General features: G+C 30.7%; 8 protein-coding genes across 9 annotated transcripts; 1 reads left to right on the forward strand and 7 right to left on the reverse strand.

The window, feature by feature from the left end:
* Nucleotides 1-3,390: 3,390 nt before the first annotated feature.
* On the reverse strand, nucleotides 3,391-4,146 carry LOC124935266. Its single transcript, XM_047475711.1, has 2 exons — nucleotides 3,877-4,146; nucleotides 3,391-3,789 (listed from the first exon to the last, which is right to left on the reverse strand). The coding sequence occupies exons 1-2, from the start codon at nucleotides 4,144-4,146 to the stop codon at nucleotides 3,391-3,393; spliced, it is 669 nt and encodes a 222-aa protein (XP_047331667.1).
* Nucleotides 4,147-5,057: 911 nt separating this feature from the next.
* On the reverse strand, nucleotides 5,058-5,970 carry LOC124935268. The gene is made up of 3 exons (XM_047475712.1): nucleotides 5,698-5,970; nucleotides 5,251-5,604; nucleotides 5,058-5,162 (listed from the first exon to the last, which is right to left on the reverse strand). The coding sequence occupies exons 1-3, from the start codon at nucleotides 5,968-5,970 to the stop codon at nucleotides 5,058-5,060; spliced, it is 732 nt and encodes a 243-aa protein (XP_047331668.1).
* A 2,245-nt stretch (nucleotides 5,971-8,215) lies between these two features.
* On the reverse strand, nucleotides 8,216-9,109 carry LOC124935269. The gene is made up of 3 exons (XM_047475713.1): nucleotides 8,834-9,109; nucleotides 8,390-8,737; nucleotides 8,216-8,314 (listed from the first exon to the last, which is right to left on the reverse strand). Exons 1-3 carry the CDS (start codon nucleotides 9,107-9,109, stop codon nucleotides 8,216-8,218), a joined length of 723 nt encoding a protein of 240 aa, XP_047331669.1.
* Nucleotides 9,110-15,165: 6,056 nt separating this feature from the next.
* Nucleotides 15,166-18,719, reverse strand: LOC124935270. The gene is made up of 5 exons (XM_047475714.1): nucleotides 18,450-18,719; nucleotides 16,784-16,865; nucleotides 16,533-16,699; nucleotides 16,392-16,442; nucleotides 15,166-15,321 (listed from the first exon to the last, which is right to left on the reverse strand). The coding sequence occupies exons 1-5, from the start codon at nucleotides 18,717-18,719 to the stop codon at nucleotides 15,166-15,168; spliced, it is 726 nt and encodes a 241-aa protein (XP_047331670.1).
* A 13,357-nt stretch (nucleotides 18,720-32,076) lies between these two features.
* Nucleotides 32,077-39,376, forward strand: LOC124934063 (metal tolerance protein 11-like). 2 transcript variants are annotated; one of them, XM_047474532.1, is made up of 7 exons: nucleotides 32,077-32,432; nucleotides 33,790-33,899; nucleotides 34,014-34,259; nucleotides 35,956-36,036; nucleotides 36,428-36,661; nucleotides 37,245-37,593; nucleotides 38,153-39,376. In XM_047474532.1, the coding sequence occupies exons 1-6, from the start codon at nucleotides 32,258-32,260 to the stop codon at nucleotides 37,590-37,592; spliced, it is 1,194 nt and encodes a 397-aa protein (XP_047330488.1). In that variant the 5' UTR covers nucleotides 32,077-32,257; the 3' UTR covers nucleotide 37,593; nucleotides 38,153-39,376. The 2 variants fall into 2 exon arrangements, with proteins under 2 accessions (XP_047330488.1, XP_047330487.1); XM_047474531.1 differs by lacking the exon at nucleotides 38,153-39,376 and adding an exon at nucleotides 37,857-37,980.
* LOC124935271 (dirigent protein 24-like) lies at nucleotides 37,935-39,128 on the reverse strand. Its single transcript, XM_047475716.1, has one exon. It carries the CDS (start codon nucleotides 39,126-39,128, stop codon nucleotides 37,935-37,937), a length of 1,194 nt encoding a protein of 397 aa, XP_047331672.1.
* A 2,002-nt stretch (nucleotides 39,377-41,378) lies between the features above and the next one.
* LOC124935272 (dirigent protein 24-like) lies at nucleotides 41,379-42,401 on the reverse strand. The gene has a single exon (XM_047475717.1). The coding sequence runs from the start codon at nucleotides 42,399-42,401 to the stop codon at nucleotides 41,379-41,381; it is 1,023 nt and encodes a 340-aa protein (XP_047331673.1).
* Nucleotides 42,402-55,415: 13,014 nt separating this feature from the next.
* On the reverse strand, nucleotides 55,416-56,060 carry LOC124935273 (transcription factor LUX-like). Its single transcript, XM_047475718.1, has one exon. The coding sequence runs from the start codon at nucleotides 56,058-56,060 to the stop codon at nucleotides 55,416-55,418; it is 645 nt and encodes a 214-aa protein (XP_047331674.1).
* Between the last annotated feature and the right edge of the window lie 16,029 nt (nucleotides 56,061-72,089).

A 72,089-nucleotide genomic window follows, 5' to 3' on the forward strand; every position in this document is an offset into this window, starting at 1 on the left:
AAGATAAGATTTAGGGATAAACTCGGATTTGGCCAATTTTAACTTGAATTGCTCCTCCCCGACCGACCTTAAGATGGTATAAATCCTCCTTAATGCTTTCTACACTAAGACATCAAACAATTACGCACTGAATCAAAGTTATGAAATTTAGTCAAGAACTGATTTTTGTCAAAACCTCCTCTGGCGAGCCCAAGTTTGATCTAGGCTTCTAGATAGCCTCCAACACATTCAAAGAGCGTTCTCTAGCTGTTGGTATAAATCCAGAAGATTTGGATTTTGATTTGTAATTAAAAGTTTGAATATTTTCAAATATTTCTTGTTTGATTGGTTTGATCTATTTTAGGACTTATTCATGTGATTTCCTTGTATAGAATCAATCCCTATATCATGTATGAGCTTTTTGTTGAAAGAAATCAGATCAAATCAACCTGAATAATTTTTTTGAAAAAATAAGCTAAAAAACTAGATTTTTTAAAATCTTGTATTTTTGAGTTTAATCTAGACTTTTTTTATTCAATTAGTTGTGAAACATGTTTGTAAACAAGTTGGGATAAATTTTCATTGACTGTAACAACTTTTTGATTATGATTGATCAAATTGTGTTTTTAAAATATTTGAATTTTGATTCAATCTTTAAAAATTATTTTAATTTTGAATGATGTTCTTGTTTTAGTTATGTTCAACTATATTCATCAAATCAAAGTTAATGAAACAAAAATCAGGCTGGAAATAGCCTAATTTAAAAGAACTCAAATTTTGACCTAAAAATAATTTTTAGAAATTGATCTTTGTAAATATCCAATAATCGTGATTTATGTTGGGGCTTTTGTTCTTCATGATCATATGAACTAACTGTAGCTTACAGGTCATGATTCCATGATATGAATCAAAAGTTATAGCACCTGCAATTTCTTCATACCAAATGAAGAACACTCAATCCTAGGACCGAGTCCTGTAGGAGTGGGATCGAGAAACAAGACCGAGAATCTTCGGTCCAGATTAAGATCAATGATCGGTGTTCTTGAGTCAGGACCAGGACCAAGGACTGGTGTTCTTGAGCTAGGACCGAGGACGACGACCGATGTTCTTGAGGAAGGATTGAGCCCTAGGACCAATACTCAAGACCTAGGACCGAGAAACACAAGTGCATTTTTTTAATCTAAGATCGAGCCCTCTCTTAGCCTAGGACCGAGTACCTCTAATCCTAGGACTAAGGACCAAGACAGATGAACTTAACTTGGGACCAAACCTTCCAAGCCTAGGACTAAGCAGTCCGAGTTCAGGACCAAGCCTCCCGAACCTAGGACCGAGCCCTTCAATCCCTTGACCCATGCGCCCGAGCCTTGGTCCAAACCACTCCGTTCTAGACCGAGCCCGTCCGAGCCCAAATCCACCAAACCGGACCCAGACCCTAGGACTCGGGTCCTAAGGCCTGTTTGTTCCACTTTTAAAAATCCAAAAATATTTTTTTTTATTTTGAAACCCTAATCTATTTTTAAATAATTCTGAAAGGTTAGAAAATGATATTTAATATTTTCAAGATACTTCGTAAACCAATATTTTGACTAAGGTTCTTTTTGAAATTCTAACATTTGTATGATATTTTGGCAAATATTCTATTTTTTTATATTTTTATATTTTTTATTTTTAAGTTTTTATATTATTTTCATTTTAATTAATTTATTATAATTTTATTATTAATATATAATATTTAAATTAAATTATATAAAAATAATAATTATTATTAATTATTGTAATTATTATTAAAAAAATTGTTTTGTTAAAATTATTATTAATTATATTTTATTTTAAATAATTTAAATAATATAATCTAAATAATTTCATTTAATAACTAAAATTTGTATTATTATTTTAATTATATATATATATATATAAATAAATTATAATTATAATTATAATTATAATTATAATTAGGGGAAGAAAAAATAAATATTATGGGAGAGAAAATGAACCCACCCACATTCATTCTTTAAAGAAGAAGAGATGATTCGTAAGTATTATTAATCAAATCAATATATTGAAATCAAACTCATTAACTAAACAAGTCATTTTATTCATTTTCACAAATTTCTAAGTACAAAAACTACATCACAAGCATGCATCTTCTGATTTTATCATTATGCTAATTTTTTGAACAATAACTATAGATTTATACTACTAATTATGAGCCTCAATTCCTAAGATATGTTTTTAGATTCTAAATTATTCTTAAAATGCTATTACTTGCTATTACTTTATAACGTGTGTATAGTTTATTTAATTGTTTTATATACTATCTAGTTCAAAAATACAAAAGATTGTTAATTTTTACTAATTACGACGTAATTTGGTGTAATGAATAATGTCGATATATATATATATATATATATATATTATAAGTAAAAGAAAACACACTTCATTATATATTTTGCACAAAATACTAGTAAGTATGGATAAACAAATAAGTATTAAAATACTTTTGTAATTAAAATAGTTTGGAAACAACGTACATTCACTTTTGTAACAAGTATTTGTGAATACAATATTATTGAATATTTCTTTTAGCCTAACATGGATAAAATTTTGGGTTTGGGGATTGTACAATGATTTGGTGAATCAAATCATTTATCAACATTTAGAATCTAATCAATTCATACAAAATTCTTACCAATTACAAGAAGATGAAAGTCAATTTTTACACAAAACAGTTTGAATAGTAAGTTATAAATTTGGATTCCATAATTGCACCTGTTTGAATCAGAGTAATTTGAGCTTCGAGGTCATTTCAAACCCAAAAATTCACAGCATGGAAGTTGCTGGAATAGATTTTCCTGCAAATCATCATACTTCAGCTCAATTAAGAGAAATTCTCATTTTACAGAATAAATCTAATTTTGAACCTTCAGTTCTACCACACTTGCCATTTCTATACAACTGAGATCATATTTTAGGGGATTTCAAGTACACATCACAATGGAGTAACCAAGAAAAGGAATCACAGACATGCTATACCATCAATAATGAGTCTGTTGGGGAATTTATATTTACTCCATTTGAAACATGGTGTAACAAAAAAAATCAAATAATAGTGGGTTGTCTTGTTTATGTGAAAAAGATAATATCAAAATAAATTAGAGGCAAAATCAGACAAGTGACTAAAAAAAATACTTCCAAAAGTATAGATGATTTTTCCATTGAAATTGAAATAGTCTCAACATAGTTCTACTACATTTATTCTCTATAAGAAAGACATTTAAACAAATACACTTGTGAGCACTTCTTTCCCTTTAATAGAAGCTTCTAGAATCTTCAATCCCTAAATTCAATAAACCAAAAAAAGAAGAAACAATTACTATATGTTACAATACCCAAAAACAAAATTGTGAGAATTTAAATTTTCATAACTAAGGAATTGTGAGTTACCTCTTCGATACCAAAATCAACCATCTTTTCTTGAAGATTTCCAATATCTTTGACATTGAACTTGCTTAACAAACAAATGCAAGAAATGGTAGACATAGGTTTGATCACCAAATCATCCAAAACCATGTATGTCATCATATCCTTCACAAACCCACCACCACCTTCCACATTCTCTACTGCACCAACCGCCGCAGCCTTATTCTCATCATGAACATCAAGTAAACTCATTTTGGTATTGCAGTTCCGACAATCGAGGTTCGGATCTTTAACAAAGTAACCATCATTACATGATTGAGGGCATTTGTAGAATCTAACATTTGCATTGTTTGGAGTAACTGGAACAGTATCTGGCAACAACAAATGTGCCTAGAATTTCCAAATTACATACATACATTAATGTGTGGTGAAACTAACAAACATAAACCATTCAAACAACAATAGAATAGAACTAACCTGAGCCAGAGGAGGAATGGGTTTGAGAAGTGTGTCCTTATTCTGATCTGGTTGAATGTAGGCCTTATCAAGATTCTCAACACTCTTGTAAAGATTATTCAATGAACCGACAGTGCAACTCTTAGAGTCAGATAGGATATTTATAACCGTGGCTAAAGGTAAAGAAAGTAGGTTGAAGAGGAAATCTATAACATCCTTTCCTGCTTCTGCAAACAATACTTTCTTGCTTTCTCTATCAATAAGAAGCTTCATACTCAACATGCTATTCATTTTCTTGCACTAAGTTTTTATCCTTAAAGAATTAAGAAGAAAACTAATAGGGGATTCACAAACAAACTCTTTTCTTTCTTCAGGGATTCGGATTTATACAAGAAGTTAACACTCAAATGTTATAGCAACTGTTTTACAAGGCAGTTTCGCCAGTTTTGAAAGAAAGAGAAACAACCCTGGTTATTCTCCCTTATTTAGTTGCCACTTTCTTCTTGTTAGAACATAGTGGATTTTTTTTTCTAATAGCAAAATTATTTATTTAAAAACATTTTTTTTTCTAATAGAAGAAAGAATAATAGTTAAATGGGATGTCATCTTATTTTTAACATATGTTTTTGGGTACAAATTATTTTATTTGTAAGAAGAAAAAAATTCATATGTTAAATAGTTTTATATTTAGTGGCTTACATAGAAAAAACAATCTAAGTTAAATGATAGATTTCAAAATTGATAATTGAGTTTACATCTCTATATTTATGCATTACATTTCTATTAAGTATTCTCTTATTCTAACATTTTAATTTCCTAATCTATCAAGCAATTTCATTCTATTCATCATATTAAAGACAAAAATGATTTTTTTTTTCCTTTTTAATTAGGATTGGGATTGAACCAATTATGGGGAGGAGTGCAAACTCTTACATTAAAGTCACTAATCACAGAAAAAAAACTAAAAACAAAAACCATAAATTAATCAAGAACTCACCAAAATAACTTTGAATTGATTATGTGTAAGAAAAAAAATTCATGAATCAATAATCAAAAACTTATTATGATATTATTGAAGTTTAGATTCATAACATGAATCCAATTATACTCAATTAACTTTGACTTTGATCATGCTAATTAAATAGTCTTAACAAAATATTACCAAAATATATTAAAATTAATAAAAAGCAATGATCATAATATTATTTCTCCTCCTCTTTAACTTGTTCTTGTCCAACAAATTTGTCAATGTAGACACTGGTGAGCACTTCTTTCCCTTTCATAGAAGCTTCTAATATCTTGAAACCCTGTTAATACCAATAAAAAAAATCAATTATATAATCAAAGAAGCTTCCTACATAATTGCACATTAAAGGTTATATATTAATTTATTACCTCATTCTTGCCCAAAACAACCACCATTTCTTGAAGATCACCTACATCTTTAACATTGAACTTGTTCAACAAAGAAATACTTGAAGTTGTAGACATGGGTTTGATCTCCAAATCATCCATCACAAAGTATGTTACCAAATCCTTCACAAAACCCGGTCCACTTTCTTCAGATTTGTACACAGGCAGAGATAGCACTGCAGGGCAATCCATTTGCCTCTGACTGCAATTCTTACATGATGAATATTGCAAACGATTTCGAAGAACATAATTACTATACGGACAGACGGGGCATTTGAAGAGTTCAATATCGACATAGAGAGTAGATTGTATAGTTTCTGGCAACAATAAGCTTTGCTACAAATCCAAATTAAATTGTGACAAAAAAAATCATCATCATCTTAAAGAACATTGTAAACAAACAATAAATGGTACTTTCGTGTTACAAACCTGTATTGGGTAAGAGGTCCTGGGATTCAGGATACCCTTATTCACCATATTGGTTTCAATGTAGATGTTGTTGAGATTTTGAAAACTCGTGTAAAGGTTGAATAAACATCCCCCCATGTCCTTCTTGTACTTGGAGAAAATGCTTGAAATCGTGGCTACTGGTAAAGTAAGAATGTAGAAAAGGAAATCTACAACATCCTTTCCTGCTTCTGCATACAAAACTTTCTTGCTTTCTTTATGAAAAACGAGCTTCATATTCATATTGGAAGTCATTTTCTTAGCCTAGGCTTGCATTTGTATGATTTAGGTCTTCTCATTATATATACTCATCTTTGGTTCATGAAGAGTCATTAAATAATTAATTAGTAATTAACCACTTGGACGTTCTTCTAGCTAGCTCCCACATCATTAAAAAATTTGTTAATTAATTAGCTTTCCTTAGTAACTTTTGGGCTATCAAACGATCACTATATCCTTAATTTTATATTGTGCTACCGGATGATACTTTTCACATTCCACGCATATATGATAAGTTGTAATGATTTTTAAGTAAAACACTACTCAGACGTTAAAGGTGTTAAAGGTCGTGTTTGATAGTTTAAGTAACCAGAGTCATATTTAACATCAAAAGTTACCGGCTATATTCCCACTAAAATGTTTTAAATTGTGGGATAGATATGACTATTCAAGCACATCAATAGTATTATTTGATAAGTTGTTTGGGTATAACTTTTGAAGAGGGACAACTTGGTATCTATTGTAACAAGTGTGTTGATGCTTAATAAGATTTAAACGGGTAGTCATTATCAGTAGTCATTATCAGTGTCAACTTTTATCGAGTAATAAATATTTCTTGATTGAACGTAGTATTTTCTGTTTGTAATCTATATTTTTTTTACTAATTAGTTTTCTTTTAGGGTATTTTTGATTATTATCTTTAATTATAGTTAGGATTTGTTTAGCTTTTAGATTTTAATAAAAAGATTTTAACTATTTAAAAAAAAAATATTTCTTAAAAGGTTTTGAGATAAAGAGATAGTTAATGGGGTAACCTCATTTAACCGCCACTTTCTTCTTTGTTAGGACAACATATTTGGGAAGGACTTCAGATTGCGGGTCAATCAATAAGATTTTGCTAATTCTATTTTCTCTTTTCCCCCGAAAGGAAGAACGAAAAATTCAAAAGTTTGGTATAAAAAACTCAATTCTTGGTCTTCGACCCTCCCTTTTCTGCTATAATCAAAATTTTGTATTTTTTTTTTTACAATTGATTGGTCAGTCATTCCCTCTCAAAAATTTGTTCCCAATTCTAATAAAATAGATTAAAATCACTCTCTAATTTATAATTTATTTAATCTAATTCATTATTTGATTCAATATTTATTTAATTTTTCTTTTTTATTTTTCAAACATTAATGTATATTTATAGAATATTAACATAACATAAATTTCAACTTATACAAATTTAATATATATATATATATATATATATATAAATTTAAATTATTAATCTCATTAAAAAAAATAATTTGAAATTATTTTATAATTACATAATTAATTAAGTAAACATATTAAATATATATAATAAAAAAATTATATTAACATAATTTGAGTTGTCTGACGATTTTGAAGATCATGCGCAGCTTGTGGATGCTGATTTATAATATAACATCCTATTTGTCAAGAAAATATTTTTATTTGATGTGAAGTTGATAAATATGATATATTTTCTCAAATTTGTATATACATAAAATAAATAGAATCTTATAATTTAAATAACAGATTTTAAACCTAATATTGTGCATATAATGGACATTTTACAATAAAGACTTTTATATCTTTATTTAGTGCATACATAAAAAAAAAATTACAAGTTCAATGATAGATTTCAAAATTCACGATTGATTTTACCTCATCTCTATATGTTTATCCACTACATTCTATTCAATACTTAATTCTAATATTTTGTTTCTCATATCTCATAATATTTACTTAATCTCATTCTCGTATTTCATATACAATAATTGAGATTTTTAAACAGGATTGAGTTTGAACCAAAATTGGGAAGGAGAACACACATTTGAAATTAAACACAAAACAAAATCCACAAATTAATTAATAAGCAAATGAAGCATCATCAATTATTCTAAAAAAACTCAAAACAAAAGAGAATTGGGAAAGTAAATATACTATTGAATTTAAGATTCATACATGATTCCAATATTATACTCAATCAATATTTAGTTTATCATTTTAAACAAAAAAGAATTATTAAAATATATTTGAATTGGTTATGTATAATAATTATATTCAATCTTGTTTTAAACCCCAAAAAAAAATCATGAATCCAATAATCAAAAACTTATTATGATATTATTGAAGTTTAGATTCATAACATGAATCCAATATACTCAAAATTAACATTGACTTTGATCATGCTAATCAAAATAGTCTTTTAACATAGTCTTACCAAAATAGATTTGAATCAAACATAAAAAGTAAAGATCATAACATTAATTTATTTCTCCTCCTCCTGTTTGACAAGTTTGTCAATGTAGATGCTGGTGAGCATTTCTTTTCCTTTTCCTTTAATAGAAGCTTCGAATATCTTGAAGGCCTGTTAAAAAATCAATATATAATCAAATTAGAAGCTTCCTACATAATTACACATTAAAACTTATTAATTTATTACCTCATTCTTGCCCAAAACAACCACTATTTCTTGAATATCACCTACATCCTTAACATTGAACTTGTTCAACAAAGAAAAACTTGAAACGGTAGACATGGGTTTGATCTCCAAATCATCCATCACAAAGTATGTTACCAAATCCTTCACCAAACCCGGTCCACTTTCCACAGATTTTGCCAAACGAACTTTTTTAACTTCAGGGTTATTCAATTTGCATTTGCAATTGTGACATGTGCTATCCGAATAGTAATCATCAACATAATAATTCCGAAGACAGTCGGGGCATCCGTATAATATGACCCGGACCTCGTGATCAGCATGTCTAGTGCCCGGTAACAATAAGCGTTCCTACAAATCCCAATTAAATTGCAGAAAAAACAATATATCATCCCAAAGAAAATGTAGACAAACAACAAATTAATTAACTACTTTTGTGATACAAACCTGTACTGAAAAGGAGGTCTTGGGATACAAGATATCTTCTTTTATCTTATGATCCTCTTGAATGTAGTCGCTGTTGAGATTTTCAAAACTCTTGTAAAGGTTAAATAAACAGCCTCCCATGTCCTTCTTGTTGTTGGAGAAAATCCTTGTGATTGTGGCCACGGGTACAGTAAGAATGTAGAAAAGGAAATCCACAACATCCTTTCTTGCTTCTGCATACAAAACTTTCTTGCTTTCTTTATGAAAAACAAGCTTCATACTCATATTGGAACTCATTTCTTAGCCTGTAATTGCTTGTTTTAGATCTTCTCATTATATACACATCCTTGATTAATGAAGAGTCACTAATTAATTACTAACTTGGACGTTCTTGTAGCTCCTACACATCATTAAAATTTGTGTTAATTAGTTTGCCTTAATTATTATTAACGTACAGGCTATCAAAGGGTCACTATAGATACTTAATTTTGATAAGTTGTGATGGTTTTCTCTTTCAATATATTACTTTTATAAGATATTATTTAGTTATAATAGTATATATCAAATTAGATATATATAAATGAACTTTTTTAAAATGAACAAATATATTCAATAAGAACTCTTGAAGGGTTTGTTTGAGGAAATGAGTTTTGGGGTTTTTTAACCTGAATTTTTTCCTAAAAATTAGGAAAAGACTAATTTTCCCTTGAACTGAAAGGGTATGGTGAATGTGAGAGAATTGTGAATTAGAGTGAGAAGGGATAAAGTGGCTTAAAGAGAGAGGAATAGTTTTGGTATTTAAATGAACAAAATTGATGATTAGATTGTTAATATGTTGTTTGGGTTTTGGGATAAAAACTGGATTTTATCTAATAACAAAATATCAAACAAGCCCTAAGAAGAACACCAATAAGAATTTATATATTTAATCCATGAAGGGTAAGATAGTCACCAAAAACACTTAAGAAATGGAGGTACTACTTAGTTCTTTTAAGGGAATACATATTTGTCGGAATTTAATAAAAACATAATGACTTGTAACTTTTGAGTAGTTTATAAATAATTCAACCTACTTTTATTTATGTTTAATCTCAAATCGACATACGTCCAATCATTCATTAATCTCGAAATGCATATTTGTTCATTTTTAACTTTAGCCACGTTGATGAATGAGGTTAGAACACAAGGTCTAATACCAAGGGTTAAAAAATAATAAAAGTATGATAATTTTGAAATTTAATTAATTTTATCAATATCCAAAATCGTAGAATGTAATTTTAAAGTTTGAGTGATTTTATCCATTTTAAAAGTATGGAACGTTATTTTATATTTTTTTAATTAAGGAGAATTAGTATAACATATCACTTCAACTATTATAGATTATTATTTTAAAGTTTAAATATTTTTTAAAACTTTAAAATGTAGAAAACTTAATTTTAAAATCTAAGAGTTTTTTTACAAATTTAAAATTGTAGAAAAGGTAATTTTAAAATTCAATCATTTTGTTATCTTTAAAATGATAGAAATGAAATTTTAGAATTCAAATTATTTTTTTTAACTCTAAAAAGTAGAAATTAAATTTTAAAAGGTCATAGTGAGATTGTATTGACTCGTACCTTTAAGATTTGAAAAATGATTTATTTAATAAAAAAATATATTTAAGCACGATGATAATAACATAACATGAAAAAAGTTATATAAAATTGAATACAATAGAATAATTAATTGACTCGAAGATTTTCAAGAAGAGCAATAAAATCTCTACACGATACGAATTTACGTATTTTTCGGATTTAATCTCCGATATCGTCATAATAATAACATTGTGAATAATTCTTAGCGGTCTACGTTCGTTGTTAAAGTTTTCCGATTTCTTTCCAACCAAATATTTCATTAGAAAATTATAGGAATAGAGACTCATCTTCTAAGTCTCGCATTTTTAGTCGCCCCAATTCATATCTCTCAATAGCCACTAATAGTTTCTGGCATAACTTATTGTAATCTACTCAAATTCCACAAAAGACTTCATATACTTGCAACAACGTGACAATGTAAAAGTAGATGAGAAGTCATCTCAACCTCTTTGTAACACATACGACAACGACTCACAATAATAATGTATTTTTTCATAAATCTATCGTCAACAAGAATTCTGCCATGGATAACACTCCAACCAAAAAAATGAGATTTTGGTAGGCATCTTAGACTCTCATAAATTTTCCAATAAAGATCAATCAGACTAACTTTATTGAACAAAGTGTAACAATGTCCCACAAGAAAGTTATTCATATCACGTTGTCGCATAAAATCCTGAGAAGATGGGTCTTACCTCTTATTTATAACCATGAACAAAAGTTTGTCATTGTCCATACTTTCCTCAATATTCAATCTTCTTCGATATCTGATACGGTTAGCAAAACCACTAGACCGAATGACAAATATATCTTTGACCGATGCACCTCTACAAACAAGCTCGGTGAAAACCTTCGTCAAACATTACCACCACACCAAGTGTCGTCCCAAAACTAATCAAACTTTCATCACCCACAATAAAAATTGAATGCTACTGATAAACTTCTACACGGCATAAATACCACCCCAAATTTTGCATCCCACGGGTATAAGAATTCTTGGTGAACCAACCAGACTTATCCTGACCATATTTACATTTAATTAATTTAGCCCAAATACTCTCTTACATAGATGCAAATCTACTACAACATTTGGATAATAAGAAATTATTAAAAGAAACAAGATCACAGATTCCTAGTTCTCCCTACTCTTTTATTAATTTCAACTCACTAAATGAGAAAATGAGAAATCAGACGATCCTTGTAATAATTTACACATAATTCTCTTCATCTTCACGGCTACACACTTTGAAAGGACAAATAGATAGATCATATAAGTTGGCAATGAAGAAAAAACGCTCTTAATAAGGACTAAACAACCTCCCTTAGAAATCATCTTATTTTTCCAAATAGGAAGCTTCCTCTCCATTTTATTGATGATCGGGTCCAAAAAGCTTTGAAGCTAGCATTAGCCCTTAGGAGCCCGAAATACGTACAAAAAATCATAATTTTAAATCCCAGAATACATGTCAATCTAATCTTTAATCTAGATGAAACTGAATTAGAGAATAAGATATCAGACTTACCCAAATTCACACGTAGTCTCGAACACGCTCTAAATAACCAAAGAATATCACGAAAGTGTTTGACATTTCTCCTAGTAGCCTGAATCATGCAAAGAGTATCAACTGCAAATAATAAGTGAGACTTAGAGAACGGAAATCGTCTCGCACCGCACTGCACCCCACGAAACATACCCGCATTTTCGGCAAACGACATCATTCTAGAATGGCTTTCTATAACAATAACAAATAAGAAAGGGGAAAATGGTCCCCTTGTCTTAAGTCCCTTGAATTATAAAAAAATCATGAGAGATATCATTCACGATAATAGAGAATTTTATCGAAAATACGCAAAATCTAATTCATCTGATTTATTTCTCCTTCATACACATTCTACTTATAATATCAAAAAGAAACTCCAAGTTAAATCATCATATTTTTTCTTGTTATAGAGACCTTTAAGATATATTATATTATATTATATTATATTATATTATATTATATTATATTATATTATATTATATTATAAAATTAAATTAATTTTTTATAATATAATATAATATATATATATATATTTATATAATTAAGAAAATATAAAATTTGATTTTATCTTCTAATTTATTATTTACTATTATAACTCTTAGTTGAGGAATGCATGCCTCTTAGGAATAAGAGATATAGGGTTAAAAGAGAAAAAAAAATATGGGAAGAATGTCAATTTTGTTTATAAAGTTGGAGCGTAGTGTCAAATTTATTTATAAAGTTGTAAAATTCTATTTTTATATATAAAGTCGTCAAAAAATGTCAAAAATATTTAAGATAACGGAAAAAATCTAACGGGGTTAATATTTATCCACGTGTCATCTACCTAATATATATATATTTCTTAAAATTATTTTTCTTTTTTCATTTCAAACAAACTCTTTCTCTTTTTATACAAACCTAACCCCATCCTCACTTCACTAGAGCGCCGTTACCGACCTCTTCACCAGCAACTGCCCGTCAACTCCCTCGTCACCAGCAGTTGTCGTCGCCGCCCGATTCATCAGCAGTCGCCATCGAGCAGAACAGAGAACAGAGTACATGAATATGGTACTTATGTGTATTTAACGCCCCGATCTTCCAATCGACATGACTGTCAAACTTAATTGTAGGATACTCGAATTCTCGTTTGGGTTTTTGGAGACGATGGTGATTTGTAGAGTGGAGGAGAGAAGATTCAACGGTGGAGAAGGCAATGACGAGAGGTTGAAGGTGAAGACAGTGGCATTCAAAGGCATCTTGAATGATGAATTGTGGTTTTGGGGATGGGCGAAACGTATAATGAGTAAGATGGATATGATGATTAGATTGAAGATATTAGAACAATGAGCTTGGTTTTGCGTTTTGCAGTATTGGGTTCAGTATCGCAGTGCATTGATCATCTTCATATTTTTCCAAGTCCAGTCAAATGGAATGTGTAATTTGCAGTATTGGGCGGTGATGGAGGTTGCTGTTGAAGAGGTCGGCTGCTAGAGGATGGAGGTTAGGTATGTAAAAAAATAGGATTTGTTTGAAATGAAAAAGGAAAATAGTTTTAAAAATATATATATAATAAGTGGATTATACGTGGATGCCACGTGGATACAAATCTAACGCCGTTAAATGACTTCCGTTATCTTAAATAATTTTGACACCTTTTGACAACTTTATATACAAAAATAGAATTTTACAACTTTATAAATAAATTTGACACTTGGCTCCAACTTTATAAATAAAATTAGCATTCTTCCCCAATAAAAAAATATTTGTATACAATAATCCTTTATAATCTTGAAATTTTCTGTTCCAGTAAGTAAGACCAAATAATACAATGTAATCAAGTTATATATTCCGGTAAATAGACTAAATAATACCATACAAGCACAAACTTATAGGTTCATGGAGATATATAATATCATATAAGTGATTCGGCTTGCATATCAATAAAAATTTACAAATTCAATAAAAAAATGATTTATCAGATTATAAATCTTTGGGTTTTGATTAAAAAAATAGAGGTTTTACAAATAAAACTTGAGGATTCCCGTGAACGAGTTTGGAAGGTTAATTATCCATGAAGAGTGAGTCATGCCTAAGATCGGGCCTGTCCTAAAATCAGGCCGAAAGGCGTAGTCAATGAAAAACATCAGGCCGAAAGGCACGTGAATATTTATGTACTACCCCTGTTGGTTCCGAAGACGTCAAAGGAAACTAGGTTAGCAAAAAATGGTTATCGAATGACCTGGATCAAGAGGCCTTTCATCCAAAAAAAGAACATAAGGTGTCATCTGATAAGAATGAATAAATCATTCTCATTGCGAGTTAAGGCACAATAAAGACAAAATTGTTGAGACATAACAATAAAATCAAACACGAAGTCTTAACCAGAAACGAAGTCAAAATCAGAAGAAAAAAAATAATATAGTGGAAACATAATTAAAAGTGTATGATACGTACAAAACCTAAAGAGAGAAAATAACCATGAAAACAAAGAGGGATAAGAACTATAGAATGAATTGTTATTGTTAAATGTATATTGCAAATACAATAGAGACACAAAGTTTATTCACTTGAATTTGAGGAAAATGTTAAAATATATTATATTTTTGAATGATAATAGTCGTCAGATTTGTATTGTTCATAATGTTATTACAATTACACTTTCTGATATTCATTCTGAAAAGTGATGAAGTAAGTCGGAAAGTTATTTGTTTCTTCAGGAGGATTTACGAGTTGATAACATGTTGGGTTTTTTATTTTTTATTCTTATTTTAATTTCTGGTTACTTTTTTATTTAATTTTTTAATATCATATTTTTTCTTATTCTTAAACAATTTTTATTATTTTTAATATATATAAACATTTAAAAAATTATAATATAAGATTATAATAATATTTAATAATATAATATTAATATATTTAATTAAAAAAATTATATTTGATTTTATCATATTTATATACATTATTCTCTTTATAATAGAATATAATTAATATGTTTTAAATTAATGGAATAATAAATTATACATTTTTTTCCAAAAACAACATATATTCTCTTTAAAAAAAAAGGAATGACTAAAAATTAAAAAAAAAAAAATCCCTCTCTTCTCTTCCTCCTTACACCTTTTCCTTTTTTTTAACCAACGGCAAAATGTTTTTTTTTAATTCAAATTATACCTTTGATATTTCTATGAGAATCATTCTAGAGTCCACAGGCATGGAATCGACCAGATCCATCCAAAGTGGCTGTCATCCGCAATATGCGGAGACCAAGTAACATGAAATAGCTCAAGGGGTCCATCAGAAAAATGTTGTACCGCTTAGAGTAGTGGGGAGATTCATCCCCAATTTGGCATAACTAACCAGGCCATTTCACCCCTTACAAAAAAAAAGATAGAGAGTTCCTTTGAGGAGAAGAGCAAGACAAAGCCTTTGAAGCTATCAAAGAATTGTTGGCCTCGCACAGAACTATGACACTTTCACGAGAATAATTACTCTTGCTTTTGTATGTCACCTCGATAACATATTCATTGGGTGTATTGTTGGCACAATAGGTAGACGGTGTCAAGAAACCTGTCTACTACATCAGTAGGTTGACACAAGGACCAGAGTTGAGATAGACACCGGTTGAACGCCATTGCCTCGCCCTTGTCTTCGCAGTCAGCAAACTGAAACATTACTTCTTGGCTCACAAGGTCATCCTAATGACAAAGTGCGATCCCATTAAACACTTACTCTCCAGACCTGTCATTGGAGGAAGACCGGCCCGGTGGATGTTCTCCCGGATATGACCTCCACATTCAGTCCCCAAAAGTTCTCTCAGGAGAAGAACTCAAAGTCGCGGAATTGAAAGAGGAAGGAGAGTGGACGGTTCGATGATGGTTTAGCTTACAACTCTCCCAAATCCAAGGAAGGATGAGTTAGAATAATATTAATTAGTCCGACTAACGAAGTCACTAATCTTCAAATGTGACATTTGATGCATTACTTATCGCAACTCTATATAATAAAACCTCATATAATAATAAGTCATAAATTATAAAATTAAATTTTTAGATATTTAGAATTTTTTATCACATTATTATCATTTTTAATGATCTATTTTATTCAAAAACATTTACTTATATTTATTAAATTTAAATTTTAAATTTTAAAAAGCATTTTAGTAATTAAACACATTTTATTTTTAACCAAAAAGTTAATTCCTTGAATCCAATGATCAAATACAAGCTATAATATTATTGAAGTAATTTAAATTCATACATGAATCCAATACTCAATTAACATTGAGTTGGATCATGCTAAAATAGTCTTTTTAAAATAGAATTATCAAAATATATTTGAATCAATGATCATAACATCAATTTATTTATTTATCCTCCTCTTCATCTTCATGTTTCTGTTTTGACAAATTTGTTCAATGTAGACACTGGTGAGCACTTCTTTCCCTTTTATAGAAGCTTCAAGTATCTTGAATCCCTATTAATTCCAACGAAAAACAACCAATATACAATCAAATAAACTTATTACAATAATTTACTAATTTCATTAAGGTTCTTCAATTATTACCTCATTTATGCCCAAAACAACCACCATTTCTTGTAGATCACCTACATCCTTAACATTGAACTGGCTCAACAATGAAATACTTGAAATTGTAGACATTGGTTTGATCTCCAAATCATCCATCACAAAGTATGCTACCAAACCCGGTTCATTTTCTCCAGAATATTTCGCTATAGGCACAGATAAAACATCAAGGCAATTCATTGAGCCATTGCATGTTTCACATAAATTATTCAAATATCAAATATAATAACCATTCTCACAATCCGAACATTTGTATAAATTGACATTGACATATGTACCAGTTTGTATAGGGTTTGGCAACAACAAACATTCCTACAAATCACCAATAAATTGCAACATAACAAAGTAAATTATATCATCACACATCCATGCCCTACAAAAATTGCATCATTACTCTAAAGAAAATGTATACTTTCACAGTGGCGGACCTACAAGGGGGCCCGGGCCTCCCGGGTAAAACTTTTAAGATATTATATATATATGTTTATCAAATAAGATTTTGTCTGAGTGGTTTTGGAGCTGACCCTGAAATGTATAGTAGAGGTCAGGTGATCAAACCCTGCCTCTAACATTTCTTTAATTATAACCTTATTTTATACCAACACTATTTTCTAATATTTATAATAAACTAACCCAAATTAATAAAAAAAACTAATTTATAATTATAGTATTCTAATTTCAAATATAATTTTATTAAAGTAATTATTGTTAATATTTTATTTTATACAAAAAAAATATTTTTTAAAATACAAGTAATTATTATTAATATTTTATTTTATACAATTTTTTTTTTCTAAAATACAATATTTATAATAATACATAAATTTTAGTTAATATATAAATAACATTTATTTATATAAGTTAAAATATAAAGAATTATATATAAAATATTGAAAATCATATAATATTATTATTTATTTTAAAACTACATTTATATTATAATTTATTTATATATATTTTATTAATTTTAATATAATTAATAATACAAATTACTTATAAATATAAGGGTAAGATAAGCATTTATATAAATATAAGGGTAAAATATTATTTTATATTTTTTAATTTTAAATTAATTTTAAATTATTTCAACAAATAAATGTATTTGTTAGATTTTATTTAGGGGTTGTGACATATATTTATTTTTAATCATTTATTTTATGTAGGATATAGAATAATGAAGATGTTCTATAAACGAATTTGTACTTCTACATCAATGACCAACATGAGTCTTCTCAATCAATTAATGAGCCTACTAATGAGTCTAATGTTACTGATCAAATATACATTGTTAGAATATAGCATATCAAAAGATGTATCATTTTGTTTTTGATGTTATCTTTTCAAACCTTTAAATAGAGAAAACGTAGATGATACATTTATAAGAGATGAGTACAAAAATTGGAAAAGAGCATTAGAAAGATTCAATCGTCATATGAGAACTTCAAATAGTTGTCATAATGAAGCTAGAATTCAATTTGAATCATTTTAAGATCAAAGACATAACGTGAGAAACGTTTTACGTACACATGGTCGTGATATAGAAATAAATTATCACACATGTTTAACGACAATATTTGATCTAACACGCTTTCTATTGAGGCAAGGATTACCTTTTCGAGGACACGATGAGTCAAGTATTTCATCAAATAAAGGAAATTTTCTTGAATTGATTGATTGATATAGTCAACGTAATGAAGATATTTGTCTTCTTTTGTACCGACTCATGGACAAGAATAATTTAGTAATTGTGCTTATTAGTATTTTTATGTAATTATCGAGTAAAATTTTAATTAAAAAATGTAATTATTTGATAGACAAAAAATGCTACGTTATTAGGTATTTGGCCCCCCCGAGAAAATATTTCTAGGTCCGCCATTGTACTTTCATAATATAAACCTGTAGAAAGGAAGGACTGGGATTCAAGATTTCGTCTTTCTTCTTATCCGGTTGAATGTAGATGTTGTTGAGATTCTCAAAACACTTGTAGAAGTTAAATAAACATCCAACCATACCCTTCTTGTAGTTGGAGAAAATCTTTGTGATTGTGGTGACTAGTACAGTAAGAATGTAGAAAAGGAAATTCAGGACATCCTTTCCTACTTCTGCATACAAAACTTTGTTTCTTTCTTTATGAAAAATGAGCTTCATACTCATATTGGAAGTCATTTTCTTAATTATCATGTATTTTGCATGTCTTAGACCATCTCCAACCGAAAAACCCATTTTCAAACTCATTTTGGTGTAAATATCACATCAAAACAGTAATTCTACTCCAACCGAAAAACTCATTCTCAAACCCAAAAGAATATTCTTATAATATTCTTTCTTACATCAACTTTTATAACTTTTTAATATCATCCATATCTTTTACAAACTTATAAATTACACCACAATATTATAATATCATCCAAATATTTTAAACTTAAATATAAATTAATTATAAAAATTTATTAAAATAATATATATAATATATATATATATATATATATATATATTAAAATAATTTTTTTAATATTATTATAATTTTTTTAATTATATTATAAATTTATGTTATATAAAAAATATTATATAAATTAAATTAATAATTATATAAATAAACTTAATATAAAATATAAGATAAAAATAAAATATAAATAAATAAAACATATAAACAAATTAAAATATAAATAAATTATATAAGTAAGTTTAATATATAAAATTAATTAAGTAAAAGTTAAAGGGCTAAAATGAAAAAAAAAAAAATATGCGTTTGTGAACAGTAGCAACGCATATTTGCGTTTTTTGAAGAGGGAAAATGAGAAATCTCATTTTGAGTTTGGTTTTACAGTTCGGTTGGAGGAGAAAACTCATTTTGGGTATGCGTTTGCAGCTCTATTGGAGATGCTCTTAGATCTTCTCATTATATGCACATATATGGTTCATGAAGGGTCACTAATTAATTAGTCATTAACCACTTGGACGTTCTTCTAACTCCCCATCATTAAATTTTTTTTTTATTTAATAACGGAAGGGATATCAAACGGTCACTAGATCCTGAATTTTGTATTGTGCTACCAGATGATAATCCACATTCTAGATAACATATGATTTTTTAGCTCTATAATTTGTTTGATTATATATACAATGTATTTAATAACTCAAGTGTCAAGAGTCGTGTTTAAAAGACAAAATAGTTTGATTATCACTAAGATTAGTGTAAATTAAAGTGGAGTTAGGGGACTGAATGTAAACAAAATTTTATAAAAGAAATAGAGGGTCTTGAATTTAGTGTACTTTTTTTAAGATTCACTCCAAAGAAATGAACCCAAAAAATGTGTAGAGTACCTTCCAAGTAAACACTAAACTCTAAGTTCAACTTCCAAGAACTTGATTAAACTTCAAAAATTCATAACTTAAGTTCTATTTATCCATTCAAGGCGGGTGAGTTACCATTTAAAATTTGTGGATGTTAGCTTTCCAATGATACTGAATGGGACTTGTGGTAGATCTACATCCCACGCTAGGCCGCCCGCAAGCCAGGTGGTGCAGTTTAGGACCATCAACGTTCAAATGAATTTTCCTAATTCTATGAGCCTCCTCGTTCGAAACCTAAAACACGAAAGTTGTAGCTGAGATCCATACATCTCCCATAGCTATTGGCTCATCCCGAGGCATGGTCTGAGTCGTCCGGGAGAGCTCTTAGAAGTTGCTAATTAAAAAAACGGACCAAAATGGGATAGGGAAATTTGGAAAACTTTGAAAAATCATAATTGGGACCTTGATGATGAAATGACCTGATTTCAATACCAAAATAATAGGCTTGGACCGTGACTATCTAGATCCAAAACCCGACCCGAAGAGTTGACGTGGCCCAGTTGACTCATCTAGCCCAATAACTCATTTTTAGTTAGGGGTGAGCAAACGGGTAAACCCAACCCATATTCAACCCAAATTAAATTTACCCAACTCGTAACCCAACCCATATTATTTACTAATATGGGTTGGGTATGGGTTGGGTTGGGTAACCCAAATTATTTTATTATTTTTTCATTTAACATGTATTTGACTCATTTAACACATTTTTATTTGTTTAACACGTTTTTGACATTTTTAACATGTTTTTCACATTTTTCACGTTTTTGACATGTTTTGACACGTTTTTCACATTTTGACACGTTTAACACGTTTTTGACACGTTTCATACGTTTTTCACATGTTTAACACATTTTGACACGTTTAACATGTTCTTGACACGTTGAATACGTTTTTGGCACGTTTAACACAATTTTGACACGTTTAACACGTTTTTAATGTTTTTGGCATGTTTAACACGTTTTTGACACGTTTGACACGTTTTTCACGATTATGACACATTTAATACATTTTGACACGTTTTTGGCACGTTTAACATATTTTTGACACGTTTAACACGTTTTTGACACGTTTAACGATTTCGCATTTTTGACATGTTTCATACGTTTTACACGTTTTTGATACGTTAAACAAGTTTTTAGCACGTTTAATACATTTTTGACACGTTAAACACGTTTTATATGTTTTTTGCATGTTTAACACGTTTTTAACACGTTTGACACGTTTTTGACACGTTTGACACGTTTTCACGACTATGACACATTTTGATACATTATTTTTACATTTTGGCACGTTTAACACGTTTTGACACATTTAACATGTTTTCACGTTTTTCACGTTCTTGACACGTTTAATACATTTTAAATATGTTTAACATATTTTTCACATGATTTTCATGTTTTGGGCACGTTTAACACGTTTTCTAAATTTTTGGCACGTTTTGACACGTTTTTGACACATTCACATGTTTCTCATATTTTTGACACGTTTAATACGTTTTTCACACATTTAACATACCAAAACGTGAAAAAAGTGTTAAATGTGCCAAAAATGTGAAAACGTTTTACACATGCAAAAAAACGTGTTAAATGTGCCAAAAACGTGTCAAAACGTGTTAACGTGCAAAAAACATGTTAAACATGTCAAAATATGTTAAATGTGCAAAAACGTGTTAAATGTGCCAAAAACGTGGAAAAACGTGCCAAAAATGTGAAAAAACATATTAAATGTACCAAAACGTGTTAAATATACTAAAAGTGTGTTAAATGAGCCAAAACGTGTTAAACGTGCCAAAATGTGAAAAAAAACGTGTTAATGTGTCAAATATGTTAAAAACGTGTTAAAATGCCAAAAACGTGAAAACATGTTAAACATGTGAAAACGTGTTAAACGTGTGGAAAACGTGTTAAACATATCAAAAATGTGTTAAACGTGTTAAAATGTCAAAAACGTGTTAAACGTGCCAAAAACGTGAAAATCGTGTTAAACGTGCCAAAAACGTGAAAACCGTGTTAAACTTATCAAAAAATGTTAACGTTTATATATGTCAAAAACGTGTTAAACATGCCAAAAATGTGAAAAACGTGTTAAATTTGTCAAAAACGTGTTAAACGTATTAAACGCGTCAAAACATGTTAAACGTGATAAAAACATGAAAAATGTGTGAAAAACGTGTTATTATTGTGAAAATATGTTGAGTATTTTAAAAACGTGTTAAACGTACTAAAAACATGTTAAACGTGCCAAAAACGTGAAAACCATGTTAAACTTATCAAAAACGTGTTAACGTGTTATATATGTCAAACGTGTTAAACATGCCAAAAACGTGAAAACGTGTTAAACTTGTCAAAAACGTGTTAAACGTGTTAAACGTATTAAACACGTCAAAAACGTGTTAAACGTGATAAAAAAAACATGAAAAACGTGTTAAACGTGTGAATAACGTGTTTTTAGTGTGAAAACATATTAAACATGTCAAAAATGTGTTAAACGTGCCAAAAACGTGACAAAAACGTGAAAATCGTGTTAAACTTATCAAAAGTTTGTTAATGTGTTATATATGTCAAAAACGTGTTAAACACGTCAAAACGTGTTAAACGTGTTAAACTTGTCAAAAACGTGTTAAACGTATTAAACACGTCAAAACGTGTTAAACGTGATAAAAACGTATTAAACGTGTGAAAAATGTGTTAAATATGTCAAAAATGTGTTAAATGTGTCAAAAACGTGTTAAACGTGTCAAAAATGTGAAAATGTGTTAAACGTGTTATAACTTATAAGTGTGAAAACTTGTTAAAAACGTGTTAAACGTGTTAAACATGTCAAACACGTGTTCGACTTAAAGTTGGAAGATGATTAGTTTATATTTGATTAATAATAGAGAATTAAATTAAATTTATATAATTTGGGTAACCTTAACCCAACCCAAATTAAACTCAACCCATACTCAACCCAACCCAAATTAACCAACCCAAATTAATATTTTGGGTTTGTGTTAGGGTTGGGTTTAGGTAAACCCAAATTATGCTCACCCCTATTTTTAGCCTAAAATTCATATTATAACATTCCAACTAACTATATAATAAGCCCTCTTAATTCCCCATAACCGCTATGGTGCTAACCCCTAAAGAAAATACATTAGATCCCTCTCTTAGCCTCTGACCACAATACAAAGAAACGGTCGCGGGAAACCATCTGAAACTGGAAGGAGTCTACTCGTCGGAGCTAGGATTTCTTTTCGAATATTGTCATTTGTTCATGGCTACTTTTTGACTTGTATTCCCGCGACTATAAGGTACATGCAGAGTCGGCCTTGAGTTTTGTACTGCCACAGTCCCGATAGAAAAAATGTCGATATATTTTTGTTGCCCTAGGTCTAGTTTAAAAAATTGATAAAAAAAATTATTTTTAGTGAGGTTTGAACCCATAAACATATAAAATTTCTAAGTTTTAATCTTAAAGCACTGAACTAAACTATTTTATGTTTAAGATTACAATAAAATTATCTAAAAAGTTTAATATATTTAACAAATAAGCTGTCCTAGGGAGTGGGCTGCTTTAGCCCGAGGGCTTGCCGGGTTTACCCAAGGCCGACTCTGGGTACATGCTAAACTTAAATTGCATATTGAAACTCATCACAAGTGTAGTGTATCAATTTCGAGTTTCCTTGGTTTAATTCTTCGGATTTTAATTGAATTCCATGTGACTTGTGTGACTATGCGTTTGGATCGTTACCTATGCAATTGGTTAAGAGTATCTGCTAGATTTAAATGATGAATGTAGTAATTAACCTCGAGGTTTAGATTAATCTATGCTTTTCGGTCAAATATTTTCTAGCAATTTGATGAAAGGTGTCGTCGTGCTCTGGCCCGAGGATCTTCACTCTATATGAACCTAAAATATTATTCAACGTGTTTAGATAATAGACAGAGCTTCTTCGTCCCTGACTATATACGCAACGTTCCGATGATCTGTCGAACGTAAAACCATTGCAGATTGATTGGTGCACAGTGCGAAAGGACTAAGATTCTCAAAAGTTTTCATTTATCACGTCAATGATTCAAAGTCCAACGAAAGAAGTTTGTAGCTGAACACCTACTTCATCGGAGTCCATACCGAAATATACGACCGATAATGGGTCTTCGTTGGCCGAAGCACGTTGGCAATGACCTGTAAATTTTGAAGATCATCTTCGGAACACCGACGGAAGCAAGGGCGGAGTTAGGATTTAAAATCTACCCGGGCTAAAATAAATCATAAAATTTACCAGGGCTAAAATGATAATAATAACAAACAAATAAAATATACCTAGTTATTGTCACTAATTCTCTTTAACGATGGAAAACTCTCAATAACGACGGTGTTTTCTCATCGTTATTGTCATTTACATACAAAATATTTTGAGATATCAGGGTTAGAGCCCAGATAGGCTTGTATAGATCCGCCCTTGGACAAAAGGAGTTCTCATGTGAGGGATTATTGAGAAGATAGCTTGGAGATTGACGATATTAGGGTCAGCCATGGGGTAAGCCCAACAAGCCCTCAGGCTAGAACACAGTCCATTTAATAAAAATAATAAGATAGTAAATTAAATTTATTATATTTTTAAATATAAAATGTTGAAGCATAGTGGTTTAATATAAAAATATATATTTATTTGGTTATAGGTTCAAATCTAAAAAAAAAACAATTTTTTTTAAAATTAGACTTAGGCCACTTTTTTTTTTATCGGGACTGGAGCAGCCCAAAACTCGGGGCCGGCTTTGGACATCAATTTGCTAAAATTTAAAATTTACTTGGGTTAAAAAGATAATAATATCATGCAAATAAAAAATATATCTAGTTACTGTCGATAAATAAATTATTGACGATTAACTATCAATAACGACGGTTTTCTTGTCGGTATTGTTATTACATACAAATATTTTAGACTTGTGCTGACTTATAGATCCGCTCTTGGGTCCGTTAAAGCCGGGAAACGGGGAAATCTGTTAGAAGCCTGTCCCAATAATTAGATTGGGCAGATCTGGACCATGACTCTATTTACCTTCAAATTCGTCTTCATACTCTTTAATTTTTAATTTATTTTTATAAATTAAAGTCATTCCATTCTCAGACTTTCCAGCTTTTATTATCAAAAGACTCCTAAAAACTTTTTCTATGTCCAAATTTAACCATGAACTTCCAATTTCGAATTAATTTTAATATTTTTTAAAATTTGGCCATCAAACTTTCAGAATTTGTTGATTTCAATCCCTGAACTTCCAGAACTTCCAAATTTTACCCTAAAGATTTCATTTTAATTTAAATTTTCTTAGAGCTTATTTGTTTTCCCTTTTTTGGATTAAACATCCAAATCACCTTAGAAAAATCAAAAAAAATAAATTGTGATCAAGAATATTATTTCCAACAATAATAAAAATATTTTACAATTTTTAGTATCGTTTGAAAATTTTCTTAACTTTGGGGCTTCATCTCTTGAGTCCTGCAATAGGAAAATTATAAAATTAATTTTGCAATATTCTGAAAATAATTTTGACCTTCACAAAACAATTCATATTTTCCAGAGCACATTTTGAAAATTGTGTTTCTTTAAATAGTTATAACCAGAGTTTTATAACTCCGAAAATTACAAACTCGATCACAAAGTGCTCTTAAAATTTTCTCGACCATCACAAAAATTTCCAAAATCCTGGAAAAAAATTTCAGAAAAATGTCCGTTATAAGTAGTGTCATAAACGGAGTTTCTCGATCCCAAAAACTCCAAGAATACCTTGGACACATTTTCAAATATTTTCTATCAAGATGCATAATATGATCTATAATCAAGCAAACAAGAATTTTTTTGCTTCTCAATTGTAGTCTCATGTTTTGTTCAGAAATAATGTTCTAAGTTTTTTATTTTAATATTGGCTACACCTAATAGACTCCTAGATGGATAGTTTCTCAAAGTAACCTTGTTTGGCGTTCACTTTCCCAAACTAACCTAGTTTGTTCACTCATTCCCAAACTAACCTAGTTTACTATTCAAACTCAGTTTTTTTTTATATTTAAAATTCATTATATATAAAACTAAATTATTTATATTTTGATATATAATTTAAATTATTATTTTTATAAATTAAATTATTTATATTTTGATATATATTTTAAATTATTATTTTTATCAATTTAATTATTTATATTTTGATATATAATTTAAATTTGATTATTTTTTATAAATTTGATTATTTATATTTTAATATATATATATATATTTACATTTTAATTATTATTTATATATATAATAAATATTCCCTTTAACATTCTAATAAATAATTGATAAATACTAATAAATTTAAAATATTTTAACTATAATAATTATATATTCATAAAAACGTTTTAAATTTATCAATTATTTATTAAATATAATAATATTTTTAATTAATATTTTAACCCTAGAAATATGGTAATCTTTTTATTATATTTAATAAATAATTGATAAATTTAAAAAAACGAATATTTAATTATTATATTGTTATGGTTAAAATATTTTAAATTTATTAGTATCCAACAATTATTTATTATAATTATTTAATATTTATTACACTATATAAATAATAATTGAAATGTAAATGTAAATATAAATATATATATATATATATATTAAAATACAAATAATCAAATTTATAAAAAATAATTATATTTAAATTATATATCAAAATATAAATAATCTAATTTATAAAAATAATAATTTAAAATATATATCAAAATATAAATAATTTAGTTTATATAAATAATAATTTAAAATATATATCAAAATATAAACTTTATATATAATAAATTTTAAATGTAAAAAAAAAAAAATTGAGTTTGAATAGTAAAGTAGGTTAGTTTGGGAATGAATGAACAAATTAGGTTAGTTTGGGAAAGTGAACACCAAACAAGATTACTTTGGGAAACCGTTCCTCCTAGATCTATTCAAGGTGAATAGGTAATGAATAGCCTTATAGACACAGGTAACGATATTGATCCTCAAAGAGTATAAGATTTTTGAACTCAAAACGCAAGTATAACATTCCTTCAAATCTCAATGACCAACTATTTAAGAGATTATCTATTACGGATATATGTGTAGGACATATCAATGATGATCATTTATCATAGGTGACCAAACAAGAGCCTTTAAACATAAATTTTTATTTTTTTTCCTTAGTTTCTTTGAGAAGTAAACTAAAGTGGCGACTCTAAAGTCAATTAAATCGATTCATCCTCGAATTGATCGATTTAAAATATGTATGGGCCAATTTAAAAGGTCTATGATAGAGAAGTCTATTTTCGGTTACTCATCTCTTATCAAATATTTACAGGATACAAAGAAAGGTAAGTTAAAAAGTTTTCTAACATAGCTAGTCTAAATGATACCCAAAAACGTTTTCTTTCTTAAAAAGTATACGGGTCGATCCTACTATAAATCTCGCGTTTCCTATCTCAAGAGAGAACGTGAGGAAGGTAAAGCATAGAGTTAGAGACTAACTTCGGACCGCACAAAGTGTTCTTATAGACGGGTAATCTTTTTAAAAGAAATAAACGGGAGCGGATAAAAAAACACATACAAAATCCAAAAACGATAAAAATATTCGAAATTCGAAATCAAGATCCCTAGGATATAAATTAGAAGCTAAGATGGGTTAGCAACATCCCTTGAGTCTTCTAGAACAAAAATTAGATTATTTGAACATGAAGAATTATTTATTTATTTGTGCTTTACTGTAATGTGTGTGCACATATAATATATTATTTCTCTTAACCTCACCAATTTTCCAGTAGGGTGTCATATATATAATCTGTTCTTCTCCAACGGTCTTCCATGGAGCAAGAACAGTTGGAGGCACCTCACCAATCATGTGCCTAACAATATTATTCATTTCACTAGATTGTAAAGTTTTTATTTTCGTATATTCCTTTACCAAATTCATTCTTAGCCCTAGTTGATTCATTGATGTATATAAATAGAGGCTCTCATGCCTCAGATAAAATATACAAGTAATTACATCTTCTCTATGCTTCATTTGTTACAGAACACTCTAATCAAAAAACGCCATTGACAGCCATTGAAGTTTTTCGAGCTTTTCTTACAACTTTGAAGAAGAGGGACTAATAAAGCCTTATTTGGCTCACCCAATAGTTGTCCTAGTTCATAGGAATATTTTCCAATTGTCTATATAAGTCTCGAATCATGGTGTAATACAAGTTTTTGATTCAAATACTTTTTCCCACATTCAAGTTATTGCCATTGTAATTCTTGTGTGATTATTCGAATAGATGATGTAGTCTTATTCTAAACTCAATTTAAAAGTTAGATTCCTTTAATTTGACTTAAATCACGTTTTCCCAAATTTGAATTTGCAGTTTTATTGGATTATCCTCGGGCTTGAAACCCCTCTTGTATTAATATCAATTAGGACTAGTTTTAGGTTACTGTAATTCATTTTCAACAAATAAGAATTATTTTTAAAAAATGAAAAATTGAAAAAAGAGAGGGTGAAAGCATTGAATGATGAGTTCTTGGGGATTCAATCATGTTCTAAAGGGTAAAGAGAAGACTATATGATTTTAGAATTCGATTTAAGGTCTCTAATCATTAATCCATATTTTCGCGATGAGATCTTGCTTTTTGTCATTGTTTTGGCGACGGTTGTCTAGGTAGATTGATGGTATGAATGCTTTTTGTCTAAGTCTTTTGAGGAGTTGATTTATAATCTTGATTATCAAAGATTTGACAATTTTGTGTTTTGCCTACGTCAGGGACAGACCCAGGATTTTGAACTGGAGTGGGCTTGAAAAAAATTTAGGGTAGACTTAAAATAAGAACGAGAAAATTTTGAAAAAAATAAGTAGATATATAAAAGTAAAATTTTATCAGTTTTTTAATAATTAGATAAAATTATATAATATTATTTTCCCTCCATTTTTTTCAAATCTATCCTAATTTTTTTTCAAGTTCATTCTAGTTCTAGTTTTTGGATCTGTCATTTATTACTACTACTTGTTAATGTCTCATATTCCCATAGTCAACAGTTGTTTGTCAATGTTGATAGAAAATTAAAGTGTTTAATTATTATTTGTATAATTAATATTAATAAAAAATAAAATATAAGAAGAATATTAGATCAAACAAATATGAAAAACAATTATATATATATATATAACTATGTTTAACACAAAAGTTGTATTATTTGTAGACTTAAACAGACACCTATTGAAGAACAAGTTAATCAAAGAACAGATAAGACAAAATGAAATCCAAACCAAGAAAAACAAATCAATGTGCAGTGGTAATATATATATATATATATATATATATATATATATATATATATATATATATATATATATATATATATATATATATATATATATATATATATATATATATATTAGAAAATGGTTTATTTAAAGAAAAAAAAGGGCTACATCAACCACCCACAAAATTGGCACCATGCGAATTAAAAGGATAGACTTGACCTATTTCTTCATGAACATGACTCCTGTAAAACTTTTATAAAAGATTTCAATGTCCAAATAATGTAGACTTTTAATTTTAAATTGTGATTCACCACAAAGATAAATAAATAAGTGTGCTTTAAACAAGGAAAAAAAATAATTGAAATTGCCATTAAATTTTAATATTAGTTCCATAATAAATGACCTTGAATAAAAATATATTTATTATGTTTAAAAAAATTAGAAAATCAAATCAAATTCTTAAATTTGAATAATATAATTAAAACTGGTTCAACACAATTTATTAAAGTAATTCAAGGTGACAAGAGTCTTATTTATTATTAAACTCCCACTAAAATATAATATTAGTTTCACACATTATTCAAAAATATATATATTTATCAGTTTAACCATTAATCGTTTTGTAATTAATAAATTAACAATATGTTTTTGTTTAAAAAAATTAAAAAGAATAATATTGAAATAATAGTTTTCTGTTAAGAAATAAAATTGAGAATTATAAAATAAAAATATTTGAATTTCATTCAATATTATAATTATAATTCTTAATTTTAAATAGTCTTCTAAATATATAAATTAAAATTAAACACCCAATTCTAATTACAATTAGGTATAAACAAATTTTTAAGACGTTAATCACACTATAATATAATTTAGTGTAAAAAATAATTTTAAATAATATAAATTAATAAAATATAAATATTGTACTAAATAAAATTATAATAAATATTTATGTTATTACATATGAATTTATCACATGATTCATGAGTTGAAGAAGAAAAATGTATAACTTTTCATTTTTTCTTGACTAACTCATTTTGTTAGACAATTGTATTAATAATGTAAATATCACAGGTATACTTGTTTGAGGGTTTTTTATTAGGTAATGGGAAAATGAATAATAGGTGATGTTAAATGCGCACCCTAAACCTATCTGGTATGTTAAATACGCACCTGACTGCAAATTCGTGAAACCGGCGGAAAGGACGACGATGTCGAAGAACATGGAGATCGCCGTCGGGGCATAATTCTGTCAATAAACACGACCATTTCGGCGATTCCAATGCGGCATAGAGCGTAGGAAGAAACGAATGTTCAAGCATTTCGAGTATTTATCTCTCCGTCTTCGTTCTTCCTTCTTTATTACCACTCGCTACTTCCTTCTTGTCCATTACCTTGACCGCAAACAAAGGCGCATCGGAGTTACGGAGGATTTTACTTCGGCGTGGTAAACGGCGCCAATGTCGCCAGAACCAATGCGTTGTAAGAATCGGAGGTCTAAGAATGAGAGTTGGCCGGAGGGAGAGTCGGATCTGATCTTTTTGATTGAATCCCAGCAGGAGTCGCCGCCTGATACGGTGTAGCTCTTGGAGATGAAGGAGATGGCGGAGGAAGCTGCGGCCCATGATGTCTTTGAGCCGGAGCTGGTACTTATATTGATGTTAGTGGCAGTAGCTGTGGAATTGTGTTCTTTATTTTTTAACCAAACACTATTAATGGTAATAGTAATAATTAATTAGTTTCAATCAAACACCACACTTCAATCAATCATATACATTCATATTCTCTACCTTTATCAATTCAATTCATATTCCCATTCCCTTATTTGAACCAAACGCACCTTAATCTTTCAAACGAAAACATAACTCCAACTTAAAAAGTAAGTAAAACTTGAATTATTTGTCATTGTCGACCTCATAACCTTACTAAAGGGCATTTTTCCCGACCAGGTGATCAACCTCTTACCCTCTCCGTCGTTTATTGTATTCTGACGCTCTAGGAAGGTCTTTAGAGTTGTAGAGAGCTTCTCAACATGTTTGTAAGTTTAAAAACTTTATTCTAAAACAAATTTGATTTTCACAGATTACTTTCTCTCTCGATTATTAGTTTTCGTAATTGTGAATTGATCGGTCATTACTCTTTGATCATACATTTATTGATTAATCATTCCTAATTGTCTATTTGAGTATTCTTAAGAAAGTCAAAATTTAATCAAAATTATAATTAGCCATTGATCGTTGTTCTTGAGATTCGGCTCAAGAACAAGGGTCTCAGTTATAATTTTATAAGTCTATTAATTTATATGGAGCCTCTAAATATTATAGTTTGAAAGTTAAAAGTAAATAACTATAACAATAGCTTTCTATGATTCATCAAGATTTTATGGACAATTTTTTTATAATTATTTTAAAAATTAAATAAATAATATTTTGACTAAAAAGATGATAAAAATATTATTTAAACAAAAATTTCTATTATTTTCATTGTATACACAAATTATTAATTTTCACCCATGAGGACATTAATAATATCTTTAATTCATTTTCTTTCAAAATAATCATTTTCTTTACTTCTTCTTTCTTCATTTTTTTTATGAATAAAATAACATAATTATTAACCTCTTCTTATAACATTATTATATTTCATATATACCCTTTCACTGCATTTTATCTTTTTCCACTCTAAAAAAATCTAGATAATTACTCCCAAATATCTAGTTTCAAAAGATCATTCCCTAAATATTCGAAAAAAAATAAAATAAAATCATTATATTCCCGTATCCCAACTACCATTCGATCCTGATTCCGAAACGTGGCCTAAAAACATACCGCGAGTATAATATACATATATACCCGCGCGTGAGAATTTTGCAGCAGATCTAGAAACCACCCCTATTTTTGGCAATCACAAATTCAAAACAACTTCAACTTCGACGACAACGACGAACCCCTCAGCCACCACCACATCTCTCTCTCTTTATCTCCGGCGAGGTTTATGTTCATGCAATCTTCACTTTCATTTCCTTCTTTCTTCTACCTCCACTAGTTCTCTTTCTCCCGCGCAAAATGGTGGAAACTACGCTACCTGTTAATGATGGTGATGATGCCTCCGATGAATGTCTTCTTTTGCTGGAATCTAATAGTGGGGATCGATCTTGGATGCTGAACTTTGATGGGTTTCAGTTTTCTGAGTATAAGGAGAAACCTCCTCGTGGCCTACATGACTGTCTTGGAGTTTTAGGTAAAAGATTCTTAGAGATCTTTTCACTTGTTTTTGTTCATTTTCAGCTTTTCAGGGCATTTGACGTTGTGGGTTTTTTATTTTCTTTCGTTTTTAGTCGTTGCTTTTCACTTTACTTGGAAGAAGTTAATTTTGTTGTCGGGTTATTGTGAAATTAACCTTTAGAAAAAAGGGTGTTGATGGGCCTTGATTTGGTAAGTATTAATATTATGCTGACATGGGGATATGTTCTTAATGGTTTATGCATTTGAAGAAATGCTTTTCCCAAATTTTGGTAGTTAATGAATGTATGATTGCAATCTTGATACTCTTCTTTTTGATGTCTGAGTTGTATAAATTCTTTGATATATTCACATGCATCAACTTTATTCAAGTATTAAATACTATTTGTGCAAATTTATGTTATATGTCCAAGTTGCTTTGAAAAAACTTGGAATTATCATTCATTCTTTCTCGAAGCTATAGACTTCAAAATTAGCCTCTTGTGCATTCTAATTGGGTGAAATAGACATTATTTTTGGAGAAAAATACACCTGAAAGATGATTCACCATAAAGTCTAGAGCCAAGTATAGTGCTGTTATGATTAGTCTAGCCTTATTTCAGAAAATAGAACCCGATAATTTCACACCAAAAGGAAGTTGATTAACCCCTCTAGTACCATCTTCAGTTAAAGGACTGACCTTGATTACATACATTGTTATCATCTCTAGAAACCAACACTAATCTACTTAAGTAGAACGAAGGGTCACAAACAAGTTGCTATAATGGTGTAAAGATCATTGCTTGCAACCTCAAGTGTAGTGAAGAAAAACAGTAAGGTTCACATAAATTTCTTTGAAGACCTATAACTGTATTTGTCGAAGGGATGCAATTCCTTGTACAGGATCTAAATTTGGATTTTTGTGTGTTAGAGCCTTCATAAGGTGCTAAATCATCTCAGATGAGTATGGTTATATTTTTAGGTTATTCATATCCTCCAGCTCTATGCAACTATCTTCTTTATTCTCTTCTACTGTTTGGTAACATACTGGAGGCATAATGAGCTTATAAGGTATTAATATTGTACATTTGCATAGTGCCAAGATATTAAGAATAGTGATGTGAATTGTGGGCAGGATTTTATTGAGGAAGACACCAATTTGGCCCTATTAATTGATAAAATATTTCTGAATGGATTCAAAATTACCAAAATCATGTCAAGGATATAAGATACCAGCAGCTAACTATGATGAATGCGATATGGTATGGTGTCAGAAATAGACCGATTTTGTATCACCCTTCAGTTCAAATTAGTAAAAACAGTGTCACCTAGTATAATATAGAAGACTATTGAATTCACTTGTGTATCATTTATAGGTCCAGAAGACAATGTTGCCGAGTACTATCAGCAGCAAGTAGAAATGCTTGAGGGATTTACCGAGATGGATGCCTTAACAGAGCGAGGCTTCGTCCCAGGAATGTCAAAGGTTTGTTATGCTACGTCAATGCATCTTCTGCAATAAGAAGATTGGCTTTTGAGAAGGAAGCCTGATTAACAATTTTCTATCATCATCAAATGAATGGGGATTTGTCTCTTGCAGGAGGAGAAGGAAAAATTGGCCAAAAGTGAGACATTTGCCATTAGAATTTCAAATGTCGCGAACATGATTCTTTTTGCTGCTAAAGTTTATGCATCTGTCAAGAGTGGTTCGTTAGCAATTGTTGCGTCCACATTGGACTCACTTCTTGATCTGCTCTCGGGATTTATCCTGTGGTTTACAGCATTCTCCATGCAGACGCCAAGTCCCTATCAATATCCAATTGGAAAGAAGCGTATGCAGCCACTGGTTGTTTTTTTTCTGCCCATTATTATCTGTTTTCACTTGCTTATTTTGATACAATACGATCTTACACAATATTCATGTGCTTCCAATGATGTTAGAACTGCATGGCCTTAAGCAACACTTATCTCTTCTACTATAATAAAACCGACATAAGGAAAACTTCTACACACTACAATGATAAGTCTTTAAGACTTGGATAATCTAACCCATAAATACATGTCAACTAACAGTCGTTTGCCTAAGCATCTGTTTCTTTTCTTTGGGGGTGGTGGGAGGATGAAAACCACTTGGTTCTCCTGACTCTAATTTTCTTTTAAGTCTTGTTCTTCTCTTAAATCATTCTTGATATTTGACTTCTAAGTATGGCCGTCTTAGATTCTAAAGTTATTCATAAGTTATCTCATTTATTGCAGCAACGACAACATATTATACCCCTTTAAAATATTTCACATATATGCATGCATTTATCTTTTGATATTTTAAAATTGATTTTCTAAAAATAACTTGTATGTTCCATGGTCTATTTTTATATTAACTGTTTATACCATGAATCTGTCCTCACCAACATGGAAAGGAATCCCTTTGCATAATTGCAGTCCCTTGAATTTCTCGAGCACCAAAAAATTAGCCAGGATTTTCACCTAAAATTGTGACCTTCATTGATGACCTTTGGTAGTTTTATTTTCACGATGGTATTTATTCCTCAAATTGGTATTGTAAGTTATACTATATTAGGGAATAAGTAGTAGGTATGTGGTTAGGGGAATATTATTAAATAAGGGACATGACAGGCTGAAAAATTGGTATATAAATAAATAGGTATGGCAGGCTGCAAAATAATGAAAACTTAGTTATCTCCTCTTACTTCTTGTTTCTCTCTTCTCTCATATCTCTCTCTTTAAACCCCAAATTGTGTTTTGTTACGAAACATATGCCTAAAGTTTGATTTCATACACCTATGATGAACTAGCTATTTCATAATTCATACTATTTGTAAAATGCAAATACTCTTTTTTTTTATTATGACTTTTCATGTTAAATTAAATGAAAAGTCATAATAAAAAATGCATTGCAATAGCAAATGAATGTAAAAAGATTACACACTAGACAAGAAAAAACAACCTCAAAAGGCTACTATCAGAGAAATAGATAAGTGTCACTTTCACTTTCCAATCTCTTCGAGTACAAACTAATCAACAAGCCTAGATAGTTATTTAGCCAAAGAAAACTTTCCTTCAATTTTCATTCTTACAAAGCTGCCAATTGCATTAGTTAGAGTGAAATTTTCCCATTTCTTGCTCTTAATATAGTAGAGGACTACGTATGTCCAGGTATGATTTTCAACTTTCCTGGGTCTCCCAAAAGTTTTGTTTCTTGAAATCAAATTTCATAAATTGTAGCAACAAAGGCACACATGAGAGTGCTTGAGAAAAAACTACTTCCATGCATTATAAATTTGGAATTGTATTTCCAATTATACACCTTCAAACATTGCCCAATGAAAAATGTTGAGCTGTCTTATACGATCTTAAGATCTCCATGGACATAAATAAAGAATGGATGCAAGATGAAGCAGATGAAACTTAGCTGGCGTATTTAGTCCACTAAAGTTTGGTTTGTTATGTATTGCGTTTCTTTTTTGCATTAAAAACTTATGCTGTTAAAACTCCCGAATTCTTTGCTGAAAGTTTGTTTTCAGGGAATCCTTGTTTTCGCTTCGGTCATGGCAACTCTAGGACTTCAGATTATATTGGAATCGGTTCGCTCTCTTGTATCCAATGTAAGTAGAGAGTAAAAGTTCTAGAGAATTTTCATATTGAGCCTATTTTGGAAATTTAATATTTTATCGTTTGGTATAAAGAATTTTTCATAATTCAGACTATCTTTTGGAGCATGATCCAATTATAGTGTAAGCTTGTTGTTTCATTTGGTAACAAATTATTTTCTAGATGACGATACAAATTATAGTGTAATTTTTTTTTTCATTTGTATAGAGATTTTGTTTTTCTAAATCATGATCAGATTATTTTTTTGATCATAAAACATATTATTTTTAAATCAGTTTTATTAAAACATAACAAATGTATATTAAATGGTATATTAAAACAGCTCAATATGAACCAAATTTATTGATTATATACTAAAGAGACAGGCTCTTCTATCTTTGTCAGGATAGTGAGTTCAATCTGACCAAGGAGCAAGAACAATGGGTGGTTGGCATTATGCTCTCTGTAACAATGGTTAAACTGTGTCTTGCTATTTATTGTCGATCTTTCAAAAATGAGATTGTCAAAGCCTATGCTCAAGATCACTTTTTTGATGTCATCACTAATATGATTGGCCTTATAGCTGTCATCCTTGCTAACTACATAAGCGACTGGATGGACCCTGTTGGCGCTATCATTGTAAGCTACCTTTGCACCATCACTTTTGTTTTTAGTACTCGTCCAATTTCTAATTCTCATCAATCATACATCTCCCATTCTATAACACAAAGTTCTACCCCATTTAGAAACATTTTCATTATTGTTGTGTTAAAAAACATCTTGATGAAAAAAGTAGATTATTTGGGTCAAATGAATAAAATATCCTTTGTATTTAACATATAAAATGCTGTAAAAAATAAAGTAACAATAATTTGGTAATTTGGCTGATGATGCGTTATTTAGATTAACTGTTCATCAATCATGACCTAAGTTTAGTTTCCAATCCAGATACAATTTTGGATCCAGTTATTTTCAAATGGGGCCTTTTCCAAACCATCATTTGAATTTGCTCACTTAGATTTACAAACAAATTCTTTTGACCTTTTTTTTATTGAGATCCAGAAAGTGTTCTCAAATATCTTTTGCTATTTCTAGTTTCTAGCCAGTTTGATGGGAAAACCGGCACATTGTCCTTTCAAGATTTTGTGTTCAGTCTTTGTGTATTTTTTCTTGGTCAAGTAAAAATGTATAAAATTTCATAATAATCAACTTGTTTGTGCAGCTGGCATTGTATACCATACGAACTTGGTCATTAACTGTATTGGAGAATGTAAACTCCCTGGTGGGAAAATCTGCCACTCCAGAGTTCCTGCAGAAACTTACATACCTATGTTGGAATCACCATAAAGCTGTAAGGCACATCGATACAGTCAGGGCCTACACTTTTGGGTCCCACTACTTTGTAGAAGTGGATATCGTCTTGCCTGCAGACATGCCCTTACAAGAGGCACACGATATAGGCGAGTCTTTGCAGGAGAAGCTCGAATTGCTTCCTGAAATTGAACGTGCTTTTGTTCATCTGGATTACGAGTACTCGCACAAACCCGAACATGCACAAACCCATCTTTAAGGTATCTAGCACTAATCCGTTTATCATTCTTATTGACTCCTTATGCTTTATTATTGAAAGGACTTGAATTCATGTGGTATGTGCATATAGTTAGAGTTTTAGACCAACATACTAACTTTCATTACCTTGAATCTATTATGTAGGTTTGATTTTATGAAATTTATGATGTGTATGTTTGCTTTTGCTTCTTTTTTTTTTTCTTTCTTTGTAATACTGGTTGAGTAAGGATCAATAATCAACATTTCATTTCATTCAAATTGACAGAGAAAACAGAACAAAGATACACAAATGCCAACTGAAACAAACAATCCACATACCAAATTAAACCCACCAAATACCAAATCAAATCACATAGGTAAGGTAAACATTGAACTGAGTAATTGTCTCCACTCCATCCGTAGTATGTTGGTCCTGCTGATGAAGTGTGGTAATTGTCGCATACCCTTTTGCATGCTCATACTTCCCCGTCCCTCCCACAACCGCGATCTGCGATTCTGGGGACCCTGTTCTATGTATCCCGAAGAAACTAATTGTATCCTCTATTTCATGATGCTCGCCAGAGCCTGAATGAAACAATGCAGTCAAAACCAGGGTATGACCGGTTCCGTCCAATGAACTGGCTAAGTAAAATCCCTGAGCTTTTCCCAACACAGCCGAGTCCAGTTCGTGGCCTTCGGTCAGTTCGTTATCAACGACGGTTATCGATCCAAACATTACCTGTTGGAGGGTGAGTCCGGCTGGGAGCTGACCTGCAGAAACGAAGGGGAGGTTTCCATTGCCGACGGATGCCACGTTGTTGTTGCCGGTGTTTTGGATAACGGAGTTAGCTCCGGCAACATTCTGTTGGCCGTTGAGGCCGACCAGGAACGGCATGTTGTTGTTGTTGATGACTCCGGTTAGGGTATTTAGCGGGATTCCTCCGTTTATCGGGAAAACTTGGTTGTTGGTTTTCGAGAACGGGAGGTTGTTCACGTCGGAATTCGCAACGATTCCCGTTACCACCCTCCCTGATGGACGGGTCCCACCCAGGATGTCGTGCATGAAGAAAGATAACGCACCGGTTGTTCCCTGGGCCGATGACGCTGCAGCTGGTGTCGTCCCGGTTGCCACATTAGCGACGGGGGCTGCGACGACAGGTGCCGTGCCAACAACAGGGGCTGGGGCTGCGACGACAGGCGTTGGGACGACCTGGCCACCTGGCAAAGTGGTGTCGGGCTCGGCCACAGGTACTTCCACGTCAACAACGGGTGTGGTGACGATGGGGGCAACGACGGGTGCTGGGACCTGGCCACTTGGCAAAATGGTGCCAACAACAGGGGTGGTGACGATTGGGGCAACAACAACGGGTGTTGGGACCTGACCACTTGGCAAAATGGTGCCAGGCTGGTCAACAGGTTCCACATCATCGGGCGATGTGGCAGGTAAGTCAGCCGGGAAAGCGAATTGGGGATTCACTTCGTCGAGGAAACGGGCGGAGGAGGTGCAGCCTATAGTGAGGGCAAGGAGGAAGATATAGTAGGGGAAGTTGGTAGCCATTGGGGAGATTGAAGCACTTCTGTTTGCAAATTGCTAATAGAAGAGAAAGCTTTGGTTTGTGAAGAAGATGAGTGAAAGGCTGTTTATATATGAGAAGAAGAAGATGTGGAGCTGATGAAATCAATGGAGTTAGTAAATTTACTTGCTCCATTCTTAGCTAGAATCACAATAATATAATTGTTCAAGATAGTTTGTTGTATGGCTTCCTTCACACTTTAATTCAAAACTTAATAAATATTTTGACTTTCCATTGTTTTTTAAGTTTTTTGGAAAAAAAAAGATGAACTTTATAAAAATATTGTTGGGAACAAATAGAAAGATTTTATATTTTCTTAAATAAATAACTATAAACTATTTTTATGCAACAAAAGGAATATATGAATAAAATTAAAATATTTTATAAAGGATAGAATCTCAAACTTCATACTTTTATTGATATTAGTTTTCTCATTTTTATAAAAGATTTCAACTTTTCATTGGTCAATATCAACACACCAGAACTTTTTTTAATCTAATATTTTTTCTTAAATTTCCACCATATTGATTATAAAATTGTATTTTTGTTTTTATATCTATATGAAATGTCTGATTGAAATTTTTTTTATCAAATTTTAGTATAAAAGTATTGGGAACTTACATTTGCATTTTTTTTTTATTGAAAATGCATCTAAGTAGGAGTTGAAGTCTCTTTGAAATTTTCTATTTAAGAATAAAATCAAATAGCATTGTTTAAATTTTTGTCTTAGAAGAGAATATCATTAAGCATTTTTTTCTTGCTCATTTTGATTGTTGTATTTAAGAACTTGTTGGAAAAAAAAATGTCACATGGTGTAAAAAATATGAAGAAATGGAACAAGTAAACAATGGTTAACAATAAAAAGGATACCAAGGGCTTCAAGCATTGATTCTTAATATGCAAAACTCAGAACAAACAACAAGTGTTATTAGGGATTAAAAAATGCATTGAAAGAAGAAAAAGATATGGAAGAACAATTGGCAATATTGGAAAAAGAGTTCAATATCAAGAGATAAAGCTTAAAAAAATGAAGCTATTTATATAACTTAGAATATAGAAGATAAAAGAGGTAAATTTAAAGAACATATATTTTATGAGAAAATGGTCAAAATAAAAATAGATTATATTGTGCTTATTCATTCATAGGAGTACTTCAAAACTCATAAATATAAAATTACTCTTATTTCTAAATCTATTTAAGCTCGTTAAAATATAAATGGTAATAAATATATGAACCCAAAACCTAATAATCTCCACGTATGCTATTATTAGGATTATGTGTGTGAGTCACATACCTAACAATCTTCGCATTTAAAAGTTTTAACAACTCCAGAGATAAGTGAGTCTTATACACTCTTCTTCACTTTCACCGTATCTCAACTTGAAGAATTCCATATCACTTCAAATAAATCGATCACATATTTTTCTTGTCTCAAACACACTTCTAGGAGATGAAGTCACAAATTTTATAACACTAATTGAAATTGGGCAGCCAAGCTTCTTCCAACCACAATAGACCATCAATAACTCCTTAAAATCTCTATTGTCCATACATACTAACATTTGATCATCCCAGAGATCAAAATTCTTTGTTTCACAAACAAAACATTTCCTTTGATTTACCACAAACATTAATTACCAGTTCCAGTATATACCTCGAAATATAAAGCCATCAGGTTCAAGTGTTTTTAGGTCTTTAATGCTGAAAAAAACATTTTTGATCTTTTCGGGTAAGGGAATTGCAGTGAGTATTCTATTGATATCATCTATAATGTTCGGTTGAATATGGTTGAAGTCGATCGACATGAGCTCAATGTTCCTACCCGTTGTGTAGATGTCCGTCGTGCTTGAACTCGATGTTGATGTCCTCCCAAGTTATGCATTTTGGTTGTTATGATTTGAGATAAGATGATTGAAATTTGCAATTCTTCTCTTAACTATAGATATGAAGAAGAATCAGGATGATGTATCACCATGGTTAATCTAATTGAATCTCAATTTTCAACACCTTTCCTGATTTTATTGATTGTGTTTCTACATTCAAATTCATCATTGTGCAAGCTTTTTCTGTTACTTTTTTGAGATTCTTTTCAAGGTATCTAATTGAGCTTGTTTTGAAGAATAGAAAATGATAAGATCTTCAATGTTGATAACTATTAACATACCATACTGAGAAAACAATAGAAGATACACAAATTCAACAAACCAAATCAAGCACACAAAATAGTAAGTAATCAAATGACATAAGTAAGATAAACAGTAAACTCTGTAATCGTTTCCACCCCATCTGTAGTATGTTGATCCTGTTGATGAAGTGTTGTAATTGTCGCATACCCTTTTGCATGTTCATACTTCCCCGTCCCTCCGATCACCGCAATCTGCGATTCCGGTGACCCTGTTCTATGTATCCCAAAAAAACTAATCGTATCTTCTATTTCATGATGCTCGCCGGAATGAAACAAAGCTGTCAAAACCAGAGTATGACCAGTTCCATCCAATGAACTTGCTAAGTAAAATCCCTGAGCTTTACCCAACACAGCTGAATCCAGTTCATGTCCTTCTGTCAATTCGTTATCAACGACGGTTATCGATCCAAACATTACCTGTTGAAGGGTAAGTCCGGCTGGGAGCTGACCGGCGGAAACAAAAGGCAGGTTTCCGTTGCCGACGGATGCCACGTTGTTGTTGCCGGTGTTTTGGATAACGGAATTGGCTCCGGCGACATTCTGTTGACCGTTGAGGCCGACCAGGAATGGCATGTTGTTGTTGTTGATGACTCCGGTTAAGGTGTTTAATGGGATTCCTCCGTTTATTGGGAAAACTTGGTTGTTGGTTTTCGAGAAAGGGAGATTGTTCACGTTGGAATTCGCTACAATTCCGGTTACTACCCTCCCGGAAGGACGGGACCCTCCTAGAATGTCGTGCATGAAGAAAGATAACGCACCACCGGTAGTTGTTCCCGGGGATGATGGAGTCGTCGTCCCGATCGCCACGGAAGGGGCGATGCTGGGTGCGACGACTTCTTCGGCAATCGGGGTGGTGACAATGGGGGCTGGGACCTGGCCACTTGGCAAAAGTGACATGTCATCGGGTGATGTGGCGGGTAAAACAGCTGGAAAAGTGAATTGTGGGGGCACTTGGTTGAGGAAACGGGTGGAGGTGGTGCAGCCTATAGTGAGGAGAAGGAGGAAGAGATAGATGGGGAAGTTGGTAGCTATGCCCATGGGGGTGATTGAAGAACTTGTGTTTGTAGCCATTTGTTTTTGTGGATTGCAGATTTGAAATAAGAAAGAATGATGAATTGAGATGATTTGTGATGAATTGAAGAAGATGAGTGAAAGGGTGTTTATATATATTGTTTATAAAGTGGAGTGAGTGATTGTTGTTGAAAGGAAAAAGAAGAAGTGGAGTTGATGGAAACAATGGAGGTAGTAGTTGATTCACTTGCTCCATCTTCACACAAAATAATAAAAATGAATTATGAACTTCTATTTAGAAAGGATCGGTTTAAGATAAAATCTCAAATAACTAATTTTATGATAAACATAATTTAAAATTGGACCATTTCATAAAAAACTCAAATGAGAACTTTAAATAACCATTGAATTTTTTAATTTTTCTAAATTTAGTTATTATTTAAACATAAATAAAGTAGTGTTATGATAGATAGAGTTAAACATGCGAGGGAATGTGCATTTAAGTGTTACGTATAACATATTTTATCTCTAATTTTAAATGGGATAAAGGATAAATTTAGTACTCTGTTTAAGAGATTTATCAAATTTAAGACTCACATAATATTTTGTCATTTAAAGAACTGTTGTTATAATAATTTGTTATATTTGTTACTTTCTGTTAACACCATTAATTTATATATATATTCATGTCTTCTTCTCCTTCTCTCCCTTTCAGCACTAACCATCATCTCTCTTTCCAAATTTCCCACACTTCTCGTCCCCGACAATCCATCTGCTTCCCAAACTTCCATTGACCCAAAACAACTATGAGCTCTTTAATCCCTCAACATTCCCATGTCCAATGATCCATGCTCCAATTCCTCCTCCTCTTGGGACGCCACCTCTCCCATCCGTCATTTAAGTACTCTCCCTCCGCCTCGTTGACAACGTCCAAATTTCAAACACCATCCTTAATGTTGATGAGACCTAACGGGCATCTAAGAAAATACAGCCACTAGCCAAAGCCAAATGTCACATTGGTAAGTGAATGTGTCTATTGGTGCTTGCCTGGTCCTATTGATCTTTGGAATGATTTTTTATCCAATTGTTGAGGAAAGAAGAATAATAATAATTAGGTACAGTTCAATCCATTTAATTGCAGGCATCAAACATATATACATATAGAGATAATTAGAAGGAAGAAAGGGAACTTATAACAAAAACACTATAACAATAGTTCTTTAAATGAGAAAAAATTAACAGAGTCCTAAGTTTGACAAATCTCTGCAAACAGAGTACTAAATTTATAATTTATTCCAATTTTAAATTATACATGGCACATACAAATATTTAATAATTTTTAAAAAAAAAATTCTATTACTAAAATAAATATTTGGTAATTTATCTTTCTTCAATTTTTATTATTAAATTTTTATAAATAATATTTTAAAATTATTAATATTTTTAAAATTATATATTGTTACACATATATATAAATTTATTATTATATATATATATATATATATATATATCTTTTTTATAATTTTAAAAGAATATATACAATTTTTTTAATTTAATATTTATATAAAAAAAGTGAAAAAAACATTTTTTTTAATTATTTATTTCTTGTTATGCTTAATAATTTATCTTCTAATTATTAAAAAAATTCAAAACATAATTTTAAATAATAAAAATTAGAATAATTAATTATATTATACTTAATTAAAAATATTACTGGAAATAAAAACAATTAGTTATAAAGAGAAACAATGTTGGAGTATAAATTAGTAATTTTTAATTTTTTAATTTTTATTTATTTATAATTTAATATATATATATATATATATATTTATTAAATATTTATATATATATATATATATATTTAATCTATATCAAACACATTAGTTAAAGTAGGATATGGATGTAAAATTATATATTATATATTTTATACAACAAACATTTTAGAGATTAAATATATATTTGTAACCTCAGAAAATCCCTCTAGCTTAACACGTGTTGTACAATACGTGCCAATACCGGAATCCGACGTGGCTCGAGATTCGATTCGAACCATTGTTTACGTGTCAGACATCATTTTAAAATAAAATATTTATTTTTAAAGATTTTGATAGTACCCGGCTACTTTTAAAATTAACTATGTAAAATTAATTAATTTTATTTAAATTTTAATTTTCTGGAGATAAAATAATAATTTAATTAAAACCAGGTTTAAATTAATCAAACATGATTAATTCAATAAAATATTTTTATTTGAAAATAGAGTCGCCAAATAATTTTAGAAAAATCAATAAAATGTACATACATAAACGTACTTTATACCAAAGTTTCTATAAGGGGTTCGTTATTTGGTTACGCTCGGAAAAGAACTTTCGCGCTATATCCTTCACGTCCGTCGAAAACAGTTTTATTTTTTAAAAGTCCGACTATCAAAAGATTTTTTTTATAACTTTCATTTTCTTTAATTAGTAGTCTAGGGTCTTAAACAATGGTAGATTTAGATTGTGTAAGTAATTGCAATTGCGTACCTACAATTGCGTTGATATAAGACTTAGTATAAGACCTCAGAAAAATATCAGAAAAAGCAATCGAATTTAGAAATAAATTCCAAACAGGGCCTGAATCAAAATATTTGTTTGGGAAATATCTCGAAAATATTAAATATTATTTTCTGACTTTTCAGGATTATTTGAAAATAGATTGGGGGTTCCAAAATTACAAAAATAATTTTAGATTTTGAAAAGTGGAACCAAACAAGCCTTAAGACCGGAGTCCTAGGGCTTGGGTCCATTTTTACCGATCTAGGTTCGGATGGGCTTGGTCTAGACCGCGAGTAGTGTAGATCGGGGCTTGGGACACTCGGTCAAGGGACCAAAGAGTTTGGCCTTGGGGTTCAAGAGGCTCAGTCCTAAACTCAGGTTGTTTGGTCCTAGGTTTGAAAGTTTCAGTCCCATATCTAGCTTCTTCGGTCATGGGACCTAGGAGTTTTGTTCCTAGGTCAAATCTCTCAGTCTTGGGTTAGAATCCTCGGTTGAATTCCTCGTTCATTGTTCAAGAACACTGGTCTTGGGTCTCGGTCTTAACTCAAGAACACCAGTATTGGGTCTCAGTCCTAGGTCAATTTTCTCGGTCCTTGGTCTTGGTCAAGACCGAAGATTCTCGGTCCTACTTCTTGGTCCTGGTCCTACGGGAATCAGTCCAAGAGGACCTAGTGTTCTTCATTTTGTATAAAGATTGCAGATTTGTAACTTTTGATATAGATCATGAAAACATGATCTATAAGTTGCAAACAACTCATATGGATGTATGAATCATAATCCCTAATTCTAACTCGATCAATCGAGCTATAAGTCGATCAATTTCTCAATCCGATTTCTAGGGTAAGAATTGAGAACTTTTGATTTAGGTCATCTCGTGGCCTAATTCTTATTCCAACAAGTTTCAAATGATGTTTATAGTCGAACACAACCAAAACAAGAACATCAATCAAGCTCTGTAACAACTTTTAAAACTGAAATTCAAACTCATTTTTTCAAAAAATTAAGTTGGATCAAACATGATCGGGATGAATGTAATATGATCTGTAAATCATCCTAACATGTTTACAAACATGTTAGGCGACTATTTAAATTAAAAATTTAAGCATAAAGCTTAAGAACATGAAATTCGAAATTTCTAGATTTTCAAATTGATTTTGAGTTTTTTCGATTAAGGTCGATTTGATGAAATCTTTTTTGATAGAAAGTTTGAAAATCATCTTAGGATCAATTTTGATTATACAAAACACGAAATTGACCATAAAACAAGTTCAACCCGATTGAAATTAAAAAAATTCAATTCTTAATCACAATTCGAATTATAACAAGTCTGAAAGCTTACTATTAATTAAGAGAACACTCCATTGACTTCAAGGAAGCTTTTCAAAACTCGGGATCGAAGTTAGGATTTCCTGAATTTTCTTCAAAAATTAGTCGTCGAAGCTTCGTTGGAGATCTTCGTACAGGTTGTGATTGTAGGATTTTCTTGGATGAATTGGAAGAAGAATTTATTAGGACTATTTATACCCGAGCTAAGAAATATATATATATATATATATATATATATATATATATATATATATATATATAAAATGCGTTTTGGTGTGAAAATTTGTGATTTGTAGTTAATTGTTATTATTATATATAAATTTACCTCATAATCATATAGTTTAATAAATAAAATATTTAAGTATTTTCTCAATAAAAATTATGTAATTTTTTCTTCACATGAAATTTATTTACTTACAATTAATTATATTTGTTTACTATAAAATATTCATTAAAACTATTATAATAGTCATTCTTCTAATTTTGATCTATATGCAAATTAAATTTTGAATTGATTAAATTTATTACGCAATTGTGATTTAATAGCTTATAATCCAATTAAATTACATTTTTTTATTAATTTAATTTTAAGTACAAAATTTATTTGAGTAATTCATTCTAAAAAAATTAGACTTTATTCATTTTTATGTTTGTAAAATAAGGTTTTATCAAAAAATAAAAAAAAATAAAGAAAAAACTTTTAAAAAATTGAGAAGTTGAGTTTGTGTTATTTAAATATTTTAATTAATAAATAATATAATATTATTATATGAAATATTTAAAACATAAAAAAATAAATATTATATAAATAACAAAAAAAGTTAAGCAATGTACTTGTGTAGAAGTGTAGAAGAAAGAAATATAAAAATTGAATATTTTATAAAATTAAACTAACAGGGAATGTGATTTTGAGGCTAAAATATTTCATTTAAACATCGGGATTTTGAGGCTAAAATATTTCATTTAAACACCGAATATTCTCTCCTCTTATTAATTAATTTCTCTTTCTACTTTTATCAATTAATTTATCCCTATTCTCATGAAATAATTATTAATAAATGATTTTTTTTCCCTTATTTTTTTTATATTTATTATTTCTCATTTAACTATTTAACTGGTAAAATAATTTAACACTTTACAACCATCTCTAACATTAAATATTTTAATACTATGTCTAAATAAAACATAATTTGAATTTGTTGTATTTATTAATTAATTAATTTTTTTTGCAAAACCTTAAACCATAAACTTTAAACCCTAAATAAACCCTAGACCCTAATTTATATCTCTTACCCCGTTAGTTTAGTTGAATTATGAATTTTTTTTTATATATTTATGACTTTTCAAATATTTTTTATTTATTCTTGATGCCCTATTTTTTTTATTTTCTTTATTATTTTTCTATTGACCTATTAATATTTTTTTTAGTTTTTATTATTATAAATGTTTATCTAATATTTCTATTCTCTATTTTTCATCATATTCTGATCCTTTAATAAACATAAATTATTATTAACATATTAGTAGTGTGTTACTTTTTTAATCATTGATGGTAGGTATGAACACTTGTTGGTGATCAAATATTGTGAAATAATAACAGCCTTAAATGTTGGCCTCGGTCTTGTCTTGATTGCGGAGGGCCAGGACCGAGAGGTGCCTAAAAAGAATGTCGTGGGTGTGCGGCATGGGCACCAGAGTTGCAAAGTGCTAAGTGTCTAAAGTTTATGTCGTGGCATGAATATTGAACACCAGGACCGAGAGAAGGATGTTAGCATGCGTTTGTCTTGGCATGATGCGGAGTGCCGAAACTAAGCTTAAGTGTGGTCGTGTGCGTGGGACCTAGGCGGGGTGACAACGGCGGGTGCATTGAAAGGATGCACGGAAAAGAATCAAGCTGACTTGTGACGGTTGTGAGTAGACCTGGAAAAGTCGGCAGATGTGGCGGAAATCTCGGGAGCAGTTGTGATTGGTGGAAAACGTTGGCATAGTGGGCGGTTGCATCCCACTACTTGCAGTTAGACCCACGTCTAGCAGTCCAGCAGCAGTTAGGACCGATGAAGGAAGTGGGACTGAAGTAATGGAGCAGTTAATACCCACTACTTGTAGTTAGACCCACGTCCAGCAGTTAGGACCAAGGAAGACCCACGTCCAGCCGCCCAACAGCAGTTAGGACTAATTCCAGCAATAACTTCCAGGCGGTTTTCCCCCACTCTGCGGAGTTGGTTATTTTCCTTTAAGCTTATTGTTATCCCCAAGGCTATAAATACATCTTGAGCTGCACAAAGACGTTTGGTTGAGTTTTAGTAGTAAAATACCCACAGCTAGTGAGAGTCTTTTTGTGTGCAGCCAAGTGAATTTATATTCTTCTTTGTAATTATTATTTGTGAGCGAAATAAAATTATAAAGTCGGGCGTGGCCCGTAATTCTGTGTGTTTTTTACTTTCCTGCATACTTATTGATTGTTGTGAGTTCGTTGTTTATTTCTATGCGAGAAATAAACCTTGGTGTTGAGTTTGGTTGATTGTTTTGGTGCGCAAAACAAGCCTCACAAGGGAGAAAAAGTTAGTAAAAATCCACTGCGTAATTTGCCCATGTGACAGGTGGTATCAAAGCCCCGTTTGCGATTTCTATCAAACATGACAAAACGATGAGCAACCAGAAGTCTTAACCTGGAGATGGAACCAAGACTGAAGCGCCTGGAGGAGTTGGTGGGAGCCCCAAACGCTGGAGACGATGCTTCCATATTTGCTCAGATCAACGACTTAAACACAAAATGGTTGTCTGCTAGAAACTCCATTGCTGAAGTTTCAGGGTTGATTGGTTAGAGGGCGCTGGTGACTGAAGAGGACCTAGAGTCCAGACTGAAGCACTTTGAGACTGAGATCAAGCTCTTGAAGAGAGTTTTTGAAGCTTCAAAGTTTGTTGGCCAGGGAGCGCTGGTAACCGAAGGGGACTTTGAGTCTAGGTTGGAGTACTTTGACATGGAAATCTGACTCTTGAAGAAAGTTGTTGGCAGCAGCCATGCCATAGCCCATGTTTCTTCATCTAGATTCAAAGTACCAGAACCAAAAGCCTTTGGTGGCGTGATAAGTGCCAAAGAGTTAGAGAATTTTGTGGAATATGGAAACTTATTTCGCAGCAGCGAAGATCCCTGAAGAGGAAAGAGTCTCGATCACAAGCATGTACCTAGCTGGGGATGCGAAGCTGTGGTGGAGAGCGCGCTTATCGGATGATGCGAGTGCGAATCGAGCTAAGATTGACTCGTGGAAAATCAAAAAGCGTGAACTGAAAGAGCAGTTTTTCCTCGAAACTCGTTTTGGAGGGCGAGAGAAGCCCTTCGAAACTTGAAACATGCTGGTTCGACCAGGGATTATGTGAGGGATTTTACTTCCCTAATGTTGGATGTGAAGAAATATCCGAAGAAGATAAATTGTTCAACTTGTTATCTAGTTTGCAACCGTGGTTGCAAACCGAACAAAGGAGGCATGACGTGAAGAACTTGTCATCGACCATTTCTGCGGCTTATCGCTTAGTGGACTTCAAAACAATCGGGGGTGAAAATTCTGATGCTAAGAAGAACACTCAAAGGGACAAGGGGAAGGCTAAATCTTATGAAACATAGGCAGCCAAGTTCGAGGGATATAGCAATAAGAAGGAAATAAAAGGGAGTTTTACTTCCCGGGACCGTGACAATCAGGGGTGCTTTATTTGTGAAGGAGACCACCGCATGAAGGACTGTCCAAAGCGTGCAAGGGTAGCAGCACTCTTGGCCGAGAAAGATGAGGAGCTTAGGAAAGAAGCTCCTGCAAAGGTGAATCCGATGCAGCTATTGAGTGCATTGCATGCGAAGAAATCATTTCCAGGGATGTGCTTGATGTTTATGAAAGTCTGCATCAATGAAAGAGAAGTGATAGCGTTGGTTGATTCAGGGGCCACACATAATTTTGTTACTGACCGAGAAATTCAGAAGTTGGGGTTGGTGATGTCCCCACATAAGGGCCGATTGAAGGCCGTGAATTCTGAAGCCACGCCAAATAAAGGCATGGCCAAGGCCGACCTCCAGGTGGGAAGTTGGCAGGGGCATGTCGAGTTGATGGTTGTTCCTCTAGATGATTATGAAGTCCTTCTAGGACTTGAGTTTCTAGTCTAAGCAAAGGTGGTTGTGATGCCTCACTTGGGAGGGATTTTCATTGGTGATCCCAAGAGCCCCTCATTCATAACAGGAACTTACAAATCTCCGAATAAAAATAAGTCGGGATGCCTTGAAGCCGTGCAACTAGTTGAAAGCCGTGTGGGGGAAAAGGAGGCAGATGCGTCGACTGGGTTGGAGATGAAGGCCAGAAAAGGCCAAGTGTCGGCCTGTGCTAAGGTCTCGACGCTTGCTGGGTCCAGACTTTCGAAAGATGCTCGAAAGGTAACCAAGGAGGACCCTAAACATCAGCCGCGGGAGAAGCTGATGGCTTGTTTAGTATGCAAACTGGACAAGACCAAGAAGAAGATGGAAGTGGGTCTGTTGTAGCGACCATCACATATTCCGAGGAGATTAGAGAGATATCTCTCAAAGGGCTTCATTATCGAACTCCCAAGTGTAAGTGGGAAGATCTCTATCATGTGTGTGGGTAGATCAGCCAAGTATACGGTCTCATTGGGGGTGCTAAAGGTTTCTTCAGCAGAGGAGACCGAGGAAGGTTTTTCTAAATACTTAGGTGCGGCGAGATTCCTGAATGCGAGATGAAAGACCTCTGTCCCGGTAGTGGACAAATTATACAAGTACACGGTCCCGATGGCAAGGCTGAAAGCGATTTCGGCTAAGAAGACCGAGGAATTAATTTTGAAGTGCTTGGGCGAGGCAAGATTGGTGCAGGCCCTAACGAGGACGTTGGATTCCTCTGGTGGGGGTGGTATGTTACATCCTTAAATGTTGGCCTCAGTCTTGGCTTGATTGCGGAGGGCCAGGACCGAGAGGTGCCTAAAAAGAATGTCGCGGGTGTGCGGCATGGGCACAAGAGTTGCAGAGTGCTAAGTGTCTAAAGTTTCTGTCGTGGCATGAATATTGAACACTAGGACCGAGAGAAGGATGTTAACATGCGTTTGTCTTGGCATGATGTGCAGTGTCGAGATCGAGTTTAAGTGTGGTCGTGTGCGTGCGACCTAGGCGAGGTGACAACGACGGGTGCAATGAGAGGATACGCTGAAAAGAATCAAGCTGACTTGTGACGGTTGTGAGTAGACCCGAAAAAGTCGGCATGATGGGCAGATGTGGCGGAAATCTTGGGAGCAGTTAGGATTGGTGGAAAACGTGGGAATAGTGGGCGGTTGTATCCCACTACTTGTAGTTAAACCCACGTCTAGTAGTCTAGTAGCAGTTATGACCAATGAAGGAAGTGGGACTGAAGTAATGGAGCAGTTAAGACCCACTACTTGCAGTTAAACCCATGTCCAACAGTCCAGTAGCAGTTAGGACCGAGGAGGACCCACGTCCAGCCGCCCAGCAGCAGTTAGGACTGAGTCCTGCAATAACTGCCAGGCGGTTTTCCCCCAGTCTGCGGAGTTGGTTTTTCCTTTAAGTTGATTGTTATCCTCAAGGCTATAAATACATCTTGAGCTGCACAAAGACGTTTGGTTGAGTTTTGGTAGAAAAATACCCACATCTAGTGAGAGTCTTTTTGTGTGCAGCCAAGTGAATTTATAGTCTTTTTTGTAATTGTTATTTGTGAGCAAAATAAAATTATAAAGTTGGGCGTGACCCTTAATTCTGCGTGTTTTCTACTTTTTGCATACTTATTGATTGTTGTGAGTTCGTTGTTTATTTCTGTGCGAGAAATAAACATCGGTGTTGAGTTTGTCTGATTGTTTTGATGCGCAAAACAAGCCGCACAAGGGCGAAAAAGTTAGTAAAAATCTTCTGCGTAATTTGCCCGTGTGACAATAGGTATGAACACTTGTTGGTGGTCAAATATTGTGAAATAATAACATTCATCATAATTTTGTGTTCATTATTATTGTAATTTTATTATATCACATTATTTTTTATTAAAAAAAATATTATTATGATATTTCATATTATTTTATTTTGACGAGAATAAATTAATTAATATTAAAGAAAAATAGAAAATTAATAATATGGAAATAGAGAAATTAATTAATAAAGAGAAATAAATTAACTAAATAGAGATGAGAGAGAAAAAATAATTAATTCGTTAAAGAGAAAGAGAAAAAAATTAATTAATTCGTGAAGAGAAAAATTAATTAATAAAAGTAGAGAGAATATTCTGTGTTTAAAAGGAAATATTTTATTTTCGTTAATAATTTTTATATTTAATTTGTATATATTTATAATTTAATATATTTATAAATTTTATTAAATTGTTTTATTCTTTTACTATTATTATTCATTTAAAAAATATATAAATAAGTTAATTAATTTAATATAATATATATAGAAATGAGAGAGAAAAATTAATTAATTCGTATAGTAGTATAGTAGAGAGAAAAATTAATTAATAAGAGTAGAGAGAATATTATGTGTTTTAAAAGAAATATTTTATTTTCGCGGGGAATTTTGCGGCCCTAATTCGCGTTCCCTACCATTACTCTAAACTAAAAGATAGAGAATTTAAAAGATATATAAATACAAGTTTTTGTTTGTTGTTGAGCATTTTGTGCTTATTTTATTATTATTATTTTTTAAGAGAGCGTTTGGTTCAAATAAAGAAATCGGAATATAAATTAGATTGATAGATGTGTGGAATGAGAATGAGTATGATTGATAGAAGTATAGTATTTGGTTAATAATATATATAAGATGTGTGGAATGAGAATGAGTATGATTGATAGAAGTATAGTATTTGGTTAATATATGTTTCGAACTTACAACCTAACAATACAAGTACAACTCTTTAACCAACTAGGCTACTAAGACATTATATTTTCAATTCAACACCAAATTTGATAAACGCGGGACGTTTTAACATTAATATAAGTTCAACTTTTTAACTAACTAATCTATATATATATAATGATGCTTAATTTTTAAAGTGTCCGGATTGTCGGGTCGAGGGTTGTGGTTAATTTTGATACTTGGGTCGGATTGTGGGTTGACCCGTTTTTAAATTTAAAACAGTTAAAAATAAAATTAAAAATGCTAGAAGTATGTTTATATAATGATGCTTAATTTTTAAAGTGTCCGGATTGCCGGATCGAGAGTTGTGGTTAATTTGGATACTTAGGTCGGATTGTGGGTTGACCCGCCTTGAAATTTAAAACGGTTAAAAATAAAATTAAAAATGCTAGAGATATGTTTCAAACTTGCAACCTAACAATACAAGTACAACTCTTTAACCAACTAGGCTACTAAGACTTTATATTTTCAATTCAACACCAAATTTGATAAACGCGGGACGTTTTAACATTAATATAAGTTCAACTTTTTAACTAACTAATATATATATATATAATGATGCTTAATTTTTAAAGTGTCCGAATTGTTGGGTCGTGGGCTGTGGTTAATTTGGATACTTGGGTCGGATTGTGGGTTGATCCATTTTTAAATTTAAAACGGTTAAAAATAAAATTAAAAATACTAGAAGTATGTTTCGAACTTGCAACCTAACAAAAACAAGTACAACTCTTTAACCAACTAAGCTACAAAGACTTTATATTTTAAATTCAACACCAAATTTGATAAACGCGGGACGTTTTAATATTAATATAAGTTCAACTTTTTAACTAACTAATCTATAATGATGTTGAGTAAATAGATATTTGGGTCGGATTGTGGGTTGACCCACCCATAAACTTAAAACGGTTAAAAATAAAATAAAAAATGTTATCCGTAATTTTTTTACACGGTTTTTTATATTATTACTCGTGCAAATGCACGGGCTAAATGCTAGTTACCATTAATAATGATAGTGTTTGGTTTGGGTGGAGGAATCACTAATGATAATATTTTATTTGTACAGTAATTAATAATTTTTATATTTAATTTGTATATATTTATAATTTAATATATTTATAAATTTTATTAAATTGTTTTATTCTTTTCCTATTATTATTCATTTAAAAAATATATAAATAAGTTAATTAATTTAATATAATATATATAAATAAATAATAAAAAATGAGAAATAATTAATCAAAATAAAAAAATATATATTAATAAATTTTATATTTAATTTTTTATTCTCTTTATATATATATTTATTAATTATTATCTGGTTTGTTTATATTATAAATTTTAATGTGTTTATTTGAATTTAATTAAAAAAATCGTGTTTATTTAAATAAAATTAATTTTGATAATTATTACTTTATGTCAATATATTTTCATATTTGATTTTGATATAAAAAAAATTATTATCTTATATAAAATTAATTAAAGCGAGAATCACTAAAATTATGAATATATTAATGCTAAATAAAAGAATGAGAACTAATAAAATCACATCTAACAAACAAAAAAAAAAAAAAAAAAGTAATTTATATATTTTCACTCAAATAAAGAAAAATCAAGTTATAAAATATGAGAAATACAACCTGTAAAAAAGTATGGAAAAAAAAAAAATATATATATATATATATATATATATAAAAGACGGTAAAAAAGAAAAAAAAAATATAATGGAGAGAGGAGTGGATGAGGAGTAGAAGTGGGGAGAAAATAATTTGAAAGAAATAGAAAAATAAATCTCGGAATGGGTTTTGTTCCCCTAACTTTGATGAAATTGGATGATTTCATAATACTTTCCTTTACTATTCATCAAGTAAAACTAATTACCAAACATCATTTCGAAGTAAAAACACTTACCAAATATGCTCTAAATGATTAATTTTATTGTGTGTGGTATTTTGTTGATATTTTTTATATTACTTTATAGTTATATTTAAATGACTATTGAGTATATTACATTTCATTGATTTTTTTATATATTTTTTTAAAAAAAACATGAAACATAAAAGTATAAAGAGATTCTAAAAATAATAGTCAAAATATAATATATATACTTAATACACAATACATAAAATACATATATAAGCTCGTTTCAAAAAAAGAAAAAGAAAATAAAAGCACTTAAACATATCTTATTACATAGAGGTGAAATGCAAATTTTACTAGTGATCATTCTTGTCTGACATCATATGATTCATGGCACCGAACTATAAGGATAGGATTTAAAGCTAAGGATAAAGGACTTATTTATTATTTTATTCAACCATTTTTGCTCCGGATTATATTTGCGCTTGTACTTGCTAGATGAGCTGGCTCGGTAGATAGTTCTTGTTTCCTGTTCAAATACAAACGATACTTTTGAAGATGACTCGCGACATTATCGCGAGTTAAACCTTCTACGTTCATCATCTGAAAGATACTATTTGGGACCGCGTTCTGTAAACCTATATGAGCCACAACGTCAATAAATCTCTTATGAAGTTGTGGCGTCCACACGATGCGATGTCGCTTCCGCGCCTTCTCGGAATCATCGATTCCTTTGTCTGCATGCAATGATAAGTCTGCTCCCCGCAATTTCTTCGACTTCGAATCATCTTTCCTTAACAAATTCTTGTCACTTCCTTCCGCAACTAGGGAATTCACCTCCTTTTCATCCTCTAGTGGCATGAGATTAAGATCAAAATTATTGTACGAGGATAATAGTGGTGGCTGTAACCCTAGAGTTTCTAGGGTATGTCGTGACGCTTGATCAACATCAAACATGTTCATAGAGGGCTCTGGAACTATGTTGAAGGCTGACATCAACTCAGGAGAAAGTAAACAGTGAGATAAAGGTATTAAATCTTCGAGATTAGGAAGACCTACCTCCCATTCCATCATTCTCTCTTTATTTTCGTTTTCCATGGCACTCAAAGAAGAAGATTAAACAGATGAAAGGGGAATAGAATGAAGTGTAAATTTGAATGTATTATAAAGGGGAGAGTTCACATTTAATACAAAATGTAATTGTTTTAATACGTAAATATGATTGGTGAACTAAAGCGGTGAAATTTTGGATTCTTGAACGCCCTTTTAATATGCATTTGTCTGTTAAGTTTTTGAAAAGGCAAGTGATTCATGTATATTCGATTGTATTTCTTACACGTGTCCAGAATTGCATGACAGTCACGACAAATTTAAATACTCATTTTCTATTTTTCTTTTATTTCATAAATTTTAATTTATAAAAGGAGAAAAATATTTAAATGAAGCGGTCAAATATTTAAAAAATAATAATAACGATTCTATCTACAAATTTGAAAAAAAAAAAAAACTTAAAAAAAATGATACGTAATATATTATTTATTTAAGTTTAGACTGTAATATCACCCAAAAAAATATTTAATAAATTATTTCTCTTTAATTTTTTTAAAATAAATATTTAGTAAATCTCTCACTTCAATTTTTTATCATTAAATTATTATAAATATTTTTTAAAAATTATTAATGTATTAATATATTTTTAAAATTATATATATATATATATATATATATATATATATATATTAGTTAAACGTGCAAATTTGTTATTATATATAACTTTCAATTTTAAAAGAATATATAAAATTTTAATTTAATTTAATATATATATATATAATGAAAAAATATATAATATTTTAATTTTATTTCTTCTTTTACTTAATAATTTATTCTCTCCTATTTATTAACAAATATTAAAAAAATTAATAATAAATATGATTCAAATTAGAATAAATAATGATTAATTATATTATACTTAATAAAACAAATATTCAAAAAAATTACACAAACTAAATAAAGAATGTAAAAAGATAAATATTTAAGGAGAGATTAATAAAACAATAAACGAGAGTTTAAAAGAGAGAAATAATGGAGTAAATAATTTAATAATTTTTTATATAATTATTTTACTTTATATATTATTTATTTATAAATTAATATATTTATAAAATTTAATATATATTTTAAAAATATACATTTATATATTTATTAATTTGATATATTAACCCTTCCTATTATTATTCATTTAAAAATACATAATTAAATCAATTAATTATTAATTTAAATATATATATATATATTTAAATATTAATAGAAGAGAGATAATTAGTTAGATTAAAAAAATAAATAATTTATATTTAATTTTTTATTCACTTAAATATATTTTAAAACATATATTTATATAATTTTTTATTTGATTTATTCATATTCCACTTTAATATTCTAAAAAAATGTAATATAATATGTATTTAAAAAATATATATTTATATATTTTATTATTAATTTATTCATTTCGCATGTTATTGTTCTATATATATATATATATATATATATATATATATATATATATATATATATATATATATATATATATATATATAAATTAATTAATTAATTAACAACAAAAATATATAAATATATTTACAAATTAATAGATAAAAAAAATATATTAACAAAGAGAAGTAAAAATAAATAAACATGCTGAGTCATAATCGTAATCACCATTTCAAAGTTTCATTTAGTTGAACTTACACTCTAAAAAAGTATATATAAATAAATAAATTAACAACAGAAATATAAAAATATATATTTATAAATTAATAGGTATGGATTATAATGGGTATACGTGCCCCGATTCCTATGAATATCTGATAGTCAAGTTTTGGTATTTTAAATCGGGTACGGGGTCGGATATGAGATATGTGAGAAGGTACTAAGGATGACAATGATTACCCGTATACCCGATATCTGTGGGTATCCAATTCTCAAATTCAGGTATTTTAAATCGGAGTTGGAGTTGGGGATGGAGAGTAAAAAATGTTACCCGATCGATAGGAATGAAGAGTGTTGGAAACTCAAACTCGATACCCAATACCCAAATATATTAATATTAAAAATATACATATTATTAAAATTAAAATGACTTTTCAAATTTCACATCTTGGTTAACCAACCGTCGTTACAATAAACATATTTTTAAACACTAAAAAATAACCAATTTATAAATTTTAAATTATTTATTTTAAATATGTTATAAATTCTTGAAAAGAAGGAGAAATATATATATATATATATATATATATATATATATATATATATATATATATGAGTTTCACAATCAACTAACAATTAATAAAATTAATTAATTAGTTTAAGTTACTAACTAATTAACAGTTGAACTATATTATTATTTTACATCCACCCCTCAAGGAGAAACGTAATAAATTAGATAAAGTTTCACATTGACAAAACATCAAATGTTCAACAAATCCAATTCAGTAAATTCCATTCTTTTTCTAGCTATCCAACAAAAACAGTCGAGTAAGCCCAATTCAGCAAACTTCATTTTTTTTTCCGAACTACCCGATATAGATAGCTCAATATTCGTTAATTCAATCCACAACAATTATTATGAAGGATATTTTCTTCATTAATTATCAGTATTCAACTTTTACAACTTTAGTTTTTTTTTCAAAGAAAGCCAATTTAGCATTATTTTTGGTATTGACGAATTATGTCGACAAACCCTTTCGGCAATTGTAGGGAATCTTATTATACTACTTGAAAATTATCAAAATCTCATTTTGATTGACAAGACGTCCTCGCATCCACAATCATCTTTCAAAGAGGTCATTTTAGCATTTTTCATTTGTATCGATGTCAGTAAAGCTGACCCTCAGATGGCTTAGCCGACCAACACCTCTCCATCCGCCATCACCACTCCCAATCACAATTTTGGCACATTTGGTCACACTATGTTGCTCAAAATTCCTCCAATAATAGCTCAATAATGCAAGTTTGCGTATGGTTTTCACTAGTTAGAGCATCCCCATCCTTGTACTCATACATATGTACAAATATGTGCCACATCAGCAGCCACATCACAAATAAATTATACCTCTATTCCCCAACCATCTCAAGTACAATTGTGGTCCCACCATCCACATCATCTAATTCATACAATATTTTTTAATTCAATAATTCAAGTAATCTTATTTTATTTTTAATTATATTAATTTGTTTAAATTAATAAAACTAATATTTATAAATTATATTAAAAAATTAAAAAAAATCAATAATTTTTAAAAATAATTTAGGAAATTATCATCACAATAATACTTGAAAAAAATAGACTACTAAATCATATTTTGTTACTAATTCTGGTAACGCGCCCAAACATGCTCAATCAAGTCCGATCGAAGTTGTTGATGCATTTGGAATTTTGAGGAGAGGAAGTGAAAATTTGGTGACGGATAAATGAATCTTGAGAAGAATCATTTTCCATTTTTTTGAGATTTCTTGAAGGGAATATGAGATAAATTAGATAGTGTATTAACCTATATTTATAGATTTTATTTAAATAATAAAAAATAATCATATGTATAAAAAAAATAATATAACGGTCATATTTTGAAAAAACGGTCATATTTTAAAAAACGGTCATTTTTTTAAATAAAAAAAATAAAAAAGCACATGTTAACTTTTTAGAAAAAACAGTCATATTTATTTTTAAATGTTTATTTTTTTAAATGTTTAAATGTTTATTTTTTAAAAATTTTAAATGTTTATTTTTTTTTGCATAAAAAAGTGGGGTGGGGACCACTTTTTTTTGGCTTTTTCTCATTTATACCCGGTAGCAAAACTTTATTACTCATCTTTCTCTCTCCAGATTTGTACCATCTCCCCATTAGTGTACCAGGTACAAATTCTGTCCAATGGGATGCTCTTAGGAGTTCCCACATCGTTGTTCTTCCAAAGCTTTTCCAAATATTTTAGAACCCATTAAATTCTCTCAAACAACTCCTCCCTCGACAAGAAAGGAAACCGCATAAATCATCTTCATTGTCGAAAGTCTTATCCTCCGTTTGGACTGAATACACAATTCCGACTCCTCATAGTCGCTCACTAATTTAATCGTCAATCCTTCGCCAAGAAAATTCTTGCTTCCTCCGCAACGATCTTAAAAAGGTTTTCCATTTTTACACATTGACGGAGAACGATCGAATCCCTTCTTTTTAGGCGAACGATCGAATCCTTCTTTTTAATCTCTCAAGAAATTTGTTCCAAAAAATGCTTATTCGACTTGGATGTATTGAATAATGAATTAATCTCTCTTCTAAGATTTATTATTCGTCACTGTTGTTATTGTCAGCGATTAGTAACTGTTGTTCCAACATATATCTTGAACCCATTGGAAGTTGGGACTTCGATCAATATCACCTCCAAATGAATCACCCACCAGACTTGTTTGGAGTTCTGCGGAATATACAACCCGAAGTGGTATCACCACTTGATTTCATTAAGATATTTATCATCATTGTTCATATTCTTTTGTAGTACTAATAATAGAATATAGAATAACGTCATCCACCAGTGGCTATTTCGACAACAAGTAGAGGCAACAAAAACTCTCTAAGATCTCTCAAACTTAGCGTTCTAATATACCATGTTAAAATCTTGAAAAAAAAGATGAATTTAAAATGTAATATTATTCAGGTTGTTATTCAAACAATTACATCCATTATATATAAAAGTTTCACACCTAACTAACAATAATAAAACTAACTAATGAACTATTTAAACTAATTAATAATTTTCGTTACTAACAAATTAAAATTTTATTAAAGTTTATTATTATTTTTATACAAACCTAATATTTAATACCCGAGTACATTAATATTAATATATATATATTATTAAAATTGAAATAACTTTTCAAATTCCACATCTTAACCATTATTACAGTAAATATATTTGTAAGTACTAAAAATTTACATACCCAATTTATAAATTTTAAAATAATTATTTAAATTATTTTTGAATAAAAAAATCAAAATAATTAAAATCAATTTCTAAAGCTAATTAAACAATTAATTAGATTAATTATTGTAATAATTAAATCTTAAATAAATTAAAGATAATGGCCAAAGAAAATAATTTAGGATAAATGTTGTACACATTCTATCTCAAATTAATTTTAGAAGAATCAAAGGTGATTATAATAAATAATTTATGATAAATGTTATATCTATTTTATCATAAATAAATTATTTATTTAACCTAAAATATAATATATATATATATATATATTGACAAAATATATGTCATATTTATTTTAAAAATTTTTGTATAATTTTACAGATTTAAAAACAAATCTAAAAGGGTAAAAGAAATATCAATTTCAAATAAACCATTAATTGTGTGTTTGGCAACCCTAGAATTGACATTGGAATTGAGATTGGTGTTGGGGGTTTTCAAAATTCTTAAGTTTGGTAGACTATTTAATATTAAGAATTCCAATTATAGTATAATTTTACCGTTCTCAATTTCACTATTTTTAACTCGGAATAGTAATTCTAAATTTAATTTTATTTTTATGTTTTTTTGAAAAAAACTTATTATTTTATCATTTAAAACATGATTAAAGTTCTTAATCGATAAATTTTTATTTTGAATTTAAGATGTTAAAATATCAAACTGATAACTTTTTTCTTTTTAAATTAGTAAGTTTAATTTTGAAATATATATATATATATATATATATATATATATATATATATATATATTTTGTAGACACCCCATGTATCCAATAAATAACCCGGTCTAATATAACTCTAATGGTCTAATATAACTCTAATGCTTATTTATTGGGACGGTAGAACAAAAGCATAAAAATGTCTTTTGAAATCTGACTCGGAAAAATCTGAAAACAATGGTCTAAACGTCAAATTTAAAAAATACTCAAGTCCTAAGTGCTCTCGTACCTTCAAAATGACCATCGCGAAAATTTGTGAATTTTGAGTATAATATTGTTGTTGGAAGAAATGTACCGAATGGTCATTTCGGAGCTCGTTTATGGGTTAAAATGTCGTTTTTCATAACAACTCAGTTTCCAGAACTCGTAACATGCTCATATCCTTCGTTTTGAAGAATTATGAATTTTGATTATAATATTGTTATTTGCAATTATGTGCAAAAGATATTCAAAAAGGCGAAAAAACCCGAAAAATAAGTTGAACCAGCGAGTCAAATCACAATCAATGAGTCAACCTGGGTCAAGGAGAAGTCAATTTTTGGTCAACCAATTAAGGTATTTGTCCACCCAATTGGAATTCAAATATTAATGGGAGATGATGTCACTAAAGATGTAAGCTTGGATTATTTGAAAAGGGATTATCCAAAAAGGGGTATTTAAACCCTTTGGGGTATCATTAGGCCTTAAACAGGATCGAAACTTTGAAAAATTCTATGGGTCTGGATTCTCAAAGAATTGATGATTTTGGATGTTTTGGAAAGGGAAATGAGTCCTATACAAAAGCTATTTTAGCTTGATTTTACGTTGAGATCCTTTAACTAGACGAAGTATGAACATAAAGAGAGTGTGTTTAAGTGAAGATCAATTTGGACACCCATTCACTCAAAAATTCATAACTTAGCCGTGGTTAACGAATTCGAGTGATTAAACTTGGATTAGAAAGATAATTCATTTATCTTTCAAATGGCACCAGTCATGAGCCATGTTTCAATGTTTAGGGCACTTTTCAAGTTGATGCAAGTGGACCTATGCTCAAAATTTGAGTTCCAATAGCTAACTGAAGGCAGACTTCACTTCAAAATTGTATATCTTTAAATTTACTCGACCATGTGAATGTGCTATAATTGAAAGAAGTTTAAGTCATTTTTCCAATGGTACCAAATAGGCATTGTGGTTCATCATGTAGCTCGCACCAGGTCGTCCGTAACAAGAGTGATGCATATGGAGACCAGTCACATTACAGTCATTTTATCTCGATAATACAGACTCTGTTGGTCAAATCTCAAAACATGGGAGTTGTAGGAAAATCTCAGTTCTTTCTAATGCATACTCACTTAGTTCATGTGGAGTCTTGAGACAAAAGTTATGAACGTTTGAAGTCCCGGGTGAAGGAATTGCATGAAGACCGAAAGCCAAATAGAGAGTAAACTTCAAAATATCATATCTCGGTCTAGGGTGCATCATTTGAGTTGATTCAAATATTGAACTCAAGATCATTGAGTTGGGGATCTACCATAAAAAAATGGGCTCATTTGATTAAAAAAATAGACCGAGGTTGGTGGAGAAGAGAGGTTACGGAGGTTAGAAAGAGAATCTTGGAGAAAACCTAGCGTCTAAGAAAAACCGACGCCAAATCTGCCACTTCTGTTAGAATTAACTCGCTAGAGAACGCCAAGCTTCATCAGAGATCCATATTTCTGATTCTATTTCAATCATAAGTTTTCTAGAGTTTATTGAGAACTTTTTGAATCATTTGTAACTCATAGAATTCAATTTTTATACAAGTCTGAAATTAGTCAATCATTTTCTCTCCAGTGCGTAGCTTCCTCAAGTTCTCAATTAGTTTTCCATTGGTATGTTTATGTTATGTATTAATATGGTCAAGTTTAATAAATTGTTTAATCTCCGAATTGATTGCTAGAGTTTTCGCTGAGAATTTTATCGGTGTTCAACCATCGTTTTTTTTTAGCTTAGGCTCAATGATGATGGTTCAATTATAACCTAATGTGGTTTCTAGATTGATTATGAATTATTATAACCTAATTGTATCAAGTATGTAGAGATTTGTCTAAAATTTCCTTTGCCTATGATGGTAGAATTTTTAACTTCCTGCAATAAACAACCAGTGGAAGAAAATTGGCAATTAATATTATTTATTTTTGCAAGTTTAGACACTAAAATCAGATTATATGTAAAATCTTTTACAAACATAATATCATATAATTTCAGTTTATCTGACAGTCTAACATTTCCTAAAAATCTTAAATTTGTTGTTGTTCAATTAGGTAAAAATAAAGGAATGCTAGTAATTTTTCTAATTTCAGTAATGTAGTTTAAGTTTGTGCAAATGTGGCAACTAGCGCCACTATCTACAATTCAAACAGGTTTATCTTTATAAATATTATGTACATTTTAACTACATGCATTAGTGAAATTACTAATAGGAGTTGCTTTGTCTTTTCCTTTTTCATCTCCAATAAGTCCTTTCATGACTTCTTTAACGACTGTAGCAATTTTAGAGTTGCTAAATTTATCAGAAGAGGAGCTCTCTAGTTGTTCTTCACCAAAACAGAATGGAGTATTGGTTGCATTAACAAAAGCTTTATCTTTTGAGTCACGATTTCCTCTCCATCAATCAGGGTATCCTATTAGTTTAAAACACCCTTCTTGAATGTGGCATTCAGTTTGCAGTGTGTGCAATACAATGTTGATGACCCTTTTTATTTGACATTTTTCTCTTTGTTGTATCCTCCTTTTCCTTTTGTATATCTATCACTGTTTTTCCGCTTCTGTCGTTCAGAATAATCTTTTATTGACATAGAAAAACTTTCTGTTTGATCATTCATCAATGATTGAACCTCTTTTTGTCTTTCAATACTTTGTATCATTACATAAGCCCGATTTAGACTAGGTTTAGGATCCATCAAAAGGATTTGTTGTCTTGCATTATCATAGTATTCATTCAATCCCATTAAAAACTGTGTTAACTTGTTAGCAGAATCTAGTTTGATTACCAATTTCGGCATCCTACAACAACATAGTGTTCTAGGATTGCAATCACATCATGGTAAAGGTTCTAGTACTAAAATTTTATCCCACCATTTTTTGATTTTCGAATAGTACTTCTCAATAGAAAGTGTACATTGCCGGAGATTGCTTATAACTTTATGAAGATGAAAAACTTGTGGTCCATTACTTTCTTCATACCTTTCTTTGATATCAATCTATAAATCTCTTGATGTGGTTGTGGTAGAATAGTTTGTCTTGATTTCTTCTGAAACCGTATTCAAGATCCACGATCTTACCAAGTAATAACCTTTCTCTATTTATCGTAGCCGTCTGTTTCTTTTGGCATGACAAGTGAACCGTAAATAAACCCTAGCTTCGACTTGGCTTCAAGGGCTAATCGAAGACCATTACTCCATCCGATGTAGTTCGATTCGTTGAACATTGTTGTGCAGATAATTGCTCATGTGTTGTCTGAGTTATGAATCGCAAATAGATCATTACTGTGTCTCTTCTTTCCGACCATCTTTCTATCTGGTTAATTAAGAGAAAAATACTTGTTGGATTTTGTTGATGACGAATCCGACGATGAGGATGAATCACTAGATGTGTCACTTATCGTTTGAATATTTTCTTGATCTTCAAAAAGATTTCTCTCGGATATTATGAAATCTGATAAATTGAAACTGTTAGGTTTTCTGAGAACAATAGATGAATTGAGAAAATCAGAATGTATTCACGATGATGAAATATTAGAATAGTGCTCCCTATTTATATAACCCTAATTTATACAATGATCCTTCAATTGTATAAGAATATATAAAATTATACTAAAGTTTTTAATTTGACCTATTACAACTCAATAATTAGGCATTCCTAGCATTACATAAATTAAATATAATTCTTACAATGTTACTTGACATTTAGTGACATGTCAAGTGGAGATTGCTCCATTATTTTTAAACATGTGTACATGTTTTAAATTGAAATCTCTTTCCAACGTCAAAGGTGTTAAGTGGGCCTTTGGGCCTTAGGGTTTCATAGTTTTTCTATAAATACCCCCTTTTAACACCTTGCAAATGACTCTTTTTTTTACTCTCTAATGCCCCTAGACTGCCCTTTCTTTCTCTAAAAAAACAATCTGCCCACTTTTCAAAACCTAAGAAAGAGCACCAACTAGTTTTGTTGAGTCACAATTCTCTTGTTAGAGTTTTCATTTCTTTTGCAAAGATCTAAGGAGCAGCCCCCTTTTGTAAGCTACCTTTAATTATTTTGCTTCTTTTTTTCGTTTGTCTATAGCATAAATTAAATAGTTGCATGATTTTACAATAAAATTATGTTTTGGTTTAGTTTTTTTTATTCCTACTTGTACATAGTGTAAAATATATTTTTTAAAGTAAAATAAAAACAAAAACCGGCATTGAATTGACCACTTTAAAAAAAAACTCAAAAGCTATAAAAAAATCTTTTTTGATTTCATTTATTGTTTGTATGATGTTAGATTTAGGGTTTACTTGTTTAGTATTTATATATTTTTAATCTAGTTAGTTTTTTTTTAGTTTGGGATCCATTTGGATCACCAATTAGTCAAAAAACCGAAAGCATGTCTAACACAAGGAAACCAGTAGAGTTTCTGCCGATTAGTAACAATTATGACCAGAAAAGCTAGCCTTGGAATACATTGGAAGAGTATCCGAACGATAAAACTGCACCCCAGAGCGTACTTGGGTGCCAACTGACTGAGGAGCCTCTCTACACGCAAAAGTCAACGCCTTCCCGATGCTTCCAGCGCTTTTGGATTCCTCTGTGCACATAAAGACCGAGAAAACGAGCCTAGCTTCGCGCCTATGCTGGTTTTCCTAATGCTCAGGACCCTACAACTAGACCCAAGCCTTTTTTTGATCGAGAAAACCTAGCCTCTAGTTAAAATTTTCTTACACACGGTTCCTTTAGACCTCCTTAGGATTATTTTATTTATTATTGTATATTATTTCTTTTATTAGCCTCTTTGGGATGTAATTTGCACCCAAGGAGGACCAACTGTCCGTTTAGGACCAAAAGGGAGAGCTGCTGCAGACCTAGGACCGAGGATTGCTGCATCTGGCAACCGAGAACCGCTTCTGCTGACCAATGACCAATTCTGACTACACATAAAGACCGATCACCACTACTGCTTGCTACTACTGATCAAAGACCGACGTTTGGTGCACATGGAGACCGAAGACTGACGTTTTCTGCACTTGGAGACCGAAGACCGATGTTTGCTGCACTTGGAGACCAAAGACCGACGTTTGCTGCACTTGGAGACCGAAGACCGATGTTTGTTGTACTTGGAGGCCGAAGACCGACGCTTACCACACTTGGCAACCGAGGATTTCCGCATCTAAGGACCGAGGATCGCTTCTACTAATTAAAGACCGACGATGACCGCATTCGAGGACCGAGGACCGCTTCTACTGATCATGGACCGACACTGTCCGAACCCAAGGACTGAGGACTGCTACTGGTGATCATCTGACCAACGTTGACCACACCCGAGGACTAAGGACCACTACTGCTGATCATAGAACCAACGTTGGCCGCACCTGAGGACCGAGGACTGACAAAGGGTGAAAATTCCTACTAAGTTGGGTTTGCACCTTGGCCAAAAATCAAGTATATGACTGTGGAGGCTAACCACGATCCTTTTGCTTTACTTTTCATATTTTTTGGGTCTTGTTTTGTTTGGTTTTATTATTTTATGTAATTTTATGATTTATGTGATACTAGGTTAGCATAAAAAATTTAAATCTAAAATGTAAAGTTAAGAATTTTTAAAAGAAATGCCAAAATTAACAAGTAGAGACCTTATGGGGGTTGTGAGACATAGCGTCTAAAAATCTATTTCACACGTAACCAAACGCCGAAATCACTCTCTTAATTTCCTAATTTTTAAAATTAGGTGGCGACTCTTTAGTAATGAGGATTAATTAATATTAAAAAAAGTTAAAGTATGCCTATGACATACTTTCCATTAAAAAACTATCAATCTCTCCCAGATTCGATGGGAAGATAAGATATGAAGTTGTCTACAAAGCCTCATTTTTAAACTTAATATTTTCAAATATTAAAATTAATTCCCCTCACATTTTCAAAATAATTTTTTAAAGAGCGTCCCAGATTTTTTCAAACTAGTCGATAATTTTAAAAAAAAATCGATCACACAATTATTTTTGAAATTTTTGAACATGATCGTGATGGATCAACCATTATCCAAACAGTTTCCCAACATGATTACAATCATCTTGGGAAGCTTTCTAGGCTGTTCAAGAGAATTAGCCCAAGAACATCAAATACGTTTTTTTGATTTTTAAAATTCAAATTTGGGTTTCTGTTTTAGGTTGATTGATTGTTTCTAACATATCCAAAATTTTCATAAATGATCTTAGGATCAATATCAATTATACTTGATTGATACTAAAACAAGAACACTAACACCAAATCAAGAACTCAAATTTTCAATTATTTTTGAAAATTTTGATTTTAATCAAACATGATCCAAACAATTGCCAAACATGATTACAATCATGTTGGGAAGCTTTCTAGGTTGTGATTCAAGAGAATTAACCCAAGAACAACAAATATGTTTTTTTTATTTTTAAAATTCAATTTTGGGTTTTTCTGTTTTAGGTTGATTGATTGTTTCTAACCTATCCAGAAAGTTCATAAATGATCATAGGATTAATATTCAACCATAAAACACCATAAACAACAACCATATAAGCTTATGCAATTTAAAATATAAAATATTCAAATTCAAACTATAAATATGAATTAGAGGGTGATTGGAACCTTATCAGGGATTGAAGAACACTCCTTGATCCTTAGGGAAGATTTTGGGATGCTCAGATCCAAGTTTTAAGGACTTAAATAGAAAATTCGAAAAGCTTCAGTTTTAATGGCGGATTTTTAATTTTCTTCAATTTAAAGGTGGAGAGTGGATTTCTTTATTTCAGATTAACTTAGGGGGTGTATTTATAGTATCCCTAAGTCGGTGGAGGCTTCAAGTGGATCGAATCAGTCAAAAGTCATTAATGGTGTTTTGGTTGTTCTTTCGACCACTTGACGATATAAGGATGAATCACCCATATGGAAGTAGTAGAAATGATCACTGAAATATGGTGATCATTTCAGATTTTGAATTAGTCGAAAAGGTGGACTATCGACTGAGTTTCAAATTGGAAATCAAAGACGATTTCTTTGATCTTATCTTCTCCGGTGTCGCGATTAAGACGATGGTGGTGCTCAAAATGATGCCATTTCGGGTGCGTTTTGGCGTTCGTATGCGTTCCGTTAGCAGTCCGTCAAAACGTGGGAGTTTCATTGTGTTTGGATGTGTTTGAATAAAGAGAAAAGATTGTATTAGAATAATATATTGAATTACATAAGTTATGTCTATTATATATAATATTATATTGAGCTTATAATGAAACTAATAATATAATATAATATAATATAATATAATATAATATAATATAATATAATATAATATAATATAATATAATATAATATAATATAATATAATATAATATAATATCACAATTTATAATATTGTGATAATATATTACATATATATTATTTTATATTCTAACATCCCTCCTGCAAACTCAAGATGGAAAATATTTGAACAACTTGAGGTTGAAGACGAGATTTTGAAATATTGATATTGTATTCTTCAAACTTCAAAAACTCGTGAGCTTCATCCAGTTGATGGATGGTAGTGTGTTGACGGATAAACCAACGAAGAAGTAGAATCCCATGGTAATAGAATGTTGGGGTGAAACAACAACCGAATGAACTCCGAAGTTATTCGCGAGTCTCAAAATTCATCCAACGACGGAATGACAGTGTGTTGCATTAAAGAAAACCAGCGAAGAAGGTATGTAGAATCCTATGGAAATAGAATGCTGGAGTGAAACAACACCTGTAAAACTCATTCTAACGAGAGAATGGTCGTGTGTTGACTAAATAACCAGTAAAAGAGCACATATAATTAGATTAACACCAATAAAAATATGGCATTAATTACTGGAATAAAGCAACAACTGAAAACAAACTCAGAGAATATGATTGACAAAGAAACTAAGAACATCAATATAATTATTTGAAAGAAGAAAATATTATTAAGAGATAGTAATAATAATTAATAAAGAATTATTAGAGCCTTCCATCAATGGCTAAAGTAACCATTAATGGAGGCAGCGAAAGACTATCACTTGATTGACTCAAAAACGATAATAAGGCTCTAATACCATGTTAGAATAAAGAGATAATTGTATTAGAATGATATATATCGAATTACATAAGTTATGTCTATTATATAGACATTATATTTAGCTTATAAGGAAACTAATAATATAATATAATTAACTAATGATATTATCACAATTTATAATATTGTGATAATATCTTACATATATATTATTTTATATTCTAACAGGATGGATGACGCTAACGTCTGCGTTAGTGGATCTGGTGCATTTCAGACATGCGCTTCCTCGACTACAATGGGCTACGCGGGCGCTCCTTGAGCATTAGATGAAAATCCAGCGTCCATCTGATGATTGCGGTTTCGACTATAGCCATCTCACAGGATTTTTGCTACACTTGGTTATGATTTATTTTTTATTTGAAATTGATTTTTTTATACCATTTTGGCTTTAATTTTGATCTTTTTAAATACACAAAATACTAAAATAGATAGGAGAATTATTTTCTTTTATTATTATTTTTTTACATATTTTAGGATTAAATAAATAATTTTGGGATTTCATCCTAAATTATTTATTTTAATTCCCTAATTTTTTCTAAAATTAAATTAAGATAAATGAGTACAACATTTACCCCCAAATAATTTTATTTATTTTATTTTGACTATTTCCTTAATTAATTAGACTTTAATTATCACATTAATGAGTCTAATTAATTGTTTTAATTGGGTTTTGGCCATTAGGTTAATTATTTTGATTTTATTTATTTGAAAATAAATTAAAATAATTATTTTATTTGTATACATTGGTGTGTAGATTTGTAGTATTTACAAGGTCCATTAAGGACAATATGGACATTTCACAAGCCAAAAAAATGTCATTTTGACAAACATTATCAACATTGGGTTATTTTTTTTTCTAATTAGACCTGTTATTAAGGTCATTTGGTCAAATTTCTCTACACATCAAGGTCGGGTTGGGATCGGAATTGAATAGTAAAATAAAAATCGAATTCGGGATGAATATTTCTCTATCTGATTAGTAGGTACCTTATACCATCTCTATTTAAATTAATAAGCATAGTTTTAAAATACGTTGTTCAATCGGCGATCCAACCGGTCCGACCGCGAAATGGTTGAATGAGCGGTCCGGTTTATGACTTATATACGGTTACCTTTCAAGCCGGTTAAATTTCCATTTCCAGTTAAAAAGGTTATCCATCATTTTATTGGATTTGTTCTACCTCTATTCTATATACTTCTTCTCCTTGGCAGGGGATCTCATCTCTGATCGTTTCCGCATCAAGTAGACTGCATCTTCTCCTCTTGGACTTCATCTGTCGCCATCTCTGCAACATTTACACCGTTCTCAGGTAGCTTCAAGCTAATCCACTCATTTTGTCGCTCCTGTCTCCGCACCACCACCAACCTAAATCAAAATTCCCAATTTCAATTCAAAGGTTAAGGAGAGAATCTCTCTTTGTAGTATTTTCATTTCATGCACTTCTTTCCCTTCCTCCGATTGTAATTGTGCTCACTTTTGTCTGTTTGTCTTCCATTTAAGCTTTGAATTTCCGCTTAAGTGACAGTGTTAATACATTATTGGCCATTAAGCGTTGAATAAGTTCAGAAGGGGAACGAGAGATAGAGATAGGAAGAAGGGGAAATTTGATGAAATGGCCCTATTAATACCCTTAATTCCAAAAAAGGCCCGCGCTTTATAATATTTGCAAAATGGGCCTTTTTGCCCTGCGAAAAGTCTGTAATACCCCTCGAGCGCCTGATTTACCGCTCAATTACGAGAAATGTCATTCACACATTTTCATCTAAAATATGTGAGTTGATTAACGCGTTTTAGATGAAAATGTGTGAATGATATTTCTCGTAATTAGTCTATTTCTCGCATTTGGTATATTTCTCGCATTTGGTGTATTTCTCGCATATTGTCTATTTCTCGCATATGGTCTAATTTAATGATTTCTTTGTATGATGTGCTAGTGAAGGATAAAAAGGTGCATAAGAACTCAAAAACAAGACTCAAAGCAAAACTCAAAGCAAGACCTACTAGTGCTAAAAAGAGGAACCTAAAAACAAGACTCAAAGAAAGACGTACTGTACTTAAAGA

This window comes from Impatiens glandulifera, chromosome 4 (assembly GCF_907164915.1).
Source record: "Impatiens glandulifera chromosome 4, dImpGla2.1, whole genome shotgun sequence".
Classification (NCBI taxonomy): Eukaryota; Viridiplantae; Streptophyta; class Magnoliopsida; order Ericales; family Balsaminaceae; genus Impatiens; species Impatiens glandulifera.

What these genes read in the sequence shown, in the direction of transcription:
- LOC124935271 (XM_047475716.1), bottom strand. Translation starts at nt 39,128, where the DNA reads ATGGCTACCAACTTCCCCTACTATATCTTCCTCCTTGCCCTCACTATA.
- LOC124935272 (XM_047475717.1), bottom strand. Translation starts at nt 42,401, where the DNA reads ATGGCTACAAACACAAGTTCTTCAATCACCCCCATGGGCATAGCTACC.
- LOC124935268 (XM_047475712.1), bottom strand. Translation starts at nt 5,970, where the DNA reads ATGACTTCCAATATGAATATGAAGCTCGTTTTTCATAAAGAAAGCAAG. An exon ending in GGACCTCTTACCCAATACAG is followed by an intron (nt 5,605 to 5,697) that starts GTTTGTAACACG and finishes TTGGATTTGTAG; the next exon opens with CAAAGCTTATTGTTGCCAGA. An exon ending in TTGTTTTGGGCAAGAATGAG is followed by an intron (nt 5,163 to 5,250) that starts GTAATAAATTAA and finishes TGGTATTAACAG; the next exon opens with GGTTTCAAGATATTAGAAGC.
- LOC124935269 (XM_047475713.1), bottom strand. Translation starts at nt 9,109, where the DNA reads ATGAGTTCCAATATGAGTATGAAGCTTGTTTTTCATAAAGAAAGCAAG. An exon ending in AGACCTCCTTTTCAGTACAG is followed by an intron (nt 8,738 to 8,833) that starts GTTTGTATCACA and finishes TGGGATTTGTAG; the next exon opens with GAACGCTTATTGTTACCGGG. An exon ending in TTGTTTTGGGCAAGAATGAG is followed by an intron (nt 8,315 to 8,389) that starts GTAATAAATTAA and finishes ATTTTTTAACAG; the next exon opens with GCCTTCAAGATATTCGAAGC.
- LOC124935270 (XM_047475714.1), bottom strand. Translation starts at nt 18,719, where the DNA reads ATGACTTCCAATATGAGTATGAAGCTCATTTTTCATAAAGAAAGAAAC. An exon ending in TTGTTTTGGGCATAAATGAG is followed by an intron (nt 16,443 to 16,532) that starts GTAATAATTGAA and finishes TGGAATTAATAG; the next exon opens with GGATTCAAGATACTTGAAGC. An exon ending in GGAAAGAAGTGCTCACCAGT is followed by an intron (nt 15,322 to 16,391) that starts GTCTACATTGAA and finishes TGGCCTGGTTAG; the next exon opens with TTATGCCAAATTGGGGATGA.
- LOC124934063 (XM_047474532.1), top strand. Translation starts at nt 32,258, where the DNA reads ATGGTGGAAACTACGCTACCTGTTAATGATGGTGATGATGCCTCCGAT. An exon ending in AGAAGCGTATGCAGCCACTG is followed by an intron (nt 34,260 to 35,955) that starts GTTGTTTTTTTT and finishes GTTTGTTTTCAG; the next exon opens with GGAATCCTTGTTTTCGCTTC. An exon ending in ACCCTGTTGGCGCTATCATT is followed by an intron (nt 36,662 to 37,244) that starts GTAAGCTACCTT and finishes TTGTTTGTGCAG; the next exon opens with CTGGCATTGTATACCATACG.
- LOC124935273 (XM_047475718.1), bottom strand. Translation starts at nt 56,060, where the DNA reads ATGGAAAACGAAAATAAAGAGAGAATGATGGAATGGGAGGTAGGTCTT.
- LOC124935266 (XM_047475711.1), bottom strand. Translation starts at nt 4,146, where the DNA reads ATGAATAGCATGTTGAGTATGAAGCTTCTTATTGATAGAGAAAGCAAG. An exon ending in CCATTCCTCCTCTGGCTCAG is followed by an intron (nt 3,790 to 3,876) that starts GTTAGTTCTATT and finishes TGGAAATTCTAG; the next exon opens with GCACATTTGTTGTTGCCAGA.